Source organism: Botryllus schlosseri, chromosome 11 (assembly GCF_051294905.1).
Source record: "Botryllus schlosseri isolate E-star chromosome 11, Bs_hap1, whole genome shotgun sequence".
Classification (NCBI taxonomy): Eukaryota; Metazoa; Chordata; class Ascidiacea; order Stolidobranchia; family Styelidae; genus Botryllus; species Botryllus schlosseri.
Window position 1 is genome coordinate 17,740,424 of NC_137246.1, and position 60,948 is coordinate 17,801,371.

The 60,948-nt window shown below is 40.5% G+C and overlaps 7 protein-coding genes and 2 long non-coding RNA genes across 9 annotated transcripts; 7 read left to right on the forward strand and 2 right to left on the reverse strand.

Annotated features, from left to right (window-relative positions):
• Window positions 1-6,518: 6,518 nt before the first annotated feature.
• Window positions 6,519-23,678, forward strand: LOC145451054 (solute carrier family 4 member 11-like). Its single transcript, XM_080329536.1, has 23 exons — window positions 6,519-9,807; window positions 10,544-10,688; window positions 11,486-11,679; window positions 12,342-12,394; window positions 12,455-12,554; window positions 13,335-13,457; window positions 13,527-13,617; window positions 15,760-15,883; window positions 16,748-16,951; window positions 17,021-17,105; window positions 18,905-19,027; window positions 19,092-19,205; window positions 19,273-19,405; window positions 19,673-19,746; window positions 19,805-19,852; window positions 20,174-20,306; window positions 20,377-20,483; window positions 22,113-22,281; window positions 22,346-22,522; window positions 22,898-23,009; window positions 23,074-23,154; window positions 23,230-23,399; window positions 23,469-23,678. The coding sequence occupies exons 1-23, from the start codon at window positions 9,762-9,764 to the stop codon at window positions 23,527-23,529; spliced, it is 2,667 nt and encodes an 888-aa protein (XP_080185662.1). The 5' UTR covers window positions 6,519-9,761; the 3' UTR covers window positions 23,530-23,678.
• A 659-nt stretch (window positions 23,679-24,337) lies between these two features.
• On the reverse strand, window positions 24,338-27,430 carry LOC145451056 (succinate dehydrogenase [ubiquinone] cytochrome b small subunit A, mitochondrial-like). The gene is made up of 4 exons (XM_080329538.1): window positions 27,166-27,430; window positions 27,000-27,110; window positions 26,800-26,938; window positions 24,338-24,594 (listed from the first exon to the last, which is right to left on the reverse strand). Exons 1-4 carry the CDS (start codon window positions 27,188-27,190, stop codon window positions 24,420-24,422), a joined length of 450 nt encoding a protein of 149 aa, XP_080185664.1. The 5' UTR covers window positions 27,191-27,430; the 3' UTR covers window positions 24,338-24,419.
• Window positions 27,431-30,310: 2,880 nt separating this feature from the next.
• On the forward strand, window positions 30,311-31,651 carry LOC145449388 (uncharacterized). Its single transcript, XR_013918242.1, has 2 exons — window positions 30,311-30,834; window positions 30,904-31,651. It is a non-coding gene; the product is annotated as an uncharacterized LOC145449388 (long non-coding RNA).
• Window positions 31,652-33,897: 2,246 nt separating this feature from the next.
• On the forward strand, window positions 33,898-35,535 carry LOC145449386 (V-type proton ATPase subunit d-like). Its single transcript, XM_080327739.1, has one exon. It carries the CDS (start codon window positions 34,036-34,038, stop codon window positions 35,080-35,082), a length of 1,047 nt encoding a protein of 348 aa, XP_080183865.1. The 5' UTR covers window positions 33,898-34,035; the 3' UTR covers window positions 35,083-35,535.
• Window positions 35,536-35,568: 33 nt separating this feature from the next.
• On the forward strand, window positions 35,569-36,626 carry LOC145449387 (palmitoyltransferase ZDHHC3-like). The gene has a single exon (XM_080327740.1). The coding sequence runs from the start codon at window positions 35,569-35,571 to the stop codon at window positions 36,439-36,441; it is 873 nt and encodes a 290-aa protein (XP_080183866.1). The 3' UTR covers window positions 36,442-36,626.
• A 1,616-nt stretch (window positions 36,627-38,242) lies between these two features.
• On the forward strand, window positions 38,243-44,764 carry LOC145449389 (metalloendopeptidase OMA1, mitochondrial-like). The gene is made up of 5 exons (XM_080327741.1): window positions 38,243-39,252; window positions 39,969-40,054; window positions 40,115-40,341; window positions 41,642-41,780; window positions 42,597-44,764. The coding sequence occupies exons 1-5, from the start codon at window positions 38,433-38,435 to the stop codon at window positions 43,056-43,058; spliced, it is 1,734 nt and encodes a 577-aa protein (XP_080183867.1). The 5' UTR covers window positions 38,243-38,432; the 3' UTR covers window positions 43,059-44,764.
• Window positions 44,752-48,474, forward strand: LOC145449391 (tRNA methyltransferase 10 homolog A-like). Its single transcript, XM_080327743.1, has 6 exons — window positions 44,752-44,890; window positions 44,969-45,351; window positions 46,102-46,167; window positions 47,615-47,758; window positions 47,944-48,049; window positions 48,110-48,474. Exons 1-6 carry the CDS (start codon window positions 44,815-44,817, stop codon window positions 48,214-48,216), a joined length of 882 nt encoding a protein of 293 aa, XP_080183869.1. The 5' UTR covers window positions 44,752-44,814; the 3' UTR covers window positions 48,217-48,474.
• Window positions 48,475-48,601: 127 nt separating this feature from the next.
• On the reverse strand, window positions 48,602-52,251 carry LOC145449390 (uncharacterized). Its single transcript, XM_080327742.1, has 5 exons — window positions 51,926-52,251; window positions 51,178-51,397; window positions 50,915-51,117; window positions 50,692-50,839; window positions 48,602-49,019 (listed from the first exon to the last, which is right to left on the reverse strand). Exons 1-5 carry the CDS (start codon window positions 52,086-52,088, stop codon window positions 48,791-48,793), a joined length of 963 nt encoding a protein of 320 aa, XP_080183868.1. The 5' UTR covers window positions 52,089-52,251; the 3' UTR covers window positions 48,602-48,790.
• LOC145449393 (uncharacterized) lies at window positions 49,567-51,039 on the forward strand. Its single transcript, XR_013918244.1, has 2 exons — window positions 49,567-49,817; window positions 49,876-51,039. It is a non-coding gene; the product is annotated as an uncharacterized LOC145449393 (long non-coding RNA).
• Window positions 52,252-60,948: the final 8,697 nt, after the last annotated feature.

Here is a 60,948-nt window from a genome sequence, read left to right on the forward strand (position 1 = left end):
AAAACAGTGTTGGGGCCCGCATGCGGCCCGCGGGCCATAGTTTGCCCACCCATGTTTTAGAGCAGCGGTTCTCAACCTTTTTTGACACGCGCCCCCCTTGGCGATGGTCAAAAAAATCGCGCGCCCCCTGACCCCCCTTACATTTATCGTCATGTCAAAAAGAGCACATCATCTAATATAGAGGTGGGCAAACTTCCTGCTAGTCATGGCTGCATTTTGATTACTTATGTAGCCTAAGGCCGCATTCCAGGGCATAGCCGCAATGAACGATCTGGACGCAAAATACCTATGGTAAACTGTCCATATCCATTCCCGGTGAACTCCGGACTATTCTACTTTTCACAACGACCTATTGTACGCACCGAAATCGCGAGTGGCAATGTTATGAATAGTTGCTGGGAGTGCATATTGTCGCATATTCCCATTCCTGCTCCAATTAAGAAGGGCGCTACTGCATTAAAATTGAAAAATGAAGTTTTGTTGAATTGTGCGGAGCGCGAAGAAAATTTCAAGATTAAATAAAATCTCTCGAAAATTCGGGTGTGAATTCGTAATTGCAATTTGCATGTTTACGGCTGCCAACACATACTAATTGAATTAGGTGTCGACGGCCGCTCAATTCCCTTCTACGGCGTCATTGCTAATAGTGACTAAAGAGAGCACGGCGTCGTTCTGTCATGCCATGCTAAATTTGATCAGTTTTGGAAATTAATTAAATTGTGTTGATTTATAGCCAAAGTGAGGGCGAAACCGGGCAACCTATATTGCATCTAAGTCTGTCTTAGGCAGTGCAGTTCGCCAGCTATCAACAACAGCTACCTAGCGCACAGAGATTTAGGCTACTGCCAAAGCTACAAAGTAATGAATGACTTGCACGTAGGAATTTCTCTAAATCTTCAAAGAATATCAAAATTTTGCTCAAATGAAGTTGAAGTCAGCCTATACTCCGTTGAGCACGACTGCTGGAGTTTGAGTTTGTCAAGCTTTCTAGAATACGAATTAAGTTTAATCTTCAATAATCGTATCTTCAGAATGGTTGTGAAACACATGTTTAGTCACAATTTATACAGACATTGACAAAATTGACAAAAATTTCTTGCGCCACCCCTGAGAGCCTCCCGCGCCCCAGGTTGAGAGTCCCTGTTTAGAGGTTCATAGACTGTATTCAAACAGCCAAGCATCGTATTTTTGCCTATTCCATGGTTCGCGAATAAAGGTGTTGCTGGTTCATAGAATAAAACCCACTATGATTCATGGTGCAATGTACGCCTTATCTATACTATTGTGATAATTATAATTATATATATATATATGCATAGTAATAAAGTATTCAAGTGAAAAGATATAATGGAAACATCGACGGATCCGGCTCGCGAGCGATTTGAAGGTGTGAATCCGGCCCGCGACGCTATTTGAGTTTGACATCCCTTATTAGACTATACTTTTACTTCACAGTTTTCAATTTCTATGTAGACTATAGGTTTAAATCATACTTACTTTTTGCGTACTTGGAAATCGCTGCTTGAGTAGAAATTCACGACGCTTCCTTTACTTCTACTTGATCCCCAATGATGACTATACTTTGACCGCCTCTGACATCAGCAACGGCCGTTGATATATAGACTGTAGAGCAGGGGTTATCAACCCCCCTTGGGGGGCGTGGGAGCCTCTCAGGGAAGCGCGAGAAATTTTTGTCAATTTTTTCAATGTCTGTATAAATTGTGACTAAACATGTGTTTCACAACCATTCTGAAGAGACTATTATTGAAGATTAAACTTAATTCGTATTCTAGAAAGCTTGCCAAGCTCAAACTCCAGCAGTCGCGCTCAGCGGAGTATAGGCTAACTTCAACTTCATTTGAGCAAATTTTTGATATTATTTGAAGATTTAGATAAATTCCTGCGTGCAATTCATTCATTACTTTATAGCTTTGGCAGTAGCCTAAATCTCTGTGCGCTAGGTAGCTGTTGTTGATAGCTGGCGAACTGCACTGCCTAAGACAGACTTAGATGCAATACAGGTTGCCCGGTTTCGCCCTCAATTTGGCTATAAATCAACACAATATAATTCATTTCCAAAACTGATCAAATTTAGCATGGCAGGAAAGAACGACCCCTGCTCTCTGTAGTCACTACCATCATCAGGATTAGTCTCAGTGCAATCTAACTTGAAATTAATTGATGTCCTTTTCAATGTTTTTTTGTTATTTTCAAACAAGTTTGGTAAGTTTGTCAGCAATGTAAAAGACTAAACAACTGGAATGCGAATTCAAAATTAGCGTAAGATATACTTTATGTATACTATCAGATCAGGGGTGAGCACTGAGCAGCCAGGACGGCCTCGTGCAACCGTAGAAGGGAATTTGTGCGGCCGTCGACGCCTAATTCAATTAGTATGTGTTGGCAGCCGTAGACATGCAAATTGCAATTACGAACTCACTCCCGAATTTTCGATAGATTTTATTTATTCTTGAAATTTTATTCGCGCTCCGCGCAATTCAACAAGACTTCATTTCTCGATTTTAATGCAGTAGCGCCCTTCTTAATTGGAGCAGGAATGGGAATCCTCAAGAAATAACAATTCATTCGCGGCTCTGAAAAATGCTCGCGCTCGGCGCGACAATATGCACTCCCAGCATCTATTCATAACATTGCCACACGCGATTTCGGTGCGTGCAATAGGCCTTTGTGAAAAGTAGAATAGTCCGGAGTTCACCAGGAATGGATATGGACGGTTTACCATATGTATTTTGCGTCCAGATCGTTCATTGCGGCTCTGCCCTGGAATGCGACCTTAGGCTACATAAGTCATCGAAATGCGGCCATGATTAGCAAGAAGGTTTCCCACCTCTGTATTAGATGATGCGCTCTTTTTGACATGACGATAAATGTGAGAGGGGTCAGGGGGCGCGATTTTTTTTACCATCGCCAAGGGGGGCGCGTATCAAAAAAGGTTGAGAACCGCTGCTGTAGAGTGTATACCCATAGGGTGGAACCCAATTCTTCTCCTCAACTAAGTAATGCTCGAATGCGTATCTCCACTCAACCAAGTATCGATCAATACTCAACGTTGAGTGCGCGCCAATTCTCGCTGCTCGGTTGAGTACTACTATAGTCATTTACACCAGGCCAATATTCTCTATTTTTATTCCGTATAGATGCCGGCTGGTAGCACAGCCCACTTCTGGGCTTTTATAAGACACCGCTCACACGGCTGAGATGGCGAAGAGGAGCCTAGATAACCCTCCAACACTTAGGTAGGAATTCGGTAGTAGACCTCGGTTGGACTCGACCCACAAATTATTGGTGTTGCAGCTGTGGATAATACCCCTGCGCTATCTCGCCTCGCCTCGCAACTATAGGCAAACCTACTTAGGTACTCCTGAAAGGTAGAAGCGTTTCGTTACTGAAAACTACCAAGTTACCATTTGTTGTATGGAGGCGATTTGTCGGATGAGAATGTTCGCAAGCGGACCTAGTTCCGGGACATTGACACAGACATTGCGCATCCAATTTCACCACCAAAACCTGGTATGACGCTGATTAGTTGAGATGCCGAATGCCAGATCTCCGTATTTACGTTGTTCTCAACAGTTGATAGTAAAATGACGCAGCAAATGAAGCGCGGAATTTATAAAAAATGCATTGGCAACCTGGAGAAATAGTGTTATTTGGTAGTCGCGGCAATACTGTATTCACAATTGGAAGTATATACCACAATGATTTCAATATCTAGCTGTGATAAATGATTAGTCTGGTCTGACGACATAAAATAGAAGTGCAGTGGTACTCCAAACAAGTGAATTAGCCAGACTATATTTTCCTTTGCGACAAAACCGACAGGCGTGAACAAATGTTTTCCTTACGGTTTGCACTGGAACATGCTGTCATTTTAACAATTTTCAGATTGATAACAAAATCAAATCAGAAAATCAATTTACGAACCACTTGTCATCCCGATACCCGTGTAACAACACAACAAGGATCATTCAGGCAGCTTGAAGGACCTGGGACAGCCAGACATAGCAATGACGACTAGCAATCGAGATTATGGTTATGGTGTTCCGGTTTCTGTTAAAATTGGCCAATGTTTGTAGAATTGGTAGTTTCACGACGAGAGAATTCATGTGGACACTTACAGATATGATCGGGTTATCGGACGGAAATGAATAACAATAATTACCTCTCAAAGGCGGTTGTTCGTCTCACGCCTCACAGTGAGAGTCGAACGGTGTCATCGTGCGAGATAAAATCTAGAGGACCGATACAAAAATGCGTTCCGACCACAGTTTACGTCTACTTTTGCTCGTGGCTCGGAGCTTAATTGCATAACAACCTGCGCGAGACACGATAAGAAAACGCCAAATCCCATCGAGGTAGCAGCAGTCAGGTTAGCAGTTATTTGTCCCAGGCGTATAGTTTGTTCTTGGCTATAGACTACATGTATCAAGGAGTAAATCAAAATCAGCGCGTGCAGTTCCTCGGACAGAGAAAGATACCGCATGTAGTATGGAATTGGCATCAACCGCCACAAGATGCGTTCAGGTATAATAAATCGGCAGCTTATTAATAGTTATGGCGTTTAGTTTTGCAGTAGGAAATCTTAATTGCAACTGGTCTGGTCGAACCAGAGACCTCGAAGCTGGTAGACCATCACTGCTCATTCATATTGCTTCATTTATTCATACTCAGATTTTCGACTGACCTTATTCATGTTGTTACGCGTCAACTGTTGTTGTTGTTGTTGGTGGTGGTGGTGGTGGTGTTTGTCGACTACTATGGTCATTTACAACAGGCCAAATTTCCTAATTTTTATTCCGTAGCTGCCGACTGCAGCTGTGGATTATACCACTCCGCTATCTCGCCACCGTTGTTACGCGTCACAAAAACCAGACGGTCTTGGGTGCAGACGAGAGACAGCGAAAATGGACGTTCATACTTCAATCATTATACAGGCCAATGGATTAATTATTTGTATTTGGCTTTGTACCATCCAGAGCACAACAGACCACACACCGCGTGGAAATTTAATTAGGTGTTTTAACGAGCTTGCATTAACTGATTATGTTGTACGACAGTATGATCAGTGGATTTTGTCGCCACACAAATAAACTATTTCGGCGTGCTCTCGGGCTGACTGTCACCTGACAACCACTTGCCACTCTTTAGTATAGCATGTCCCAGTAGCAGCGTGGAGATTTGTTTGTTGACCGTAAATCCTAGATCCAATATTCAGCTTACTTGATTGATTGTTTGCGGCGAGTTGTTCGGTTATATTTAGCTAGATATTGTAATAAGGTTCATGATATGTTTTGACTTGCCTTTAAGTGCTTCGTGTGCAGGGTTGTAACACTTCTTGCACAACGGCTGACTACTAATGACTCTTCGCTCTATACATAGTAATTATGACCTTTTTTTAACAAAAAGTAAACTCTTACGTGCTGAAAACGTGGGGCATTTAGTTACTGACTGAAACGACGGGTTGCGGGCGGGACATCAAGTCAAAAACGGGATTGCCCCACCCAAACCAAGACGTTATAGCTATCTGATACACACTGATTCAATGACATCACAGCACACAGCTGCTTTTTCGTCTGATCTGCGTCTCAAACCAAAGTACACATAGAAAAACGGTATTCGGGCCACATCACGCGAACACATCAAACCAGTATGTTAGGCTTCTCCTCGTCATCGGATCCATGCAACCGATGTCATAAAAGCATAAGAAGAGGATCGTGCTACAAGTCGGCAGATACAGAATCAAAATAAAGAATATTAATTTTATCTAGAATTATGCAATTTATCTTTGTAAACTTCAGTATCCTATCCATGGCCGCGAAGTCCCTGAAATCAGTAGAAACTCACTGTCTGGCACTGTATTACTTTACACCAGGGGTTCTTAACCTTGCCCACAGCGCCCCCCAGGGGGCGCTGGCGACTTTGAAGGGGGGCGGAAAAGCTCAGGGGGCGATATGGGGGGCGCTGGGCTCAGGGGGGCGGTATGGGGGGCGCTGGAGAAAAACGGTATTGCAGGAGAATCTAAATTCAAATTTTAGAGCAAATTGCGAGTGATATGCCACAAAATAGCACAGAAATGAAGCTCCGGCGGGTGAAAAACGGTGATTTTAGCTCTGAGCGAAAAAATGACCTTTTTTTTTTTTTTTTTTTTTTTTTAGTCATCCACCTGACGATGTGGAGTAAAAAACGTTATTTAAATGTCACTCCGGTTTTGCAAGTGGAAAATTTCTGAAAAAGTGTCCTCTTTTTTGATTTCCAAAATATGGTAAGCCTATTATTACATTCCTTACAATATGAAGTTGGGGGGCGCTGGAGCACGATAATTTTTGAAAGGGGGCGCTGGAAGAAAAAAGGTTAAGAACCACTGCTTTACACGCTCCAAATCCAATCAATCGAAATTCGAGAATCTTTAATTGGAACCCATTCATGTTTCGGATGCTTGGGAGCTATGTGGTTAACGGATTTAAGCAGTTTGTACCAGATCCTTATCTCCAAGCATATGGTCATATGGGGCCTATCAATCATTTTGTGTAATTGGAGTTGGTGTTTGCCATAATTCGATTTGAAGTCCCGCATGCATAGCCCGCGATGACAATAGTCACTATGGACACTGGGCGTGGGCAGGTTTCGCAAAGTAATCAACATAAATATATATCACGATTGGATTCTCTCGACTAAAGGGGCGAACGTGACTAGCATCTCGTCGGCAGAATTAGAAAACGTCGCATCTTCTTGTCGCATGACGGATGGCGGAAGGGGTTGTTAGACGGTAATTGGAAATAATGACCCTCAGATCATATCAATGTAGCCTTGAGAATGGTGTGGATGCCCTGAATTACGGTGAAAAGTTTCGATGTACCGTATTTGGCAACAGCTTGATAAATATATATAGACTTTACGATCCGCAAAGAAATAAGCATAGCTTCCGCGGATATGCAGGTCTGAAGTTATGCGTGAAGTTTCTGAGACCTCGACGTTAGCTTGAAATATCAAAAAACATTCCTTATTGAAATTTCAATTCTTGGCTGAAATCATTCCGCCTCAGTCTGGCGATACTTCTACTGCGGATATCTGTTGTGTTCAGTGCATGAAAGAGTATATTGAAGTTTTGAACCTCCAAGAAGCTCTTCGAAAGAGTATAAGAGCAACATCGATTGCAAAATCCCGACCGAAGTCTCTCGTATATATATATATACAATACATATAATATATCTAGGCACATAGATTCCTCATCGTCACCCGAACAGCCAGTGACTTACAGATACCTACGGCAATATGGGGCCTTACGTCAGTCAGTCAGTAATTGCTTTACCGTAAACTCAGTAAAATTAAGATATGTCATTGTAGGCCTACCTGCTGAACTGATAGTTGAAGGCCAGCACAAAATGGAACGAATGTATGTTTTGTTATGAATCACATCATCATGAGTATAATCCATAAGCAGTAATATACTCCAATACCATATATCAGGGGTTTCAACACATTCAATCATCATGGATTTATTTTTATTCCAGTTGCGCACGCGATACGAAGCAAAGTCTACCCAGAGCTACTGATTTTGATCATTATTTGTAGGTTGCTACATGATAACGAGGGGATTGAGTTAATCACAAGCCCTGTTTAAACTAAAGTTAATCATGCATATTCTATAAAAAAAATTTAATAATATACTCGACTATTCCACAGTACCTATTTCGTTCATTTATATTAAAAGTTGGTTATGGCGATATCAGTAGAGTGCTGACCGAGAAACGTCAATTACTCGTTTTATTCCCGCCAAAATAATATGTTCCAACTTTTGATATTCATTTAGTTATCGAGAAGTTGCTTGGTAAATATTGCCTCGCAAGAATACCGATTACCGAGCAATTGATTTCTGCAACTAACACAATTTAATACCACAGCACATCAATATCCGATCCTTGAATTCCAAAACTATAAATTCCATTTTGATTACTTTTACCATATGACATCGAACGTAACTGATAACACTGCGAAGCTGACTGTAACGACCGCACTTTACACGGTTTCGCCATCATTCGGTCATGAAACCTTGACACAAGAAAGAAAATCGAGATATTCCTGCCTTGAGAGCACGAGCCAGCAGACGAACTCAACCAACCCTATCAAGCATTGCGATGTCAGTCATTAGACCGCCGAATCGCCAGGATAGTGTGTGTCGGCCAGGTGTATCGCAGCAGGAAAGTACCGATAGAATATATGAAGATGTTACCAAGATTTACAAAGCCTGAATAGAAGGTCAGGGCTGCTCTTTACCCTACAAATTCATAAGCTAGCGCCCCTGACAGACAGCTCTAGGACATGCAGAAATTATGGAAGATTAAGCGCAAAAAGGGAGCGAAGAACGCTGTTGTGTGCACTGAACGTACTATATATAAATTTACATGTACGATGACAGCATTGGCATTTCGCATTCTAGTAAAATCGGCTGATATCATTGGTCCTTCGGATTTTCAATAGCGTGAGGATTATAAATATTTATAATGTTTCTGGGCCGGGCACGCAGTTTTGCATTGGCGGGAAATTCATTATACCTTACCCTTGCATTTACTTGGCGGAGATCGATCGTACAAATACGGCTAAACCAAATCACAAAGACATGAATTAAAGCGAACAGTGGATTTATCCTTGTGTGCGAGTCGACTAAGTCACGGTTATCATCCGACATAATGAAGTAAGGATTGCGTGGGTCGCTCTAAATTAGTACTTTCTGACTGAAAGACGACGACAGCAACTGTGTGCGCGTTGCTTGAAATTGTACGCGTGCACACTGCATGTGCAGCAATTCCTGTGTCATTTGCAACAGGAAAATGCTCGATTACCGCGGTGTAACAGATACGAATGCGTCACAGTCGCAACCGTATCGAATGACAGTGAATAAAAGAATTGATTCGAGACGAAGGTTTAAGTTTGCGTATAAATTATCAACTCTATTCACCTACTGATGTCTTGTCTTTTGTTAAGTTTTCAACAAAAATAGACGAACATTGTTTCTTGTTAGATACAGATAGATAGACGACCGTTTGGACGTACCTGTTATATACACCGGGCGAGGTGTATTGCAAGTACGCAGATAAGTGAACGAACAATGAACATGACTTGTGCGCACGTTTTTCTCAGAAAAATCTTGAAGAATTTGAAAAATAATGGTGACCTTGTCAATTTCTGAAATATTGTACGCAAGGGACAAATATGCTCAGGGGTTGTTTCTGTAAGTAATGAGGACAGATCGATGCGGTATGACCTTGCCGACAGTGGATCAATTTTAAAGCTTCGCTAGATAAGTTATTTACTCTGTAAGACGTTTGCATGAAAAAGAGGGTGATGCAAAGTCATGACCTTCATACCGGTGTTCACTTCGGTTTGGTTGTATAATAATGCATGCGTTTGCGGTTTAGTCGCACCTTACTATAAATTGCAATGCAAGCTGTTGAGTGTTAATACGGATATTGTCGACGTTGTAGAAAGAAGAGTTTTAGCTTAACTGGTTGGTATCATGCCCGCCGAAAGCCTACATTTGCTAAGACTCGCTTAAGGCTCCAAGTCATGAAAGTAGGCATATTCTTTGTCAAGGGTCACTCCGCTTATATTCACATCTCATCTGTTTGTAGTTAGATACTGTCTCAATTTTAGCTATTGATTGGTTCAGGCATTCGTTAAACGCCTAATCGCGTACTGCGCTGCTGTAAACAGTTAAAAGACGGATTACTTCGTTTGCTATCATGAATGGGACTGAAAAAGTAAGCATCGGGTCGAAGGAAGACGAAGGTAATGATAATCTCGTACTTGTTTTCATATTCTGTACTCTAGGCTGTATAAATGCAAGCATTGCAAAACGAAGATATGCCAACAGCAGTATAGTGGATGTTGGTATATGAAGTTGGTCTGTGACGGAGTTTGGATTGGCCATAGTGAATGTCTTTTTGATATTAGTTTAATGGACATTGCTGATTTTGCGACAGTACGAAGAATAATGATATATGTCGGATAATCGGCGTCAATTAGAGATCACTAGGCAATAGACATGTGTGCAATCGAATCACATCCGGTGTGAATCGAACTCAAACATCTACGCCCTAATCGAATTCGAAATACCGGTGTCTTCAATGAATGCATACAGGACACACGGAAATGTGGTGTACACTTTAACATGCGGTATTCGTCAAGTGTGAAAGATGTATAAGCGCGAGATCGGCTCTCACAACCAAAACTGCATTGCCCGTGATAAAATACAAGGTCTCTGCAATGTGACGATTCCTACTTATTCGCCTCGAATCGCCAGATTCGATTTTTAAGCGATGATTAGCATCAGACAATATTGGAATCGATTTCGAATCATCGATTCGTATTGCCCATACTTAGATTTCACTTATGTGTATGAAAGTGGTATGGTATGACGTGGTCGGTGTCCCCTGTGCGCGGAGCATTGGGAATCAATAAGAATCAATATGAATCGCACTTCAATCTATTCTTCTCGCCCATGACCATTTGTTCAATATTTTAGACAAGAAATTATCGTTTTCCGATCAAAGTCCTCGCACGAATTATAGGAGCTATCAGACAACTGACGTTTCAAATGGATCGACTTCGAATGCAGTCTCAGGAAACAAAATCTTAACGTACAGAAATCGACATGTTTCGGAGGCAAGGTATAGAGGCCATAGCTGATTTCATTGGCAAGATTGTAGATCTATATGCGTCTCTCTCTGGTTGTCCCAATATATCAGGTTTTAGGTATTAGGTATTAGGTTTTAATACCCGGCTAAAGAATTTTTTGTATTATTTGGAATTTTCATTTGGGTTGTAATATATTGTGGTATTACCAAACTATATCAAAAATATTCGTCAGATATTGACAGGCTGGATTTCGCGTAGCAGTGTTTTTATAGCCGGATAATAATTTACACCGGAATCATGGTTTATTATCAGTAATAATAATGAGAGAAGACCCGGACTCCACTTTTATATTTATCCAATCTACTATGTTCCCCCACGTTCGTCACGCTTTAATAGTTACCACGATAAACAATCACTGTCTTCATAGACCTATTTCGCGGTACAGCATCGTCTACTGCTACACCAAAGATAAGTATAGATTTCGCTTCGGAATAGTAAAAACCTGGTTTAAAGGTTTTGTCGGATCAGGGTCGGATTTTGAATTGCGATTTCGTTGAAGCTTGAGTTTAATTTGAACCTCGGCATGCAATTTCATATCATTTACATTAATTTTACCTCAGCCGTTATCGGATATGGACGACGTGGATTCACAGACGAAACAAATGGTGGATGTGGATGTGAAATTTTATATCAACCTTTAATCCGGAACGGGATTGGGATTTGAAAATGTTTAATCCGCTAATCTCGGATACACACCGCTGCACAGCACGTGCCACGAATGTCTTTTCGCAACGGCTCACCTTCAACCACCCATTAATCAATTTGACAGCTGCGACGAAAGTCAAGACGAGTTCTACGATATAATTTCCGAAGTCGAAAGCGAGCAAGATGACTCGAATTCAGGCGTTGGTTTCAAGCCTACAATTATAACACACAGGAGGGGAACGCTTTACAATGCAACTGCACGCCGGGCAAATAGGCGGTTTTCGACTGTGCTAAGAAAGCCGTCGGCATGGAGTGTCAGTAAGTTGTGCAGTGCGCGTGTGCGTCACGTTTGGTCAGTAACACTACCATAGTAATCTAACTGACAGGTGCAACTATAATGCGTATAGCATAATAACGATACGTCATTCGTGATACAATCTTTGCGTAATTGTTGAATTCGTAGCTATTAATTTACGCTGACCGCTACCCTGTAAAACCATCATATATCGCCACAGAACCAGGCAGTGGTCTTCTTTCCCAGTAAATCATCACGGGAAAATATGTGACAGTTCAGGTGTGATTTTTATCTACATCTACAACCAAGCTATCACTCGGGGAGTAATTTGCGCCTGTTGTCGAAGTTGTTATTGTGCAATCACCAACGTGCGTACTAAGCACGGTTACGCCGAGTTAATATGAATGACTCAATTTTCAATGTCAACCGTGTCAGTTCAGATGTAACGATAAGATACACATGACGCCATACAGAATTTATCAACAGCACGTCAGCCGGCGAATTATTAAGAATTTAGCAGTAAGATCCGACTGTATTTGTTATTGGTGAATCGGACATCTCACGGTGACCTTGAAATGAGTAGTCGGGTCAATTTCTCCGTACTTCGAAATTTGTAACTGCTATTTTGCATATGTCAAGTGACAATATCGAAATTTACTCATACACGATGGTATATGATTTTCAGTTTACGAAGAAGAAGAGGAATGTCACCGCGAATTGATCTTGAAAATTCGTAAAGTGAGTGTGTCTGCAATGTCATTTCTCCCGAACATGGTTTGCAATGGTGCGATATTTCAGAATCTTCCACTGAAGGATTTTTCCGAAGAGGTCCGCGCGAAAAAGGATTTAAAAAAGTTTCTCGTGCAACCGGTTGTACTTCTGGATGTGACTGACACGTGTACGTATGTGCAAGCGTTTCGCAAACTCGCATACAAACAACGTTTTAAGCGAGAAAGCACAGCAAAGTCCTACCGTCATCTCAATCCAATAGTGCTCGGCACGCTCTGCCATAATTTACCGAACGCAGTTAATATCTATGTATAATGTTCAGGGTGTATGGATAAATATGCAAAAATACTAGATGCCATATGCCACTTCAATAAATGAATGCCATTGTGTTTTCTCGACGCCATGTAAAATATCACGATGGAATTATTTAGTCCCAGTGGACTGTAAATGCTGCATAAAATATCATCACTCAGCAGTCTGTCAAATAAGTGAACACCTAAGTGATATGATCTCAATTCACGGGCACCGATGGGATTAGTTATCGTCGTCGGTATATAGCTAATGTGAAATTGTGTATACTGAATTCCAAAGCGGGTCGAAAATGGAAAAATTGCTAATAGATATTGAATTCGTATCGGCATTAGGAATTGGATTCGTCATGAAATTTGATGGCGTCATCTCTCGTGGTACGAATCTGACACTGGCACAATGGATGATAAGGTGGTTTGATTGTAAATAATTAGCAATGATGTTTTGGACATCAGTCATTTACACGCCATAAAGACCCTCAACAATATTACGAAAGTCAATGACTAACCGATTGTCATCAATAGATTTTCGGGACATCAAGACTAAGTTTTCGAATAATAGCTTTGACGGGCCTCCTGTTTTTTTTTCTCAATTCTCTGAAACGATGACACATTTACATCCCGCTTTTCATACATTCCAGCTTTGGAAATCATTTTCCAAAAGTTTATGACCAAATTGAGAAAGGATCTGGACCTGGACGAGAAGCTTCCTGAGGATTCCATGAAATATTTCTTCACGAAATCGCAGAAAGGGAACGAATCGTGTAGGTTTTGAATAAAGGCGACAGCGACACCGAGCGGTCTTTTATCGGCATTAAATTCATTTTTACAAGTGGCTTCTGTCGACCAGCTACGAGAAACCATTCAAGGCGTCAAGTATGTTCTAGACGGCACAGTGTACGAGCAGACATGGATCACAGCTTTGTAAGTTTGAAGTCTTCAAAAACAAATTATGCATATATAGATGGCACTCAATTTAAATGCGCTGAGATTTCCGTGATTGTGGCCTCGCAGTTCGTCCCGAGCCATGTACGACAGTTATTTCGGTTTTCGGAAGTTCAGTAACTTTGAAATCGAGAAATGATAATTGTTACCTTTATACCTTTGAGTTTTCCATAATGCACTGTTGAAAAATGTTAAGTTACTGAAAACGTGTTAAAATGATCGTGGTGATTTAACATTTCACAAACGACAAGACCGCCACAGGCTATATACCATATAGGCCTATCATTTGTATACAAACATCGTGACGAAATCGCACCATAACGTTACAACGCAAAGGTCGCAACGCGATTGTATTATAATATTATGTATTTACGAAATGTGCGAGTGCTGTAAACATCAACGAAGAAAATATAATTTCACAGTTGAACCGAGTTCATGATAGCATCGTTATTGACCAGACCATATATTCCTTCCCATCATTGGCCCCCAACAATGTACGATGAAAATTCAAGAATTACTTGTCCCAAATTAGTCAGTTATTCGTTCAGAATCCCTTCTGCTTCTCTCTGATACGGAATAATTTAATCATAGCGTCCCAACATTATGCTTCAAACGAAAGGCATAATTGCCTTTAGTCATTTCTGGGGACTCTGGGTATCATTAGAATGAAATTAATGGCGCTTTAGCTAGCAATCAGCAACAATCTTAGTCCCTATTCCCAGCCGTTGATAATATAAAGTCGGCACAGACCGCAACTTTAATCATAGTAGAATGGGATTTACATTGAATTGCATAGTGTGATGTATGTTGGCATTTGCAAGATCTACAAACAAAGGTACACAATGCACATCCGCATAAACCACTAATTAACGGCGCGAGGCATTACAAATAAATTTTTTTACATCTGGAAAACAATTTTAAGAGCATATTTGGTATATTTAAAAAAATGAGCGCTGCTTTTGAGGTGTCCGAAACAAGTGCTTTGTGAAGATGAAATTACGCGTCGGAAGATAATATCGGTGCTATGTGCTTTGTCACAAATACCGGTAAATAGGTGTCAAAGGCCGAAGGCGTCAAATACATGGCAGATACGAATGTATGAGGAAGTAGTAACTAGGGATGGTGTGAACCTCTGAAAGGTTCAGGTTCGTGTGAACGCGAACCTTTTTGAAAGGTTCTGTGTGAACACGAACGTGAACCTCGTGACGTCATATTGCTAATTCCAACCCTATCTTCCAATGAAATGATAGCCTATACCAATGTAGACGATACCTAGCGATGACTCGGGCCACATAATGCCACAATGCCGAAGTACATATTGGCGTTTTAAACGTCGCTAAATGTATCAACTGAGGCAATCAAAGGATATAATACTCCCATAAAATCAATATCTTTCGTCGCTTTGTCAACAATTTCGACGAGGACTTACCAGGGAATATAAGCTTACGCCTTAACGTTCTAGGCCAGACCGGACAATGTATTCGGCGTCTGAGTATTGCTTCATTAATATTGAGCAGAGTGTAAAATGGGTTTATACTTGCTACCGATAATACCCTATTAACAAGTTATACAGCAGTAGCGAACACCTCAATCGCAAGGATTTGGTTTTAATGATGCAGTAAAGATATTCAGTCGAGATTGACCCCGTACGCCTGCTAGATTTTTTGCATCGGAAAACGATATCAATTTGAACAAGCATCATTCGCTGACTACGTATTTCGCTCGTGATGTTGTGTGATTGCGGGTCAAACTCGCAGCACAGATGTCATTAAATATTCACAAACGGAAGGCTGGATATTTCGTGCAGACTTTTGTTACAAAGCAAGTAAAAATTTTGAGATTGTCAAAGTGCATGCTCGTTTAGTGTTGATTATTTATGCTGCCAGCTCCATGCATAGAGTGGCCCGCAGTTGAAATGCAACAAATCTGAACCAAAGATGTTAAAATGAAGTGAAAACTGTAATATATGAAAAAAGTTCACAGTGCAGAACCTACCAAGGTTCTGTTGTGAACGCGAACCTCGAAATTTCCGAGGTTCACACACAGAACGCGAACGTGAACCTCAAGTTCACACCATCCCTAGTAGTAACGCTCTTATTTAAGACCTAATCCGTTGTTCAGATGCGTCCTGCCCAACTTGAAGAAGAGCCACGTCGGCATAGCGCGTCTACGACATCCTCTCAACCTGGGTAACAAATTCGAGGAAATATCGTTCATCATCACAATATTAGCACCGAAGAGACAGGTATAGCATTGCGTAATTGAGGACGCTTTCTACAATAGGGGAATGAATGGCACTAGTTTGATTCCGTGCGTTTTTACAGTCCAGGCGTTGTCGTATAAAGTAAATGGAGGTGTTGGTGATGAGCCCTTTTAAGCGTAGGGTGAATATCAGATTATGATATTCTGTTATCAGCATATTATCGCCACGTCTATAACCCTGCAATAGCTGAATTGTGATGGAGAAAGTTTTGCTTACGACATATAGTTATATAGCTTAGTGATAGAGCGTCCGACTTTTCGGTACAGGTTGGCATGGGCACGCGGGTGGCTCCATCAGAGGTGGTCAACGTATACTCGGCATTGGTACTCACACTCAGGTACAAGTGGAAGTATTGCTACGATAATGCCACTCGCAAAAGTGATAGAACCCAATCCTAATACTACTTTCTACTGTACAAAAGTCAAAGCGTGAAAAGTATAGGTAGTTTTGCGTCGAAAATGTCAAGTAGAAGTGGCAGAGTCAGTAAACATATACCCTTGTGAAAGTAGTGCAAGAATATATGTAGCCAAATCATACTTGAGTACTCCGCAAAAGTGAAAGTACTCCGTTATTGACTACATACAGCCTTCCTCCCACCTCTCTACCGTGCTTATATCATAGTTGTGTTGCCTCGCAATCGATTCGTGGACCACGGCCCCATTGTATTTATTACATCATATGTTTGAATCATCAACTTCGTCTATATTAGTATCGCCATTTCCGCACCCACTCTATACATGGAAAATTTAAATTATTGCCGCAAATTGCTGAAATATATTTTGTCATTGTTGCAATTATATGTTATAAATAAAGTTCTGTACCGCAAAAAGTATCTTCAAATCACAGAAATTCACCAAAAATGCGGTCGAAGTTGGACGCACCTTTTCCACGATGATGTGCAACATCCAGCTCCGTAAAGACCTGACAGACGCTTCCACGGAAGAGGAGTTCAAGGAGGTGTTGAGAGTTGAAAGTCAGAACTTGATGAACGAGGCAACGCAAGCGATAACCGGTGCCGCTGACGAGCTCGAAGAGGAAATTTTCGAGGAGGTAGGGAGCGTATGATATCGCGTCGTCTTCATTCAAAACTGGTAATCATTCTGTGTATGTCGCTGACAGGATTTTCCTTTTTGGCATTTCGGTCGAGGTGTTCTCGAGGACCTCAAACGACGGGTTCCGCTGTACCCGACAGATTTCCGAGACGGTAAGTGCGTTGCTATTATTTTTATTTTCTGTCGGGACTGACCGTGCGAACTTCCTAAAACTGATCGAATTTAAAAAAAAATTGTTTTCAGTTTGATTGCTGGTACCCTGATATATTTTTTCGGGTATATTTCCCCGCTCATTGCTTGCTTCTATACCTGCAATCATAAGACCTACCGAGAACTCGGGATTACCATGCTATTTTACCAGCCATAATTATGAATTATGTGCGAACAGTTGAATATTATTAAAACGTTGGCATTCGAATACACGGGGTAACGGAAACGGTGCCAGATCGCCTGTATAATTTTAAGCATCGCTCAATCACCTCTTCACGCATTTGTGGAACGTTTGACAAACATCTCCGTATCTTTCCTTTTTTCGTAGAAATGTATCGTGGTGAAGACGAACTCGTTTCTTTGTTAGGAAAGCTTTGTGGTTAGATCCTACTAGGTTTCGATCGACACGTTTTGACTATAACGTTGTGGTTGTCGTTAATGCGAAGTCGGGGCCTCCAGGGCATCACTATTTTTTTTAAATCTATTCTGCAGCAGTGCGCCACCAACTAGGCGTGTGTGTTTTGTAAATCTGAAAAGATACATTCAACAGACGTAGCTGCAAATTATCGCTGCTTTGTTCACGGGGATTACTTGTTCTGTGGACTAACCATGTCTGAGGTTATTGCCGCTTCCAGTTCAGTGGAGTAATAAACTGAGCTGAACTGTCGGAAATGAAGTAATCCATAATGGATTGACATTGTCAATTGAAAATAAAGGCTAAATATATCTCCTTTGACGTAATATCTCTACTATTACTGTTGAATCGACTATTTTGAGCGTTCCAACCATCCCATGCCGATATACGTCGGCTAAATCGGGTGGTAATTGTCCGTAGGCTCATACAACATGTTTTTTGGAAAGTATTTACACAATTATGGCATAATTTTACAACTTAAAAATAATTCTAGAAGGTAGCCTATTTGTTTAAAACACTGTTTGAAACATGTTTTGAACAAAGTGTTTTAAAACACAGTTTGTTTTAAATGCAAGCCTATTTACAATGCTTTAGCTTTGCTACATATATTTATGGAAGTGTCGTGCGAATTTCGTTATTTCACCCAGTCTCTTGAAAACGTAGTAGCGTTACAGTGGCTCAAATAAACCCTGATGACGATGTCCATCAAATAATGGCATCTGCCTTGATTGATGAAATTGTCATGTATTGCATAGGTGCTCACTGCTCAGTAACTCAGTAAGTAGGCCTACTTATTTCTTTTCGGATTAATCAAGCAAGTGTCGCCTACTTCCTCTAGCGACCATGCTTTTAGACTGATTTGACTTCTATACTTGAACAGTTTTTTAGGCTGAACTATACTTACATTTTAGACTTTGTAAAAGTGTTGGGGTGTGTTTTCATCACCTTTAGGAGTGAAATAGCCATACCAAGCGGACAATATAGCACCCGTACCACGGCAATTGAATTTACTTTCGAAAATAGAAGATAATTTGTAGTTTCAGTTAGCATTTTTCGTTAATCGCGAATATGCACAGGCACACTGCTAAAAGTAAGCGGCCCATCGACTTGGTGTACTTTCTAAAACTGCTTGCTTGAGTACTTTCCACACCCTAATTTTCAACTTCCAATCGAAGTAGTTTTGACATTTCTTGGAAGTCGTTTATTCTACTTGTACGTGAGCGGAGAATTACGAAGTTACTTCTACTTCTACTTGAGTACCAGCGATGACTGCTTTGACCACGTCTGAAGTATTTTATATGAACTAAAAGTCTTCGATTGCAACAGGATTCGTCGGAAAAGACACCATACGTAAAGTCATATCAACGATACTATTTTTGTATTTTGCCTGCATTTTACCAGCAATTGCCTTCGGAACTGTATACGACTACAACACCGACCACAAGATGAGTAAGTCCTATTTCTGGTTTCGAGTAAATATTCCCTACGTCACGTTTCATTCCTTCAATCGCAGGTGTTATTTCATGCATAATGTCGCAGACCTTCGGAGGGCTCGTTTTTGCTCTAATCGGAGGACAGCCATTGCTGGTAGTTATGACCACGGCGCCTGTGGCGCTTTTTGTGAAAGGTGAATATAAATTTAGCTCTTGTGAGTTAACTATATATTTAATTCGTTCGTTTTCCGGTATATTTAGGGGTCGTTTTGGTAGCTAAGGCCTGGAACGCGGACTTCTTAGCTTTCTATGCAATGGTCGGTATTTGGAATTCAATATTCTTACTTCTGCAGGGATTTCTACACGCAAGTAAATTAATGAAATATTCAACCAGGTAAGACACGAAACGATAGTTTACGTATATGGGTAGATCTACAATCGGCCTGAAAATGAAGTAACGTTAATTACTGGCGATTTGGAGACGTTCTGAACGTGGCCGAAGTGTATGTAATATTTATCAAAAATAGCAATAACCGCAACAATGCCTCTGGTATATAGGTGCTGTCGTAACAAAACCACCAACCAGCAGCTCTATCCTGGATTGAATCATTCATTAACTACTGATATCGCACAAATTTTATGGCGTACCATCTATTGTTAGATCGACAGAAGAAATTTTCGAATTCTTCGTAGCAATGGCGTTTATCGCTGACGTAGTGAAATCGGTTCAGTCAAGTAAGACAATGTCGCATTGAAAATTCAAACCCGCGATTCATTAGCTTATTTTTCGCAGATTTCGAGACAAATTACAACTTCATACCATTGAACACGACGAGCACAGGTAAGTTCGTACTTCAAATCATGTTTCTACTACTGGTTAAGCCCAGATTATATCCATATAGTGCATTTTCAACATATCATAAAACGCGAAGATACTGACATCTAACGACAAGTATTTCATTGCGAGATATAGTAACTTATAGCAATATCTTTAAATTAGTGACGAAAGGTTTTCTTTTTCACGTAGTAATCTTCGTGACATTAATTTGATATCGGTTCATCAATAGAAATAATTATCAATATTGCTGATTGTAATTTATAGTGATTCGAGACTAGCAAACTTTCTTTCATTAATCCTTTTTTCTCTATATCTCTGTCACAGCGATAAACGAGACGCTTCCAGCAGAATGTTACACCAAGGACTACTGTACTCGACCAGAAAATTTTATTCTGAACGAATTCTTGATGTATGGGACTTTTGCGTTGGCACTTATGATACTGCATTTCAAAAAATCGTAAGTGCTTTGATAGCTAGCCTACTTCGAAGGCTTGTATTCGTGAGAAACACCGTCTTTTGCATGGCAGGCAATTTTTGTCTGCGATTAAGCGGGAAATTCTCGCCGACTACGCGCTACCGATCTCGGTCATTACGTTCAGTGTCATTGGCTCGTTAGCATTTCAGGACATCAACCGTGAGTATAGATATCTAATATTTTAGTTCAATGCCACTGGAATGCCGTGTTCAAGGGGACAAGGGGACAAATCCGCCTTGCCACTTATTCAATTTGAGTATGGGTGGTGTGACGTGTAATATTCGTGACGTCACATCATGCCCGTAACCGTGATATTGTTGCAAGCGGAAATAGAAAATGTATAATACGAAAAGTAATCAAGCATGAATAGTTTTAAAAAGTATTTTTGGACAAGGGATCGCATATAACTAGCTGTTAATCGGAGGTGCCTACTTTCAAAATTTTAAGATGTAGGCTATCTTCGCGACTAATACAAAATGATTAATGGCACTGCTGCAAATAGGTACAACCTTCAAAACATGTTCATTGTTCAGTTATACTGGGGTTGTTACTAGGGATGGTGTGAACCTCGGAAATTTAGAGGTTCGCGTTCACAACAGAACCTTGGTAGGTTCTGCACTGTGAACCTTTTTCATATATTACAATTTTCACTTCATTATAACATCTTTGGTTCAAATGTATTGCATTTCAACTACGAGCCACCCTGTGTATGGCGCTGGCAGCATGGAAAATCAACACTAAACGAACCTGCACCTTGACAATCTCAAAAAGTTTATTTGCTTTGTTACAAAAATTTGCTCGAAATATCCAGCTTGCGTTTGTGAATATTTAGTGACTCTCTGCTGTGCGCTTGACCCGCAATCACACAGCATCACGAATGAAATACACTACATGTAGTCAGCGAATGATGATCATTCAACCAACCGATGAGATTGATATCTTTTCTGATGCAAAATATCTAGCAGGCGTACGGGGTTAATCTTGACCTCATATGTTTACTGTATCATTAGGACCAAACCCGTAGATTGAGGTGTTGGCTACTGCTGTATAACTTGTGGGGCAGTATCAGTATGGAGGATAAAAACCCGTTTTACACTCCGCTCAATATCGATATAGAAATGCTCAGACGCCGAATACATTGTCCGGTCTGGCCTAGACCGTTGAGGTCGTAAGCTTGTATTCCCTGGCAAGTCCTCGTCGAAATTGCTGGCAAAGCGACGAAAAATATTGATTTTATGGGATTATTATATGATTGATTTGATTGCCTCAGTTGATACATTTGGCGACGTTTAAAACGCCAATATGTACGTCAGCATTGTGGCATTATGAGGCCTGAGTCGTCGCTAGGTATCGTGTAAATTAATATAGGCTATGACTTCATTGAAAGATAGTGTTGGAATTAGCAATATGACGTCACGTGACGTCATGAGGTTCACGTTCGCGTTCACACAGAACCTTTCAAAAAGGTTCGCGTTCACACGAACCTGAACCTTTCCGAGGTTCACACCATCCTTAGTTGTTACACGTGATTCTTACCACAATTTATCTCGTAAAAGAAAAATACATCATACTTTTCAAATTCAAAAGTCTAAAAACCAAGTAATTTTGTCTGAAAAACTGTTCAAGTAGAAGTAGTCTAAAGCATTTCCACTTGAGTTGGTAGTTAAAGTAGACTAACTTCGAAAATATAGGCGTACTTCGTTACTGACCACCTATGCTTTTTTCCTAGTAGCCATAGCCAATCCGCCTCTGCCTGTGCGATTACATAATCGTCCGTTGCCATTTTAGTCGCTCCATTCAATTTTGAACCGTCGCAGTTGAAACTGGAAATCGCGCCGTTCTCAAAACTCGAAGTTGGCCATGTCTTCTTGGCAGCCGGCCTCGGACTCAGCCTCAGTTTCTTGTTTTTTGTCGAACAGAACATCGCCGCTGTTCTTGTGAACAACCCTGCCAACAAGTATGACCTTCGACTCGTCGATCGCATTAATCTGTTATGCTGGATGCGTGTGTTTTATTCGCAGGCTTGAGAAAGGACCGGCGTACCACTGGGATTTAATTGTTATCAGTCTAATAAATGCGGTACTGTCGGTGTTTAACCTTCCTTGGGTTCACGGAGCGCTACCTCATTCACAACTGCACGTGAGAGTACTCGCGGACGTAGAACAACACGTCACTCCGCTCGGAACAGTTCATGATGAGTAGGTTACTCGGTTCTACGTGTATGTGTAGGCTTTTCAATCGAGATGATCGTAGCCTACGGTAAAGGTTGAACCCTAGGATGTTTTAATCTTTTGATGCAGTAAAATAGCGTACCGGTTTAGTTGCGATGACCCAAAGCAAATCATGCGAAACTTGTAGCCCAATCTGCTTGTAAAACCACTCCATGGTAAGGGTAGTATTGCAAACAAGAGCCGTTTTAAAACGCATGTGTTCTGAACAGTTTTTAAATAATTCCATGAAAAAATAACATGTTTGATTTAAATTGATTCAGTGGTGATCAAAGTAGTCAACGCTATAGTACTCAGGCTGAAGTAATGTCGTAACAAAGCAGATTGATACTATTTTCCTTGTAGGTTTGTACACGTTCGAGAAACAAGAATAACTGGGATCGTGTCAAATATTCTTATCGGACTTTCAATCCTAATCATGGGCGTCCTTAAACTTATTCCCGTGTCTGTCCTCCAGGTAAAGTTGCAACACCGAATTGCGAATGTAGTTACAGCGATTTAATTGACTACTTATGTAACAGGGAGTATTTCTTTATCTCGCCGTAACTGCCTTCAATGACAACCAAATGTTCGATCGGATGCTTTTATTTTTCACCGAAGAGGTATGGAATCCATCGAGTAGGCCTCTATTCAATGAAAAATCATATCCTAACGGGAAACCTTTTTTTCTTCAAAAGAGCTCCTACCCGCCAAACCATTATGTGCGAAAAGTTCCTCAGAAAAAATTGCATTTGCTCACATTTTGTCAAATCATTCAACTTGCGGTTGTGGGATTGTTCGGGCTGTCGCCCTGGTACGAAATGAAGATGGTCTTTCCCGTTATGATTCTACTTCTGCTGCCAATACGGTAAATGCATATGTTGCAATTCGTCACTATTGACATCATCGTTAGAATGGGTTACCTATATTATTCAAGGCACAAGATATTGACTTTGTTCATCAAATCGAAGTACCTGCACATATTGGATTCACACTGATGCTGCCTGCGCCAGGTTCAGGGTTCAACCGCCTCACCTCAACTTCGCATAACAAGTTTATCCAACCTCGTCAACGCCGCAAAAATTTCTCTCCGCTTTCTTATGGAAAATCCGTATTTTTCTGAATAAATTACCCATCTGTATTTCAAGCTTCTCGTTTTGTACAGAAACAAACCAGGTATTGAAGATTGTAGATTAGACTTGAAAGGTGTTGTTGAATGTTGACTATCTGGTTAGTGGTACTTTTTCACATTTATTATTCACCGATATTAATATGATTGCGATGCAGATTATCATATTCGTGTAAGACATAGGCTGGGTCCTTGACCCCGCATTATCGACCAAAACATTTTCGAGCTGCTCTTCATGTTGGCATAGGCAATTAGGCATGCATAATTCTTTTAATCGATCATATAGCAATTAACAAACAAAGTGCCGCACCTCAGCGATAACATGCTCATCGGGAAAGCGGAACAATACAGCTACAAGAAAATCGACGTATATCGATTATCCACTGACCAGATCATATCCGACCGGCTCACGGATGGCCCTGTTTGGGTCACGACTCTTACTTCAAAAACCTCTGTCGTACGGTTTCAGATCATTCCAGGATAATTTACCAAGACGATTAATCCCTACCGCACATTCTAATTAAACTGCCTCACCCCTTCACCGTTGGCACGGCGATGCTTGCCAAACTGTCTACCCGGGGCCTACGATAACAAAGTTACTAGCTATCGCAAGCCCCGAGCTATCTTTCTTACCCTGTCACCGGCAGATGTCGGAGCTAGCTCATTACAAATCACTCACCAACAAAAATGTTCGTTCAGGTATCAACAATGCATAAGAGCAAGACAATATTCTCGCGTACATCAAGAGTAAAAGGTCTTTCATAGTTTGAAAAATGCCACGAGTGCTTTAGAGAATCCGACGTCGCGATAATTAAACCCGTAAAGAAGTGCGAGTGTCAGAATGCTGATGACGAACCAGATGTTGCGCACTGCGGCGGTGATGCTGTCGGGAAAGAACAGCGGACAATAATCCGCTATTACCGAATTTAGGCCCCTGTAGGATAAAGAAAGCTTGTTAATTAAGGAACGATTCGTTCAGGAGTGGGGCCCTTGCACACTCTTTCTGTTTTGTTTTTTTGCTAGTTTTCTGGGGGTCCACATAATATTGCACAAGGGCCATGATATAATTTGATTTCGAAGAGAGAAAATCAGAGATGGTCCAAGTAGTCAGCGTTGCTACTATATTAAAAGTAGAAGTAATGTCGTAATCCCCTAGTGCAGGGGTTCTCAACTTCTCTTGTATAACGGGCCGCATTTTAGCAGCGGAAGACGCTGCGGGCCGCAGAAAAATATTTACATGTATTTGTGGGCTACTGTTAAATTTAGGCTAATGTAGCATATTTACCAGTCGTATACGAACATGTAGTACGTTTTTATGCATTCTAAAGCATTAATGGACAGCATTCGTAAGTTTGCAGTTGCTGCTTGTTGTGAGACTATGTGTATGTATCTTCTTGCGGCGCAACTAAATCCCTTCGTGGAGCGTGCATTGCATGCGTTACCAAGTCGGTATATTCAACTTCAAACCCTTCCACTAGAGAACCGAACTCTCTGTTTCAATGCGTGAGAGAGCAAGTATAAAATTACGGTAACTTATTCGTTACGGAGGCAATTATCACATTGAGCTCTGAGTGATATGAGAAGAGGTCTGGTGATCGGGACCATTTCTGAGCAAACCAAATAACCCTTTTTCCCCTTCCCAGCCTGCGGCCCTGCAGCAATAATTACAGAAGTCAGCTTTGTCAAGTTGATATTTTTGCTGGTCCCCTCCCCACGTTTGCCCAGCCTGCATTTCCTCTGCATATATGTCCACTCTGATAAAATTCAACCAGATAATTAGTAATGCAATATCGGTGGATTCGTCCGAGGCTGGGTTAAAGTAGTCTACGCGGCTAACGTGTTTCAGTACATGCGATTGAATTAGACGACTGTATCTTCGTAATTTGTCGGGTAGTGTTGTTTCGGAAACAGCAAATATTCGGACAGAATGTTGAGGTTTTATTGAAATAACAACTTCTATAGCAGATTTCTTGGATTTAGCGATATTCCAGTCAATTTAGAACGATGCGTCTGTAACGGCGTCGGCAATCTCAACAACCGTTCGCAGTGAGTCTAACACTCTTTAAAAGTGTAGGCCTACTACGTAGCGGAATTCTCTTGAACTAGAGTCCAGTCGAATACCGATTCAAAACAATAACAATCTGTAGTCAAGCCTATATCAATATACGAGAACACATTAAAGCAGTGGTTCTCAAAATATTTTAGACACGCCCCCGTTTTTATAGGGAAAATTTAGTGCCCCCTTATCGTCATATAACAAAATGCAACCAGAATGCTAGCAATACAAACGGCCATTTCGATGGCATGGAAGGTTATGGCTGTTGATAAGAAAATTCTCAAATATGAAATTCTGACTATACACCTAGAAATAACTAGGAACCGGAGATAAATTGCGCGCAGCGCAAAATTATTTCCAGTTGACCTCAGCTTCGCCCCCCCCCCCTTCAGATGCTTTCAGGCCCCCAAGGGGGCGCGTCCTCCAGTTTGAGAACCACTGCTTTCAAGAATGAGGAATCAAACGAAAGAGAGACGGTGCGATAAAAGAGCTAAGTATCTAAATTAATTTGAAAAAAATACCGTGTCAGTAATAATTGTGTTTATAATGAAAGATGTCGCGGGCCGCAAAATGAACGTCTGCGGGCCGCATGCGGCCCGCGGGTTGAGAACCCCTGCCCAAGTGCATTACAAGTAGCAATTTCTGATAAATGTCAAAACTAGTTAATTTACAGTGATACAGGAGCTATGTTGCCTTGCTGTTATGAAAATTCCACTCATAAATTTGATGCAAAGCCTATACTAAACTACTTTCTACTTCTAAAAATACAAAATTGTAAAAAGGAAGTATTTTCATCTAAAACTGGTTAGTAGAACAAGAATAAGTCAGTTGAGCAAATAGTGGAAGTAGGCAAAAGTACTTCGAAAAAGTAGAAGTACTTTAATCTTCGATACTGACCACCTCTTGGAGAAAATTATCTAGAAGTACTTTAATCTTCGATACTGACCACCTCTTGAAGAAAATGATCTAGTTCCGCGTATAAATCATCAAATGACATGAATTTGAAAACACAAAATGCTAATTGGGGGTAGGGGCAGGGTACGAACCAAAAAATCAACTAATCAGAGAAAGCATCAAACTCACGCATAGTTATGATGAACTAGGAGCGTGACAGTTGCGAAATCCACAATAGCATTTCCAGGGCAAATGAAGCATGCAGTCAATCCACCCAACAAACCGACGGAGGCTACTCTATATAATTTCCATTTCGACGCCGTTACATCTGAAACATGTAGAGCACATTAACTGGTTCCAGAATTCGCACGACTAACAACACAATTTACGCTGCGATTCCTTTTGATGTCGTAGGAAAAACTTATCACCAGACTGGACTCCAGTTACGGCAGGTGTTGTTGAAAATAATCTGGAGATTATTTGGTTTTGCGTAGTGCAACCTAAAGGAAAAATACATTACTGACAAGTTGATGAACAAAACTGATGTTGACATACCCTTTTGTACTAACCGCGCTAGCATTTTATTATGATTAATGAATATGCAGCAACAGCTACAATGAACTAAAGCCTGTTAACACAATTTAAGGTATATCAGACCATTTCAAAAATAATGCATCTTGATATATAACACCACTCAAATCGAAGTCATAAATATCAAGATAGCAATATTTTAACAATTCGCATGAAGGCATCACAGCACAAAATCAAATTTGATGCGCTAGCATAAGTTTACAAACAAAATCAGTCCATTGGCATTATTCTGGTGGAATTCCAAGTTCTTCATCTGTCCATTTGGAAGGATCTGGAGGCGCATGGAATTCGTGAAGCATCGCATGGTTGTGATAAAGGTTATAAAATATCCAAGCCCAGGCGACTGTGGCGAGAATGTCGTGTGCTGCCTCGATTATGGGATCCCCTTTTGGCAAACAACGATACGCAACATTGACGTTGTTGTAGCCCTCTATTTTCGGTATGAGTAAGCTGGGATCATGACGCAACTCTTCACCGAGTCTAGTCCTCGTCGTGCTCAATTTTCTCATTCTTTGTGCTGCCCAAGAAAATGGGCGCAGGAATCCGCGAAACATTTTCAGCTATTTTGAGTGGAGTAGATATGGATGGACTGTCAAAAAGTAATCAAGAATAATTAACTTATCAATAGCTTATCAACCAATCATTCAGTCCAAGTGCATGTGAAATTGTGAATGCTTGTAGTGAATTATACAAGCTGCTCATCAATATGTCATATGAATAGTATGCAGTTCATAAAAACCGTTTGATAGATAGGCTAAATAAAATTTAAAACATGGTAGGCCTATTCTATTAAATACATTTAAACACAGATAACGTGTACTAAATACGCACAACAGGCATAGACTTATTTCAGAGCACTCGACCATCATCTAGAATCCGATACTACGATATTTGCTACCATACTGCCTGTCGATCACTGCCCTGCCGTTTTCATCAATATTCATAGCGTTAAGACTCTTGACTCAAGAGCAATCGAGGCTGCAAGGCTCCCACTGTTAGAAGACATCATCAAAACCAAATTGCATAAAGGCATTAAATTTTGGTACTTGAAAAATATCGACAATCATAGCTCGATAGGAATCATTACAATTACAATTAATATACTCGGCTTGGATTCAGTTGCCGGTACACGAATCGTTGTGCCCAGCCACACACACAGTACAATATATCTGGAGACGGCATGCAGCTTTTTGCCCATCCTGGGGGGAGGCTATCTTACTGGTTAAAACCGGCATCAGCGGTGCACTGCCCGGCGTCGGTACAGGCAGATGCTGCTCGATACGGTTTGTAGCCTATTTGAAAACTCACGGAGCTGAGTATTGAGAAAATATTACCGTGTTAGCTTATCCAGTATTAACCCAAATGATAACCCTGCACTTGAACAGGTATGCCCTTTCTTACTGCTTTTATCCGACTATTTATCGACCAATATGACAAAAATAAATTTGCTCGGTCCTAAGAAGCCGAGACTTCAGCTCGTCAAGTTCATCGGGGCAAAAAGTCGTATCAGTAAGTGCGCCATCTTGGGTTTAGTATATTTGTTCGTGGGATCGAAAATGGTCCATGTCTTGTCTACTAACCGAACTTATTTCAATGTGATTATTTCTGGATATTACCTCAGTCTGCATGTGTCTTTTCGACATGCATATCTGAAAGACATGACAATACATGTATTTATTTACTGTGTGTAAGCTAGACTTCACCAAGTCATATCGACTCATTCTCATCTTTTCATATCAACACGAATGAATGAGCCGTGTAAACTCAGAAATGCTGTGCTGTATGCATTTATCGTATATTTCTGTATTTCTCCTTTGGTATGCTTGCTCAATGATGACATGAATTCTTTTTCTTGCAAATTCAATGCGTTTCGAAGAGCCTCCTTTGTATCTTTTCATTGTATTTTGAACTCGTAAGAATATTAAATGAATGATTTATTGATGGCAATGATATATATATGGATTGATTGTGAGTTACGTAAGATCCTTTTCACAAATTTAAAGAGTATTTTCAACTAATTGAAATTTCAAATGCGCATGCTGTACGGCTTCTAAAGGCATAAAGTTATAGGCAGGGTTGCCATACCGTCCTTATTTCTAAGATTTGTCCTTATTTTGAAGGGCCACGTCTTAGAAAACTCAACTGTCCTTATTTCTAAGAAATGTCCTTATTTTCGACTTGCGTCCTTATTTTGTCTTATTTTCAACAACTACAGTATTTCCTCGGGTATCTGTGTTGCAGAATATTCTAAAATTATGCTTTTACGTCGAGATTTTGTGACATCATAGATGAAAAGAACTCCCGTGGCGTAGGCCTACACATATCAGGATTTGACTTCTAAGTGGTGAGATAGCTAGGGCAGTGAGTGGTATAGTCGTTTCGGCTGTACCAAGCGATCACAGCGGACGTCATAGTTAACAGCAGCACCACGTTTCAACTCACATCAGATACCCCAAAACACAAGAAGTGTGTCATAATGATTCATTCGAGCCAGTCGATGAATAATCTTTTCACAAGTCGATCAACAATTACGACCAGAGACTACTAGGCAGCTGCTGCTGAGGGTACCTGGGCATTCCATACTGTCAAACAGCAGCAATCATTCCTCTACAACGATTGCACATCGCAATGGTTCAAAGCAATATCCCCCGATTCCGACATCGCAAAGCAGTTTGCTTCGGCCAGGACCAAGACTACAAGCATTGTTACCGGAGTTCTTGCTCCATACGCTCAAAAAGGATTTTGTCTGAACTTTATGCATAGCCTTTTTCCATCTTGGTTGATTTCTATCAGAACGAGGTGAAGAAGTTTGGTCCACGGGGCCCCCGGGCCAATGTGTTTTTGGGGGAGGGGCTGCCGAAGTGCTGTTTCGGCCCCGAGTGAAGGTAAACCTAGATCCATGAAGCACTTTCTAATAACAAGGAGTTGCAAGAGCAGGTTGTTTCTTGCGAAAAGTATGTAATGTGATATGTCACGGCTCGTATAAATACAAATTATGTACAAAATCGCTTTTAATGGTCATCTAATTTTTCGACTGTCCTTATTTTTGGGTCCATGTCGATGGCAACCCTGGTTATAGGGTTGAAATATGTCAATGACGATATGGTAAAAGTATAGAGGATGTAGGATGGAGTGACGACCCATTGTTCTCCGTTTAGGCTGGCTACGCTTGAGTGATTAGGGACAACGCGCGTCGCTAAGGTAAATAAAATCAGCTGCAGCGCTTGTGGAATGGCATTTTATTCTGCTGTTAGACGATTTTCTCGCCAGTTAGTTATTCGCCAGGTCTGTTCTCATAACAGGTGCAGTTGAACAGTTAGTGTACGGAATATGGCGACTCATTGTGCGATTTAAGGCTGCAGTTACTCTAATAAACGGGCTAGTAAAGAACAAAAAAGATCATTCTTCAGGATTCGTAGACCTGATTTAGTGCCGGAAGCAGATGAGAGGAAGCATCATGAATATCTTATCCATTGGAAGCTGCCCGATGGTCCCAGTGAACCTGATACTCGAATTTGCCGAAGGAGGTAGACAAATGACCTGCAGTTCGGGAGCAACTTCCAGAGAAACTCCAACACATAGAAATCAAGGATGTTGTCCTCTCATAACAAAAATTAATTAAATCATACAGGAGTAAGCAATCATATATCGAGTGATTGCAGTTTTTAACATGATTCACATATACCCTTATATTTTATGCAGACGTCTGGAGCTTCAGTAAGAGAAATGGTAACTTGTTCAATGACTTCTTTACCTCGGAATCAAAAGCGCACAAGTACAACACACGCGCGTCCACGTCGTCCAAATATCATATGATCGACCGAAAAGATCATCGCTCTATCAAATATGCCGGACCTGATGTGTGGAACAGTATACCGCCGGCCATCCGGCAGTCGACGAGCATGTCCACATTCAAGTCGAAATACAAGTAATTACTACTAAATAAATACAGTCCATCCTCAAGATTACCGGACCGCGACTGACCTATCGATCTCGCTTTCCATGACATGCCGCCCTATTCCTTGTCGCTTTCTTTTTCTATACTATCTTCTTCACTTTCATTCAGTGGGCATGCCTCTTGATATCGCCTAGGCCAAGGTGGGTGTCAGATTCCATAGACTACTCCTAGTCGCTTCGACATCTTCCTGTCTTTTCATTGTATCGCATTTTTTGTGGTGTATTGAACTAATAAAATTGCTAATAAATCAATGATGATGATGAAATTGTATCAATCTTGGGGTAGCCTACATTATAAATTGAATGAATTATGGGTGATCAATTCATATTATGTTACTATGAAACTAATTTTCAGGATTTTTTTTTTCAAGCAGTCTGAATATTGACTCAGCTGCATTTCATGGATAGAAAAGTTCAGCCTAACTGATTCAGAATTGTGATTTGAAATTTTCTACTCTTCAGCAATTTTTGAATATACATATGCAATTTCTAATGTCTGTTACTTTTTGAAATTTGGCGTATCCAATGTATAGGTTGGGAATGAGACTTTGTGTTGGTGTACAGAGCTCCACAGTGTGAAGTTGTAAGTTTGTAACCGATTTTTTTTATGACGCTATTGAGCAACATTGACGAATGTGCTAATTTGATACCATTGGTATATCTGTTCTCAGTATGGAACAATTATACGGCATCCACAGTCTGCAGAAAATATGATCTGAAAACAAGGTACAACAGAAAATGTTCAAACAGACAAAGTACTCCACGTGGTTCAGATGATGATTGTTCAACGGTCCTGGACAATCTTCATTTAAATTAAAATAAACCCGAATATTTTCAGCTGAAACTCATCAGGCGTGATCGTCAGCAACTAGTAGAGAATTGTTGTTGCTAGCAATTATCCCCGATGAGTGTCAGCCGAAAATATTGGGGTTTATTTCAATATGATTTTATTGTATGTTTGAGCTCTGTACCTTCAAGAGTCTATTCAGTTTTCAATAAAGATTATTAAATTTACAAGTGATTTGTATTGAGAGACGCTGCCGGTCGGTATTAGTGTAAAAAGCCAACACACCACGTCAAGGTTCCAACCTTTGCATTGGTTTCCTTGGCGACAGAAGGAACCCCCATGGGAATAGGCAGCACTCGTCCCATAGGGGAAAAAACTGTTTGGAGAAAGGCTAATTTTCACCTACTTTAGATACCTCCTTTAATCCATCATGTAACCCTTTTGAATATTCAGAAATTTTGGCTTGCTTTTTCTGAAAGGTATAGCGAACAAAACTATGTTAAAAAATCCTATTAAAGTGCATCATGGACTTGTCCAGTACATCCTCCACGATCTCCACACTTTCATAAGTCTGTAAAACTATTAAATCAACCAACTTTTGATATCAATGGTCTTGACGAATTTATCCGAGGATACTGTTTACTGTTTGTTTTGATGCTTCCTTTCCATGGAGAATGAAAATCTGAATAGAATACCAGTGAACTTACCTGACGGATATTTTAGGCGGTATTTCTTTCTCTCCATTATCTGGAAAAAATTGCCAGCACGGCATGTAAAAACCACTTCAGGTGGATGTATAATATTTGAAATGTACTCAAGTAGTTACCGTTGCAATCCCTCTTTATGGCATTTTAAATCATACACATGATGGCTATATCCCAAACTAAAATCTTACTTTACAAAATTGAGAGTGCAAAAAGTAAGTACTTTTGCCTCACCTTTACTGTAAGTTAACAGGTAGTGAAAAAAAATAACCACCGGTAATACATGTAAGTGGGTAAAATCTGCTAGAGTAAGCCTATATCGGCTACTTAGAAAATGTAGAAGCAGGGCCTACTTTGTTACCGACCATCTCAGGAATTATTACGCATCTCGAGAGCCTAATAATGAATATCATATTTACGTCATAAGTGAATATTAAACCATCTACTATTTTGACAATATTTTGCAAATGATAATTCCTTACCTGACTCATGCCCATTGACACCAAAAGCAGAAGTAACAGGCTCCTCCTCTTACACGCACCAACTCATCGAAAACCTTTAGCAAAACAATTGCAGCAGCTAATTGTGGAAAGCCAAACAACGAAGAAGCTTGGTGGCAAATGTTAAAATAATATTGGTAAAACTGGTTCAATCACGCCAACTCCACAATATCTGGAATTAAGCTCCTCTATGAATGATGAAATATAATATAGATTAAGCTGCTCAAATGGTGGAACTGATTTTATCAAGCAGTTGGCTGACTCACATGCAGCCGTCAGTACGGAGATCGCTCTATCATCATCCATGTTGCTGTCGGGAGTTGGATGATCATGGGTTTTGGCGTGTTTTTAAGCTCCTTTATTGTGGGAAAGGTGGCAGAACATTCTGCACACGAAGCTCCTCTCCAGTTATCCAAGCCTCCGAAGAAACGTATAATTTCTTCCGTCACTCCCTCCCAATCCTCCCATATCATTTCTTCATCCATACCAATCAGTCCACCAGACTATATAGACATATACAAGTAACAAAATGACAGCGCAGTACTCACCTACTTGCTACTTACCGTACACAGTTTTGATTCGCAACAGAACATCGGTCCCTAAGCACTAGACCATGACCTATCTAAAGCGTCATAATGCATTCAATTGAAGAGAACAATGGGTCGTCACTCCATCCTACATCCTCTATAGTAAAAGATATGGTAATAACGGCACGTGACCGCCAGAGTACACCATATGTTTTTCGAACTAGCTGACTCTAATTTGTTAGTTGACTGCTTGGCATTGGCAAAGGGTTGAGACTGTCGTGACTTCACTTTATTAATATTTTAGTGAAAATATCTGCTGCGTTGCTTCCAGGATTGTCAGCACCGAAAGACGAGGCAGTATGTCAGAAGCAATGTTCAACATCGATTCCGGATTCTTGGAGGGGCTCGTTAGAGGCTTTAAAAATGGAGTTCTTACAGAGGATGATTACAGACAACTCACTCAATGCGAAACTTTAGAAGACTTGAAGCTGCATCTGCAAGGTACAGATTATGGAAATTTTCTTGCGAATGAGCCGTCACCGCTCACTGTGTCCGTAATTGACGATAAACTTCGCGAAAAATTGGTCGTTGAGTTCACGTACATTCGAAACCATGCATACGAACCGCTCGCTACTTTTCTGGACTACATCACTTACAGCTACATGATCGACAATATCATTCTTCTGATCACTGGCACTCTCCACCAACGCCAGTTGTCCGAGCTGGTGTCGAAGTGTCATCCTCTGGGTGTGTTTGATCAAATGGAAACGGTGACGATCGCGAGCACCCCGGCGGAATTGTACAGCGCTATTCTCGTCGACAGTCCGCTGGCGCCATTTTTCAGAGATTGCATCTCGGAACGCGACTTGGACGAACTGAACATTGAGATTATACGTAACACTTTGTACAAGGCTTACATCGAATCGTTCTACAATTTCTGCAAGAAAATTGGTGGTGCCACTGCCGATGTCATGTGTGACATCTTGGCTTTCGAAGCGGACAGACGCTCCTTCATAATCACTATTAATTCATTCGGAACCGAACTGGCAAAGGAGGATAGAGCCAAGCTGTATCCACGATGCGGCAAACTCCATCCATACGGTCTTGCAGCTTTAAGCCAAGCGGACGAGTACGAGTCTGTCAAAGCTATCGCGGAGTATTACACCGAGTATCGGCAGTTATTTGAAGGCTCCGGGAATAACCTCAGCGATAAAACCTTGGAAGATAAATTCTTCGAGCACGAAGTGTCTTTGAACAAGATCAGCTTCATGCAGCAGTTTCATTTTGGAGTGTTTTACTCTTACGTAAAACTGAAAGAGCAGGAGTGCAGGAATATTATTTGGATCGCTGAATGCATCGCGCAACGTCACAGAACGAAGATAGACAGTTACATCCCTATTATGTGATCATCATCACGAATGTATTTAGCCAAACCTACACTTTTCATGTCCAGAATTGTATCATCGCAATCTTCCAATGATACCTCTATGTAACGTGCTGAATATCAAGAATATTTCTCATCTTCCATGTGCAATTTGTTCATCTACAGTTGTTGTACGACGTGCGGGCTTGTCGCCGTGCAGCTGAAAATTGTGAAACTATTTTGCGGGTGTAGTGTACAATGGTTCTATTGTGTACCTTTAAGATTGAATGTTACTACGATTGTGAATCGCATAATCAAGACTCGAAGTGAATGACATATCCTTTCGTGCTCGGGCGTCTACGTATTTTGTCATAGGTCTATTTGCTGTTATCACCACTATATTGGTTGCTTAGTTCTTGTTTTACTTGCATTTCGTAAATGAAATATTGTGAATATATCATAATGAATGTTCTTTTTTGTGTTTTCCGTGTAGCAAGATATTAGTTGTAGGCTTCTTCGGTGCGGGAATATGGAAGATAGGAATTCCTACAGTAGGAATTACTCCTACTCTCCTCTCTTCTACAGCCCTACCAAGTCGAAAAAACGTTGGTTCATCAAAGATGGATGTGGTGTGTTCTGCGCCGGGATTACGTACGGATTGGTTTTTTACGCAATTTTTGTGGTGTCGTTCATATTGATCCTACCGAATATCGGAAAAAGCACGGCATACGGTCTGATCAACGGTTTGATATTTGGAGCTCTTGCTTTTCTCGCTCTAGCCTCTCACTTTCAATCGATGACTACCGATCCAGGAGCAGTACCTAAAGGCAACGCGACGAAGGAAAACATCGAAAGCCTGCAATTGAAACCTGGCCAGATCGTGTACAAATGCGCAAAGTGCTTCAGCATCAAGCCGGAACGGGCTCACCACTGCAGCGTGTGTAAGAGATGCATCAGGAAAATGGACCACCACTGTCCGTGGATCAACAACTGCGTCGGGGAGGCGAATCAAAAATATTTTGTGCTCTTCACTTTATACATTGCGGCCATCTCGCTTCACGCGCTGTTCATGATTGTCGTTCACTTTATCCAGTGCTTCGACACGCAGTGGCATGAATGTAGTTCGTTTTCCCCGCCCGCGACGATCATTCTCCTAATTACGCTGACTTTCGAGTCCCTTCTATTCTTTTTGTTTACGCTAATTATGTTTTGCACGCAGCTGCACTCTATGTGCTATGACGAAACGGGTATCGAGCAGCTAAAAAACGAGAAACACGCGCGAAACGATTCCAAATGGTTGAATATCAAGTCCGTGTTTGGCGACAAGTTTTCGTACAACTGGTTCCTACCGTTTTCGCAGCCGGTGATGGCCAAGCAGGATGTTTATCAATATGTTGTCTAGAACCGTTTGTGTTTTTGTGAGATGTGCCGGGATGGCTGGTGTGTTGAAGTATACCGGTATTTCATTCGATGTTGTTGCTGGATCGCTTAAATTCGATGAAGAGTCGCATTACTGCATCGCATGCCAAATTTCATGTGCACTCTGAGGTTTCATTCCCAACACAGTCGTAGCAATTTTTTCAACACTGCACATTGCCTTTGAATTTTTGCGAGGGACTAGGCCTGTACGTTTGATGTGTATGCAGAGAGTGATAAGTTGATACTGTTAACTATTATAATCGTCACTACTCTCCAAAGAAGAAGAAAACAATTATATATAGATCTCTATCTTATGAATGTTACTAATTCTTTTGCTTTTCGTTAACATGTGATATGTCAACGCCAGTAATGAGCAGCCTGCTTCTGCTCATCAAGATAACTTGGTATGGCATTGAATATAGAGTGTGACAGAGTGGGTACCTTTCGTAGCATTTTCCACACATTTCATTGTGTTCCAGTGAATTACTGGTCGCAACCTTCATGCCTTCTCTTGTTTGAGTGTGAAACTGTTTTAAGATTGACTATTGTGTGCCCTAAGAAGTGAAATTGTTCATTTCCAAGTACCAGTATCTCATTTTGTCACTATATGTTTCTCCATTCCGTATATATTTATGCAATTTTTATAGATTCTTTTGTTGATGGGAGATATTAAAAGGATTTTGCTGGGACTATACCAGCCTTACATTTGATACACCGAATACCATTATACAAGCTATATTTTATAACAAAGCAAATAGTGTGACTAACCCCAATGGATCATTAAGTGATAACTCCCTAGATTAGACTCTGCAATGTAATTGCAACATTAGCGTGGGCGTTAAAATGACTTTTGCCACTAGTCTAAGGGGCTCTACAGTATCATATTCAAATCACAAGCAGTTCCTTGTATCTGTCCATATCTTTTGTAATGCTATGTTTTTACACAATAATAGTCAAATGTTCATATTAGCAATCTGTCACACCCATAAATAGAGGAATATTGAGGACTGAAGAGATATAGGTACAAATCTCAAAATATCTGCTGTTATTGGAGAATGAAGCCATTTCTGCAAGAAACCACTTCAAGAGTAGCCTACAATGTTATGATAACTTAGCGAGAGCTCGAATTAGGACCGACTCTGTCAAGCAATAGACCATTTAGTATGACAATTATTACATCTTTACAACAATATTTATGCTCCATCGCAGAGTACGCTTAAGAGATATTGATTCTCAATTTTACAGCACTTTGGCCAGAAATCAGTGATGAATGATGGAATAATATTGGCGCCAATGACAGGGCCTACTCGCTCGGTCCATTATGTCCTATTTCCATAATTATCCATTGTAGCCAACTACTTGATGTTAGTGACATATCTGGTTCTAGTATAATTAGTTATGTGATATTAATCGATTAAAATATCTCTCGGGGATTGTACACAACAATGACTGGGTTGGTCACTTGATGAGGTTTCAATGATGATAATTCGCCATTTCATGTTGGTGTAATGAAAACAAAATTCAGCTTTTTCCGCAATTCAAATGTTTTCTTCCGGTATTCTTCCCAGACCATTACAATTACAAATTTAGCTTTTTCTTGAAAATGTTATATTTCGTTGATTGTTACAATTAATTATGATCTACACTTCTATATAAATTATCTCGTGAATGTCTTATCGTTCAGATCTCATCTTATGCTAGGACTCAGGCATAGTAGGGTCGATAAGAAAGACAAATGGACACTTTCTCGAAGAGAGGAAATAGTAAAGGCCTTGTGTGAAGATTTTGCCGCCAGCCACGGTATTTACATTGTCAACATCCTAATTCTGTTATAAACATGGAAGTGCCGAACATCAGGTGGTGTGGACGTTGTATGTTTTTAAATAGTTGCGCAGCTATCAAGCAACAGCATTAATTTTACAACATGAAATATCCCTTGCAGTTACGGGCATAAGCTGTTCCCATGTGAAGATTATGCACTCAAATCAGACTATGACTGTTATAGTTGATGAATATTTTTCTACCAACACAATAGTCACGGTTGAAATTATATATTTTACAGTAGAATTCCGAAGGCTATACCATAACACAACTATTTCGACAAGGTATCATTTCAACATTCAGATACAAGACATGCTTGCATCATCACTGAAGGCATTGGTGAACAAGCCAAAAGTTTACCCCAATCTGGCGTGGAGACTATATGGCAGCATTAGGCCCAACACTCTTGTGCATAATGCAAGAACTAGAATCGCTTACCAGCGTAATCAAAGGTTTATCAACACCACTCCGCAGCGAAATGCACCCCCCCTTATTCTACTGTTACTGAAGACTGGCGGTGTAAAGGTGATGAAAGCATTCAGTATTGTGTTCGGACGAAGTTTAAGAAAGCTATACGATAGGCTGCCGGATAATGTGAGAAAGAGAATCGGCAAGCACAAGATAGTTACTTCTGTAGGAGTGACACTCGTGCCTTTTGTAGCTTACTACAGTTACACGCATCGTGAATATTGCGAGATAACCGGCAGAAAGAGATGGATCACATTCACCAGAGAACAACTTGCGGCACTGGCAAATTTGGAATATGAAAACCTCATGAAACATTATGAAAGCAAGCTCTTGCCACCGTCACACGAATTGTATAAGAAGAATGCGAATATTGTTCTGGCTCTAATAAAAGCAAATTCCGACATCGACTCTGTGAAGAGTACGGAATGGACGCTTCACGTCGTTGACGATCCAGCGATGTCGAATGCGTTTGTGCTTCCAAACGGACATATCTTCGTCTTTACAGGTATGTTGGCATTGTAATTACAGCGCAGTGTATATTATTATCGTATCAAGCAATGACCTGTTCTTGGATGTGGTGAAAGAAACCAACCTAGGTACAAGTAAAAATAACTATTGTGAAGTCTCCCGAAGGTACTTACTTCCAAGTCAGTATGAGAAGTAGTCTACTGAATAAGTGGTAGTAAGAAGTAGATTGAAATGAGGTGTCACCAATGTTCCCTCTAATTTTTCACGAGTTGCACTCACCAACTCACTACCGTACGCGGTCCCTTGGACAACAGTGCGTAACTACTAAAAAAAAGGTCATCACTTGAGATTTTTTATGCACAGAGACCGTGTCAGCATTGCGCACATGCGTAGCTTAGAGGGAACAGTGGATGTCACAGACTTTTGTTAGTCGACCGCCATGGACTGACCAGTTTTCAAAATTACAAGATATGCTTGCTCAATATGACTAGGTGTAATTGACGAAACTAGATCTGTTACAGTCATGCCGGGCCTGCAATGCCCAGTTTGTCAAGGCACTAACACTCATGAACGTAATGAAAATCTATCCATTAATAGCCTGCTTTCTATTTGACAAATTCTTACGCACGTAAGTAGTTTGGTACCGAAAACCATTGAAGCAATGAAGTGAAAGTAGCCAAAATGCACTTCAGTACTTAAAAAAGTAGACGCAATTTGTGACTGACCTTGCCATCTCTTCGTGCGCTTCAACAGGTATGTTGAAATTACTGAACAGCTGGCAGGAGATGGCAATTATTTTGGGACATGAGATGTCACACGCAATCCTTGGGCATTCACAGGTAGGCTCGTGTTGACATTTTTCTACAGCTTTAGGATTGAGGTACCATTCCCGTTCTTAGGAACAGCAAAGTTATTTGGCCTTCAGTGAAATATTGACCGTGCCGTTGCTGGCGTTCATCTGGTTCTTCTTTGACGATTTTGCCGCCTTTCTCGTGTACACGATCCAAAGCTATATTGTGCCACTTGTGTTCGAGTACGGATTCAGTCTCCCGTACAGTCGTGAGTTGGAATTGGAGGCTGATAAAGTCGGACTGATGTTGTCTTCCAAGGCCTGCTTCGATCCCAGGTGTGTGTTGTTGTATAATACTACCGCTTGAGCATTTAGGTATACGTGTCGTTTCAGACCACCCCTAGGTCGTGGAATATCGAGTACCTAAGTGACTCGATTCTGAATCGTGTATTAGGCGTCGAGTCAAGTATTTCAGTATCACTCATCATGACATCAGTAGAGTTTAGATCAGTGGTTCCCAACCTTTTCCGACTGATCGCCCCCTTACCAAACTCGACACAAATTTTCAACCCCCCATATTTACTGATGCGAAAAAGAGGAGATATATATACGGGAAATTTATTCACCGAACTCTGATCGCAGGTGAATTGACTACGAAAAGGTAATTCTCCCGAGTAGGTGCTAAGAAAACCGGTTTCCGCATTTACTTTCCGTTGAGTTGACCTTCTTTTTTGTCTTTCGTGTCATATGCAGAATAAACCGTCTTCACGCGCATTTTTTGGTCGTGTTGAATTAAAAATATCTCACTGGACATCCTAACATCTTCGCCCCCTTGTTTCTCAAAATCGTCTACATTGGGAACCACTGGTTTAGATCACGTGGAAAGTTTGAATATGTGCCATGACAGAAATGTGATTTACACTTAAGCTTGTAGCTTGGTACAACATATTTTGGATGTGATACGACCAGTTGATATTTCAAGGCTTCCACGTTAGGAAAAAGCAAAGGTTCCGAGTCACAAGTCAATCTCACTATTACAGTTTTGACTCGAGTCCAAGAAGAGTCCAAGTCTGCTTGTAGAGGGTCGGCTCTGAGTCATCATGTTTCGACTCGAGTCCAAGTCATTATGTTCAGTTTTCAGTTCAATCCACTTTTTTCAACTCCGCTCGAGTCATTTTACGCATATGAAAGAATGACTCAAGTCAAGTCGAGTCACAAAAAATTCGTGACTCAAGTCATTACAACTCTGGCTTCCACGTTAGGAAAAAGTCATCGGAACTATAACTCTTAGTGGAATGTGGCATATAATTTCAGTACTCGAAATGACCGTCGCTCACTACTCAGCTCTAATCCTTACAATGAATACTCAATTCGGATTCCCCAACTCTACTTGTTACATGGCGAAGACCCACACTTTTAGACTGAATGAGTAAAACATGTAATTTACATAGATAAGGCTGTAATGTTACTGTGGCTGCATTACTGAAGGATGGTTTTAACTTGAAACCTAAAATCACAAGTTATCTCATGTATTTGCAGGATATGCCAAGCATGCTCCGATAAAATTATGAATCATATCTTCTAGATATTCGAGTTGCGCCCTTACCCATCTCAGACCGTTTTTATTCTGTGACAGATGGGGTGTCCTGCTCTGGGAGAAAATGGCATTTCAGCAAACCCTGAATGACGCGGCCGATTCAGACAAATTTGAGTATCTCTCGACTCACCCGGGAAACCAGAAAAGGTCGCAATCGCTCGAAAAGATGATTCCGCACGTATGAGACCTATACTCGGCTGTTTCAATGGTGCATCATGCAGATTTGAATGACCCGTCAATTAGCCATGACGATTTCTACAACTTTCTTTATGTTGTCCGTAGATAGAAAAACTCCTGTTTGGAAACTTGAATTCTGTTTCTATGGTACTGTACAGTACCTTGGGTGGCTGCATACTACTGTGATGGTAATATAGGTGGTCAGTAACGAAGTAGAATACCGCTGTTTTTTTTTGGAGTACTCAATTATTACTACTTACCCCAATGGCTATGTTCTTAAAACTACTTCTTAAAACTACTTCAACTACTAGTTAACAGTATTTTTTCTGAAAAAAACTACATACATTATACACTTTATATTTTATAAAGTAGAAAATAGTTTTTGGATATGTCTGGACTGGATCACTTTTGTGGGTGTAATTGTCATAACATCAGGGTGAAATGGTAACTAACTATAATTTCAAAAATTGCACCAATTTGTAGTGCCATTTTGCGTTTGTCGTTACGGTACGCCTTACAACTTCTAAAGTAACTAATTCAATATTTTTGAGACCTTAATTTTCTACTTCCACTCAATTAGTTTTGAAATATCTTGGAAGTCACTACTCTGCTTGTAATTGAATAGAATGTTATGGCGTTACTTGTAGCCTACTTCTACTTGACTACCAACGCTGAGTCTTTGACCAGTTCTGGTTAGGACCCTTCTGAGTGAATCGGGTATTCGCCGATGACATTTCATCTCGGCGGCAATTCCTATGACCTGTGGCACAGCTTATCCCGTCGTATTATCTCGGCTTATGCTATAATTTCGTCACAGATGTTAGAGATTAGGAAGCTTTGCAACTGCCCGAATCTACCTGACAATATCGATCCGCAAGCGGCCGCTTATCATATGAGGCTGTGTGTGGCTAACACCAGAGAGAGAAAAGAGCTGGAGGCGACGCTGACTGAACTTGAAGGAAGCAACGATGCGGGTCCCAAAGAAGGTGAAGTCAACCAGGCAGAAAAACAGAGAATCGAAGAAAAGATCGAACAGGCGCGCCATCGATTGGTCGAGTTGGAGGTTGAATATTCAAAACTGACAGGCGGCAATAACAACAAAGCGGAAGAACCGATAAGAAAGCAGACTGAAGATAACTTATTCAAAGCCATGTGGGGAAAGATATCCGGACAGATAGCCGTTTCAGGCAAGCTTACTGATACATTGTTCGAAAAAGAAACTCCGTTTCTGTCCACGACGACACTGCCAAGTGCCTTGGGTCATAGAGCAAAATCTTAATCTTGCGTTTCTTTTTCCTGACGAATTGCAGGCTGAATGGGAAATACCACTGCGATGATGGAATTAAAAGAAATTGCTTTTTATCTCACCAATGATTTACATTGCAGCAACGAGTCAGGTCTGTTCCCATATCGTCCAAACTGATAACAGAAGTAGAAGTAGCATATACCAAGTAGGCTATATATATTTTAAATACAGTATTTACGGGGACATTTATGCAATACTGAGTCCCGGACTGAGTGTAGTTGGGTTGGTGCCAAAGCTATGAAATTGCGCCGTTTTTGGACGGTAGCTTTTCAGTCAATACATATGCTGATCCTTGATTGAATAATTCTTATCCATATCTATCGTATGCATCTATCTATCGTGCTGTACTTAAAAATTTATGATTGAATTTACCAGTGGCATTCCGTGCATTTCAAATCTTGACTTGTCACAATTGCCAGTTAGGCGCTAGCTAGCCCACCGACTTATCATGAGCAAGATCGGTTGCATCTCGCATGTCATGACATCTATTCACTAATTGATTAGTTATTGCTACTATGTCTAGTTAGTTTCGACAGGCAATTATCCTGTTTTATCTGACACTGTTTCCTGGAAATGTTCAACGTAACCGTCATCTATAGGCTATGCGGATTCTGATGGCAATTAAAAATCGAGTCTGTTTTAACCTGTTTTATTCGCAATTCGTCTAAATCAGGGTCCCCAACCGTTGCCGCACTGCGCGCCGTAGCACCAATCTCCGCATCGGGACTCGGGGAATGTTAACTAGATTTCCTTCAAGCCTCCGCGTGGGCGAAGGCGGGCAACGCCCCAATCGAAAACTGTGTTTGTATGTTCCTTAGGGTCGACTGACCCATGTTCAACTGCTGCTTTTATGAAACCCTTCTCCGCTTCGACTTTCAAATCTCTCATTTGAATATTTGCGACCGCGGCCGACTCATTTGGTTCTCGCGGACTACCGGTAGCACGCTGGCACGGCGTTGGGGACCCCTGATCTAAATCGATGAACTGTTAATGCACACAAAACTGTATTCTATTTTAAGTGCACTATATTACAAGTTGGGCACAATTATTCAAGTACTCTAATCTGAATCGAGTATTAATTCTAATTCGAGTAGTGGGAGTGGGAGCTGTATTTTCAAGCTCTGAAATAATATCCTACTTGTGACTAACAGATAATTTATCAACGATAAGTATAGTTTCAATACTATTTCCACTGTCAAAGACTGTAAACCTCGATTGGTTGTATCGCAGCATATAAAATATGGAGTAGCCTTACAAAGCTACGCATTTTAGTGAAGATTACATATCTGTGAAGTCATGAAAACCCACAACGTTGTCACAAAGTGTAATAAAAACTGTGCGTTCGAAAAGGTAGGCCCTACTACATAATCTTTAATGTGATGTTGATGAATAACTGGCATTATGTTCATATTTAGGTACATATTTAAACTTTCCATGTCATTTGTACTTTAGTGACATAATGAGTGATACTGAATTGCCTTATTTGTTTTCCGTCTATAGTGCTATAGTTCTGTTATAGTTGTGGTAGAATCGATTCCGCTATATAGTCAGCTTGGAGCTCAAAGTTATTCAGCTCATGTTTCGTTTTTGGTGGTTCCTTGGTGTATTGCCGAATATCACGTTTTCTGTTGGTTGTCGTCTTCCACTGTGATATAATGGTAGAATTCTGTTTTTGACAGCGTGATTATTCAAGTTTTCCCAGTTTTCTATTTATACCCTATGCAAAGCGATGTCAAACGATGATACGAAAGCCGCAGAGAGTAACGTCGACACAAGTCAAAGTGACCTCAAACATCAGTACAGAAGTAAGTCTCCGCAACTGACCAGGTGCATTTCTTGCATATTTACCAGCACGACACACCGAAGATGTCTCGTCCTTTAAGGTATGAATTTGGAGCAACTCAAGGCGTTGATGAATGACTCGACAGTGTCGAAAAATCAAAAGAAAAAGATCAAAAAGCAAATACAGTGGATGGAAAGCGTGGACGGGAGAAAAGATCGGCGGAAAGAAAAAAGGAAGCAGCGTGCTTTGAAGAAGAAGCATTTGTTCGAAGAACACGAGAAGGACGCGTCGGTCGAGTTGCCGCCCAAGCCCAAAAAGCCGAGGAAAGAGAAGATTTCCACCACGCTAGGCTTTTCGGAACATGTCCACGTCGCGGTTGACTTATCATTCGACGAATACATGACCAATCACGATTTGTCGAAATTGAGGAAGCAGCTCGGGTGGTGTTACCAAGAGAACAGAAGATGTGCCAAGCCGGTGCAGGTATGTGGTTCGCTAGTTGATTGAGATACGATTTAAGTTCTTTCCCTTGGAAATGGTATCTTGGGGTAGATTTTAGTATTATGTCCCGCCTGTCTGACCTAAGACTTTGTCCGGATATTTTTTCTGTTAGCGTGTTGTTGCACGAGACAATTGGGCGTCCAGGAATGTTCGCCTTGTGCAGTTTCGGAAGCAGATAAAAGCGGCCGAGGCAAGGATCAGATTTCAGATCAGACTTATTGATTTTCGATATCTCTTCTTCGCACATGTCTAAAGATTTAATAATGTCCCTTAATTGCTTTTTGTGTTATTTTGTTGGGTCATTTGCTAATTTTTTGTATGAATCGGCGTCGTTCAGCTGCCTGTAGCCTTCTTATATGTAGTCTTTCAAATCCATAACGACTACTTTTCCTTCTTTGTGTGTATGGAGGAGAAATAATGTTTGAGCGTGGAGGAGGAATTTGTTACTGCACGATTATGCGTAGCCCTGTATTTAATATTTATATTATTTATTATTTCATCGAAATAGCCCAGAAAGGAACAACTTTGTACGGATCGGTGAAACACCGGATAAATTTAACACAAATATCTATTGCATGAAGTGCGATCTAAGGTATTTGAAATGACCAAAAGAATGATTTGGCCTACTGATGAAATGAAATTGTAAACAGATGCTTCTGTTTTGTGAATCCTTCCAATCAGATTGGTTGATATTTGATTCAGAGGGTACCGATAGATTTTTTCATTTTTCAGTATCATATTTGCGGCCTTTCCGACAGGATGAAGGGAGATATGGATCAGTCGTACATCAACTGGGACGTAAGAATAAGCCTTTTTAATAGGGATACCATATGGATTTGTCCTCTTTTCGAGAAAACCGAACTGTCCTTAGAGGATGCCCAAATGTTCTCTTTTTTCCCAATTCATATTCTTTTATAACGTTGATTGTTTGGCAAGTACATAGCAAACCCAAAAGGTCATACCGCACAAAAATACACATGAAAAATGGGTTCTACGTAATTGACGCGAAGGTTGACTAAAAAAAGGTCAATCCAACCTAAATTGGACATGGAAACCGGTTTTTAGGCGTCGAATCGGGAAGATGACCTTTTTTTAGTCAGCCAATATTCCTGAAGATACCGTATCCCGTTTTAATTCTGTAAATGTTCCTTGTAAGTATCCCAAAATATGGTATATATCAGGAGTCGGGAACCTTTTTCGTGCAAAGAGCCATATTGGCCCTATATTTTCCATTGTAACTCCCAAAGAGCCATACACGTTAATCAACTATTACGTCACAGTTGAAAATTCATTGTAGCACTAATTCGAAGTCACTTTACAATTTTTACAATACATAGCATAGGTTTTGTCATGTGCGCCCCATTTTACATGTAAAAACTTCTACTCATCAGGCTGATTGCCTCATTTGAGCAAATCGAGCGAAACTTGAGTTACACAGATCTTTTGCAAGTTATATCTTTTTAATTGTATTTCAGTGGGAGTCATATGTTATTTTCGAAGCTTAAGACAATTAATATTCACATTTCCATCAGATGTAGACTAACAGTAGAAGTTTTACAGTTAATGCATCTTTTGGTGCTGTATGGTCGTCAGGTTGATAGATATTTTCTATCGATGTTCACGAGTAACTAAAATTTCAAAATTTTGCTCCCAAAATCACGCAATTGGCGCGAAAGGAGAGGTAAGGCAGAGGTGAGTCACAGTCGACCGAGCGAGATAGTGTAATGGTTGTGCGTCCGGCTTCTCGGTCGGTAGGTCGTGGGTTCGATCCCCGGCCGGGTCAGACCAAAGACTCAAAAACTGGTATCCGCGGCTATCCTGCTAGGCGCTCAGCAATCACGGATAGCATGGAGGAGAAAAAACGGGGGTGCAGACTAGATGACCTTACTATAAAGGCCGTATCGCATCTCCGTCGTCAAAGCATCTCGATGGTGCAAGCGAAAAAGAATACCATATCTCTCTCTCTCTCAGTCTGACCGGTGATAGCCCAATTCATAGAACATAACTTCGAATTTATAATCAGTAATCACTGATATTAATCGAACGTAATCGTCTCAATGTTCGAAATATGCTGCCACGATGATATTTATTGCGGGCAGAACTTCTAGATATACCTAATTGTGGGCGATAAGAAAATTTAATAACAAGTTGCTGCATTATTGATAAATTAAGTGCAAAATGAAAAACTTATTAAAGAGCCATAGGTTCCCGACCGCTGGTAGATATGATATATTTTGTTTGACAGGTTCACTTCGACCTTCCTTTGTATGAACAATTCAAGAAAGAAGACTTGGTGTATCTGAGCTCTGAATCTCCTGATGTATTAGAAATGGTTGAAGCTGGGAAAGTTTATGTGATTGGCGGGCTTGTAGACCACAATAGACACAAGGTACGTCTTTTAATAATTCCTTGTTGAACTAACAAAACAAGTGGTGAGGGTTAAATGGTAAAGGATTTCGGACATGTTGACGCATCGGACTTGTCGTATTCAAAGTTCTGTTCAACGTGAACCCGAATGGTTTGGCGCCATTCGTCCAGGTATCCATTGTTTACAGGTCAGGTTTTGTTCTTTAGGGATTGACGCACAGAATTGCATCCGAACATGGTCTGATCGCTAAGAGACTGCCACTGGAAGAACATATCGATATGAAGACACGGAAAGTATTGACTGTCAATCACGGTAATCCAATGTGTGTGTATGCCAGTAGTTGCGCCAGTAACTTTTATCGTATTACCACAGTATTCAATTGCATCGTTGCATTCTGTGAGTTGCAAGATTGGAAGCAAGCACTTATGCGAGCAATCCCAGCAAGAAAAGGGGCCCTTCCACTGCAGTGTGAAACCTGACCATACGCCAGCCTCTGTGATAATGCATTAGAGGTTGGGAAGCAAGATAATGGGTCACAGCGAAGGCGAGTTGGAATTCAACGTACGGCCGGCAGCAAGGCGTTTGTAGTCTGATTGGCGAGCATAGTGCATAGTCTGTGGAAACATCAGCATACTGATGTGCGACCGTTGCATCGGATTGATAATATGTTGGATTGGAAATATGAAACTCATGAATTTAATTAGCGGCAGGGTGTTTTTTCGAGTTTGCTGAATTCCATGTCATTGCATTTTGGGATGTGGTGGTTACTGACAGGCTGCTCTGATATTACTGACAACCAAACAAGCTTGCCGAGATACCCTTACACCTCAGAACACAACCCTTACACCTCAGAACACTAACGCCTTTTGTAGAGTAAAGTGATATACTTACTAGGCCTACAACAAATGCAGTATGCAACAATCAGCATGCGAAACCTAGTTTCTAAAACTTGGAAATGAAAGTTCTTGCAGACACCATGAAATATAAGAATTCGTGAAGAAATGTGTGCTGGAAACATGCCATTGGCCAGAAATACGCACAGGAACTGAAATGCTATGAAGGCATAGGAACTACGGAAGCTTGTGGTCCAACTTGACCGTTTGATAAAATCGAGACTGCTTGTTCAATGTCATGGTTTGCTGCAGTCAGTGCGACGATGATTTCTTCTTTTTCAAAGCCCATTTGCATCAGCTTGTTGACTTTATAGGACTGGACGGAGTCTTCTTTGATACGGACGACATAATCGTCTGTCTGGTAATTTCCATCTCTTGCCACGGATGCACTACAAGAAATATATCACATTCAAACATAGACTTGCACCAGGTTTGTAACCAAATCAATCTCATTTTTTCAGTTGAGTCATTTTCAATTCACCGTCGAGTCAAGTCCAAGTCACTGAGTAGCAGAGATAGCATGGATTAGGATTTGTGAAAAATTTTCGGATTTGGATTGGATTAGGATTAGAGTTTTTTTCTGATGGGATTAGGATTTGGATGACCGATTTTCCGGGAGATTGATTTGTCGTATTGCTAATGGCGACATACTTTATTTTCATCAGCTATTAATTTACTCATGGTTACTCAGTTATCTTGAATCGAGGGCATCGTTGGTAGTGAAAGAAAAATTTCCAATCCCTCCCACCCATAAATTAGCATTTTTTCTGAATTTCCAGTTGGAATCGGATTAGGATTGGACAATGGACATGGACTTGAATATGATAAAGTTATGGATTAGGATTTGGATTTGAAGGTTCGGATTTGGATTGGATTAGGACATATAAATTCCAAATCCGCTCATAAATTCCAAATCCGCTCATCTCTGCTGAGTAGACGGTCAAGTTCAATCCGGTTCAGCCCAATTCAACTCTGCTGGATGATATAGCATGGCTCGCATTCATAGTAGATCGTCAAATTCTAACAGTTTCTGGCCCTATTTCCAAGTATCAGGACTGACATACGAAATATATCAATGATTTGGTGACTTTACTATTCTCGAAATCACAGTGAAACGTCTGTCATGGCCGTCCTAGTCTCGAGTCATATGACCTGGTTAGAGTCATGCTCAATGAAAGTCGAGTCGAGTCATTGAACGTATTTGAAAAATTTACTCGAGTCATTACAACCCTGACTTGCACATAGTAATTGTAGTACTTGCACATAGTAATTGTAGTGAGTAAATTTGGTATGGGAATTGGGGAACTCATAAATACCAGATGAAAGCATCCAGGAGTCATTCGATACTCCACTGAAGTAGCATACATCAACTCAAGGGAAGTTACATGTCCCTTGCGACTAAATGATTTATCCATTTATCAGAGGTGATCAAGTGGCGGTCTACTTTACACTCAAGTGACAACTATTTTATCAACTCGCTCTAGAATTTTCATTTTTTTTATTTTTTATGATGTACTTTTTACTAGAGTACCAATGTTAGAACCTTTCCACCCAGGAGCTTTCAAACCGAGACCAGCCTACCACAGGATTCACAAAGTGAAACTTGAAGGCTAGGCATGCTGATGAATATAACATTTTTTATTGAAAGTAACGAATGCGACACAACTTGTGACACATCGATAGGCCTACTGGCAATATTTTATTTGTGGTCACAAAGGTCAATGTTTTTGAATAATTGATGTGTATGCGTCGTAATGAGCAATAATCGAAAAGTTTGACTCTAAGCTTATTACTCGAATCGGTCCAACACTGCATTTTGCCTAGCCCGAGTTCAAGCTCCATAAGTATAGCCCTACTCAAGACATATAGCCTACGTGTGAAATCAAACCAGAAAAATCCATGAAACGGACATTTTCAGCATGGCCAAATACGAAATTCAGTAAGAATGATGTCGCATTCTAACATGAAACGTGGTTTTATTTGCTTTCCAGGCAAGATGATAATAATACACTGATTATTTCACTTTTACTAATACAAAAAATACAATAATTGTATACATACACTGATTTGTTATAAACTGGCAACTCCTCTGCTGTGCCCGGTATATATCGAATGAGAGGGATATACTTGAATACCATTACAAGGTATTTATCAACCACTTTTACCACCCACAACGGCATAACAGATATACTTTTTGACGTGCGTAGATCTGCAACGAATCATAAAACATTGAATGTGATTCAAATTCACCAAGGCAATAGGATACCCAATTACCCATACTCACATATACTTCCAATAACACAACCACATAAATTCCCAATGAACATATTGTCTTGTGTAATAATCTGCGACAGAATAAGAAGTATCCAAGGCATTGCCGAATTTGGTATCATCAGGAAGAGAAAAACCGTCATCTTGAGAGGGTAACTTTTAAATACTAGAACCATGATTGCAAACATTCCAGGCATCAATCCCAAAGCAGGGCAACTGAGAAATTTGAAGATCTTCGGTGAAAATACAATGTTCACTAAAATAGAAGATACATACCTGTACATGAGAGAAGAATATAGGCTGGAAAATCCAAGAAGAATCGAGAATAACACAGTCAATACTCCTGATAGTACGCTGAATACAGTCATGAGCCACAAAAAGCGAAAACTTCCCGCCTGCCTCTCGGCAGTTGTCCCAAATATTGCAAGGGATCCAATGGAGAGCACCAAATGATAGATGTTTTTGTGGTGTACCACATACTTTATCAACCTGGAAACTGTGCAACGGATATCAATGAGCAAGAGTGTACTAATTTCTAACCTATGATGTTCTAGTTCTACTCGGATGATTTCAACAGATAAGAGGAATTTGGTATTAGGATGATTTAGTAGACACAGTAGCATACATGCAAAATAAGGTCTATCGCTTCATGCAGAATAAGTTCAGTCACATGCAAAACAAGGTCAGTCGCAAAATGCTGAACAAAGACAGGTTCACAATAATGTTAGTGTTACAGATGAACGCCCGTATGGTTGGGATTAGGGTTAGTATCATTAGGGCTGAGGGGGGTCCTTACTCCTTAGCACTGAGGTGCGGTTCATCAGGGTGGGATTTATGGTAATTAGGGTTCACGGTTAGGGTAATTAGGGTGGGGTTTCTTAGTTAGGGTAATTAGGGCGGGATCCTTAGGATTTTGGGTGGGCGCGGGTCATTCATTGGGCGCATGCTACGGTGACCCCCATCCAAAATACACTGCAACTATTGTGTATTGAATTAGCTTCCCACCAACAGTGAATGCACCTACCTTGACCAGTAAGTACCATGTGCGGTTGCACACATAACGCTACATCGCTAAAATTTCTGTCCAATCGTATCTTGTAGCAGATCAGGACGGTCGCGATGAGTGAAGTGCTAACGAGAGGCAGGTTAGTGAAGTACCATCTCAGTTTTTCCGTAGAGCCGGCCATAACTTCATGGTTTGCTTCCGAAGCTTTACCTGGATTGCGTCGAGTCTACCAAAATACGCGGAACACCGTGAATAAATTATTAATTACAATGGAATATATCGAGGATGGAGGATCGCCACTGTGATGAGTGATTGGCAGAGCAGCAAGACGGTGATCAGGTAAACCATTGTGGGCGTGCATGGAAAGCATGAAATTTGAAGAAAATCAAAATATAAGTTGCCAGATCACAAATTCACAACCCAGTAGAATGTAGGATGTAGGACAGGGGTGGGCAAACTTTTGAGCTCGCGGGCCGCATTCAACATCTTAATTCATTCGCGGGCCGCACTATATAAAATGGGATTATAAACCAAAACGCAATATTGGTATTTGATTAGATAGTGAGGACATGGAGATAATAGATGTGTCAATTTAAAACATACCAAACATTGCTTTGATGATATCGTACCAGCGTCAGAAAGATAGTGGCGAGATTTCATGGGCTGGTTGACCTCAATAACCAATTTGTCAAAACTATAGAGAGGAAGGTCGGTTGTCGCGATTCTTAGAACAGGATTGAAATTTAAAACTGTGAGCAGCGATCTGTTCATGCTCATAGATTTACTAATTTCACTTTGGTTCAGTTCCAGGACACACAATGCTCACAGAAACCAATATATAGTCAGTGGTCACTCTGCTAACGAAACCTGTACATGGAAACGGCTTACATGTTAGCTTCAAACACGCTTCTACTATGTCTAGATAAATTTTAAATGCTCCAATTCTACGTATACATAGAACGAATCTACCTAAGACACGCGCGAATCGGTTTTTATAAGCACATTACTGAAATAATTAAAACTGGAGTGGCCAATCTGAAATCCCACTCGTGTTCCGATTTATGTCATTCTTGTTCAGGATTTATGTGATGTTTAGCAGTTGAAATAGTCCAAACTGTGTGGCCGTGGGCCTTGCGATCGTGCTGTCGCACCAGAAATTAAACATAAAAATGAATATTGGAAGTATCTACCTTAGAACAGTGGTTCTCAAACTTTTTAAGACATGTCCCCTCCCCCTTACGATGGTGAAAGATTTCGCGCGCCCTTATTTGTCATATCACAAAACGCAACGAGGTTGCTAATAAACCAAGCGGATAGTTTGATGGCATGGAAGGTTACGACTATGAACGAAAGATTTTTAAATTGGAAATTCAGGCCAAATACAGAGCAACAATTAGGAAATTGTTGGTAAATCGCGCGGAGCGCGAAAAAAATTTTCAGTTGAGCTCAGCTTGGCGCCCCACTTCTGATGCTTTCACGCGCCCCAGTTTGAGAACCACTGTCTTAGAATTATAATGGTGAAATATACTGAGAAATAGTTTAATCAAGTCCCGTCATTAATTCGATTTTTAGTACGCATTTTATCAATAATTAAAAAAGTTTCTTTAGACTCTCGCGGGCCGCACAGAACGGTGTTGCGGGCCGCATGCGGCCCGCGGGCCGTAGTTTGCCCACCCCTGATGTAGGATGTAGGACAGGGGTTCTCAAAGGGTGGGCCACAGGAGTATTTGAGGTGGGCCACAGAGCTATTTTGAAAATCGTAGAGTTAATGTAAGTCAAGTTATATTTGTTATGTTAATCGCTAAAAAATATATCGTCTAATAATGCGTAGGCTACCTAAAACTTTTCATCCGACTCTAATTAGACGAAGTGGCACGTATGGAGTCAGCATGTACAGGTCGAAAACGGAAACGGAGGCTTTTTCCACTGGCTATGACAGCCTAAGGCTAACCGCAACTAAAATAATTTTGAGTATATAATAACTGGGAGGCATATGCTGAAGTAAACAAGTATTTTGGCAGGTTCATATGTCGTATGCTGTTGAAAAGGGTATGCAATGAGGTGTAATTGATGTATAGATTTACTGTAGGCTACTTCGGCAGGTCGTATTATGTTAAGATAAAAATTGCCATAATTGCAAATTCTGCTGGAGGCATACTGCACCACCGCGACGAATCGTAATGGATTGAGAATTTAAACGGGCGCATTATTCTTTGGAGTCGGTTTAAAATGGCCTGCCTGCTGTAATGAAAGAGTCACATGAATTGATTGTATCATTGGATTGAATATTCTGATATCGTAATTTCAGTTGTTTTGGTACAAGACATATTATATTATATTGTACATTGTACAGCATGCATATTTTTGAAAATCTTGCTCCACTTCTCTGTACGAACCCATTCACCAATGAAATATTTGAAACTGGAGTAGAACGATTATAATATTTCCCACAATAGTGGAACTAAAATCCCAGACAGACAGCGGATGCAGGGATTTGATCATTGTGTTTCGCGACGCGAATGGAGCAGCGGACGATCATAATATACTCCAGGAGTTTTAGCCTATGATCTACCAGGCTGTAACTGCTGCACCCAGACTCCCAATTGGGAGAGGTCGAAGGGGCCCAAGATTATTTCATTGGTCGTTTTTTATCGCATATTTATTTAACTTAAGAATTTTGTCGCGCTTAGCGCGATTTAGTGTCCCGGGATGTGTAGATTTAAATATCATCAGTAAATTAGGTGGAAAATGTGCATATTTTAGAGGAATAGGCATATCGCCGCAGTTGATTACCACGCATTGAACAGTATTATGACTACAAGATGAGAGGTGGGCCACAGCACATTTTCAAGTCGGAAAATGGGCCACAGCCAAGAACGGGCTGAGAACCCCTGATGTAGGATGTACGTACATGTACATTAGGGTTGTGACTAGAAAAAAAATTCCCCTGTAGCAGGAATTGATGAGCATTTTGGTATAAATTAAAAAAATTAAAATCATTTTGTTCAAATCGAGAAAAATGTCCCGCACAAACCAACTTCAATTTTCGACACTGGTCCAAATATAGAAAAAAATTACAATTCAAAGATATTCTTTGCTACAAATTTAATCTTCATATGTATGTCCTTTTATACTTCTGGCAAAGTTCATCCATCAATTTGACTTATCTTTCTGTTATTATGTTAGTGCCAGGGACATCTACAACGGAAATATCCGACTTCCAATGGGATTTTAAGGCACTTTATCGTTGCAGGACATTTGAGCGCAAAAATAGCAGCAAATAATCTTTGGTATACTCTAGAGCCCGATCGATATTGGATATTTGGGTCGATACGGATAAAACAGAAATCTCGCACCTTGACCGAGAACCCCAATACATTCAGCACATTTTCAAAGCGTCAGAGCATTTATTTGAATATCTTTACAGCCATTGTTATATTTGAACATGAAATAAACTAGATGGGCTACATCTGGACACCTGGTAAGTGTTAGCTTGTGACATATATCAATATTCTCAATCTAGCGGTCAAAGATTATAGTTTTCTGACTTCCTACCGCCATGTTGTGACGTCAGGAGAATTGCCGATGAATTTTCAGCTTCAATGGCTGATACCGATAATTCTGTCGAAGTGTGATATCGTCCCGGTATTATCGGCGAACCGATAAACGGTCGGGCTCCTGTATATTCCATCTATAGACATCTCGTTAGAATACCAGACTTCCTGACACGCATTTGCGAGGAATAAGCATGATATCTCAAGAGTTACTCTCCATCTGGGGATTTTGAAGTATACGGAATCATAGCCCTTGAGCTCCTTCTCGCATTGCGTAGAGATGGAAGTTTATGCCATTTGATTAGTGGTAATCTACTATTTTCTCTGAAAGAGCGGCATGCTCTGCACAGCACATAGATAAACTTAAAATCATCCCTTCATCCTCGGTTTTCTAATATTTCCATTTGAAATCCTGGCTTGATGGATTGTAGGCTACCAAGTTTTCGTAGTATTTTACCATATCATCTCCAAATTTGTAGCTGAGAGTTGGATTTGTTGAGGAAGTTGGATTGAAGAACTCTGATGTATGCTTTAAGAATCGATAATATTATGTTGGCGACCAATGTATTGTGGTTTATGAAACCCTTGCTCATCACTGCAATTTGAAGTTTCACAACAACGCCATTTCGCCGCCCAGTATCAACAGATGCTGAGTCATATATGACATGACATTTTCAAATTTTCATCATATTCCTCTAATCGGTTTTCTAGACCGCTGAAAATATGTTAAGTTGTTCTACTTTCGCCTTTTCGAACAACCAGCTCGATTTGTGTCAGACAAATTGAAATTATACGATCGATACAGTCTACATCTAAAATCGAAATTAATAATTATTTATTAATTATTTAATTTTGACTGTAAGCAAGAAAACGATAGGAATAATACAATATGAGCGATCAAAATTTACCAAAATACTATTTTAAATCTTCGCAATTGGAATTGTGTCAGTTAAATTCAAATCAGTCGGTATATATATTATATGGTCTGCATCTACAAAAAAGCCTATCCTTCATGCCGTGAAAACTGGAAAGTTTTGTGCGGGAGGTTTTTGTTTAACCAGTCTTAACTTTTGGTAATTTTTAGGGATGGTGTGAACCTCTGAAAGGTTCAGGTTCGTGTGAACGCGAACCTTTTTCAAAGGTTCTGTGTGAACACGAACGTGAACCTCATGACGTCACGTTACGTCATATTGCTAATTCAAACCCTATCTTTCAATGAAGTGATAGCATATATTAATGTACGCGGTACCTAGCGACGACTCGGGCCACATAATGCCACGATGCCGAAATACATATTGGCGTCTTGAACGTCGCTAAATGTATCAACTGACCAATCAAAGGACATAATACTCATCAAAGGACATAATAAATCAATATCTTTCGTCGCTTTGCCAACAATTTCGACCCCATTAACGAGTTATATAGCATTAGCCAACACCTCAATCGCACGGATTAGGTTATAATGATGCAGTAAAGATTGACCCTGTAACGCCTGCTAGAGTTTTTGCATCAAAAAACGATATCAATCTCATTGATTGGTTGAACATTGAACAAGAATCATTCGCTGACTACGTATTTCGCTTGTGATGTTGGGTGATTGCAGGTCAAACTCACAAAGAGAGTCACTAAATATTTACAAATGAAAAGCTGGATATTACGAGCAAACTTTTGTGACAAAGTAAGTACAACTTTTGAGATTGTTAAGGTGCATGCTCGTTTAGTGTTGATTTATAATGCTGCCAGCGCCATGCATAGAGTGGCCCACAATTGAAATGCAATAAATTTGAACCAAAGAAAGAAGTTATAATGAAGTGAAAATTGTAATGTATGAAAAAGGTTCACAGTGCAGAACCTACCAAGGTTCTGTTGTGAACGCGAACCTCTAAATTTCCGAGGTTCACACACAGAACGCGAACGTGAACCTCGCGTTCACACCATCCCTAGTAATTTTGCAATCGGGACACAAAAGTTCATCGTTTGTGACTACAGGACACACAAAATTTTGAATTTTTTTTTCTAGTCATAACCCTAATGTACATCCTCTATAGTTGAACCGATACCAGTTATTCCTGTTTACAGAAAATCAAGGGTTACCGTATTTTGGAATGGGAAAGAAGGACTTTGTCAAAATTTTCAGACTCAGGATTGTGGGGAAAAATTGAGTTGGTTGACTAAAAAAGTGGTTGTCACTTTCGTTCGAACCGCGAATTTCCTATTTAGCGTCATTTATACCAATTCTCACTACAATCTGTCCACTCTATTAGCTCTAAAAGCTTTAAAGGAGGACGAATTGTCAAAAGAGCGGACATTTTCCTGTCTTTTCATTGTATCGCATTTTTAGTGGTGTTTTGAACTGATAAAATTGCTAATAATCCAATGATGATGATGATGATTATTTAGGCGTCCTCGGAGGATATTTTCAATAATCCGAAGAAGGAGTACAAATCCTCCTAAAGGCGGGACCTATGGCGACCCTAAATAATCGTCTCTTAAACTGGCATCCACCTCAGCCTAACGCCCGACATCACAGTTTCTTTTTCGGTGATAGTCTCTATTCCGCGGCCCTTTCTTGCTCTCTCCTTGGGTCTTTTTCTGGGCTTGTTTGTCACCTTAGGAACAGCGATGCAGTGTTGCGATGACTCGAGTCAACTTTTTCGTATGACTTGACTTGACTCGAGTCACTTTTCCAAAATGACTTGACTTGACTTGACTCGGCGCTTCAAAAATGTGGATTGACTCGTGACTCGGAGCAAAATTCACGAGTCAATTTCAAGTCATCAAGTAAACTGGCTCGATTAAATATCTGTGTCTTGTGTATGTTCAAATTGTTTGCGATACGCCGATGTCACTTGTAAGAATAACCACTCATTCACTGATTGTACGTTTCACTGATCCTTCATTGTTACATCACAAATAAATTGAGCGCAAGCGAAATGATCACCGCTTACGTTGTAGTAATAGTAGATTAATCTAATTCTAATAGCAACGCATCTCTAATTCTTAGACGTCTCAGTGCTTACATTGCATAGCGCTCACCTTCACCAACTCTATTGTGTGATTTAAATCGAACGAATATAGTTTATGCGTTTATAAGCTTACGGATGTGTAGATGGATGGGTAGTGTATTGTACGAGATCCATTTGTTTCAACTTCCCCAGGCTTCGAATTCGATCTTCAATTTTGGATGATAATAACAGACTGAAACATGGAGCTATACGGATACTCACGTATTTTATTACCAGTTCTGCGTATGCGGGAGTGACACAACACCTTTTGACATGTATTCAACTCTATATTTGTTATTTCATTCAGGATAAATAGCCAATTAATATGTACTTCACGCAGCGAGCAAAATATAATGACTTTGCATCATCACTCATGATTAGAAAATTCAAATTGACTTGAACTGTGACTTGACTCGTGACTTGACTTGACTTGACTCGACTTGACTCGAGTCACCTCCAAAAAACGAGTGACTTGACTTGACTCGAGTCACCTTTGAAAATCGATTGACTTGACTTGACTCGAGTCAAAATGTGCAATGACTCGAGATGACTCGTGACTCGAAGGTAGTGACTTGATCCCAACACTGCAGCGATGTGAGGAAGAGAGCCCAGAATAACCTCCGACGCGGAATCGAACGCGGGCCGCATGGGCGCTAGGCGCTTATCGTCACCACTACGCTATCTCATCATTGGTTTATTAGCAATTTTATCAGTTTAAAAATACACCACAGATGCGATACAATGAAAAGATAGGAAGGTGTCGAAGCGACTTGAAGTAGTCTATGGAATCAGACACCCACCTTGGCCTAGGCGATGTAAAGAGGAGGCATGCATACATGCACATTGCACGCCGAATGAATAGTAAAGAAGATAGTAGGCCTATAGAAAAAAGAAAGCGACAAAAATGGGGTGGCATGCCATAGAAGGCGAGATCGATAAGTCAGTCATTGTCCAGTAATCTTGATGATGGACTAGTATTCATTTCGTATTAATTGCTTGTATTTCGACTTGAATGTGGACATGCTCGTCGACTGTCGGATGGCCGGCGGGATACTGTTCCACACATCAGGTCCAGCATATTTGATGGAGCGATGATCTTTTCGGTCGATCATATGATATTGGACGACGTGGACGCGCGTGTGTTGTAGGCCTACTTGTGCGCTTTTGATTCCGAGGTCAATCAATCAATCAGGTTTATTAATTTTTTCATCGATTCAAAACATCACAAGACTACGATACAATGAAAAGATAGGAGGGTGTCAAAACAACTTGCAGTAGCCTTTAAGATCAGACACCCACCTTATCCTAGGCGAAGTAAATAAGAAGCATGCACACTGAATGAAAAGTAATGCAGAGAATATAAGAGGCAAGCGACAAAATGAGGTGGCATGTGGCGGAGGGTGAAGTCGATGTTAGGTCGTGGTCCGGTAATCCTAAAGACTGGCTAGTATTCATTTAAAAGAAATTGCTTGTATTTCGACTTGAATGCGGACATGCTCGACGACTGTCGGCTTGACTCGATTCAAAACTAAAAGAGTGAGATTGACTTGTGAGTTGGCTACAAGTTCAAGTGTATTCATAAAATTTCATCATTTCAAAAATCACAAGACTGCGATACAATGAAAAATACTCAAGACAGGAGGTGCCGAAATGACTTTGAGTAGTCTTTCAGATCAGCAAAGGTGGTCATTACCTAGGGTTATTCCTATCATTACCGTAGTACTTCTACTTTTTGAAGTACTTGAACTATTTCTTATCTGTACTTTCATTCATTAGTTGATTGATTCACGTTCATTACGCTCACTCTCCTTACGTATAGTGCTGTGAGTAGGTAATCCGTTATTAGTTGCTTTAGGTGTTGGGTCTTGCGTTATCGTATTTGAACTGTTCCTACTGCGTATCTCATTTGTCGTCTGTTTCAGAATAAGTTTAGTAAAGCCTATCTCTTGGTCAGAACAGTACTCAAGTAGTTTTCCGCTACTTGGGTTCTTACGCAAGTAGATCTAATTTCCCGCTACTTCTACTTCGTAATATTTTGAGATCAGAAGTGGTCAAAGTAGTGAAGAAAGCTACTCAAGTAGAAATAGAAGTAGCGACGGAAAAATCTACTCAAGTACGAGTAGAAGTACGTCTTCCATAAGCAACCTGACACTACTTGAAGTAGAAGTAGAATTGACTCACTTTAAATCTACTGAAGTAAGTGAGTAGTTGTGAAAACGATCGTAATTCGTTCACATGGATTGTCAAAAGCTGCAAATTGAGTTATGATTGATTGTTATTGATGTATACCAGGAGAAATGCAATTTTCGACAGCATAAACATTCGTCCGCTTCATGGGATGAATATGATATGGAAATGCGATACTAATCCTTGTGAGCTTGAACAGCACGTTTTAGAAAATATCATCGTATGGCGCCATCCCCCATAATATAAGGCCCGTAGTTTAGTCGAAGAGAAATAGGGAGAAGTTGTATCGGATACG

Coding starts and splice junctions, on each gene's coding strand:
- LOC145451054 (XM_080329536.1), top strand. CDS start 9,762: ATGAATGGGACTGAAAAAGTAAGCATCGGGTCGAAGGAAGACGAAG. Junction 19,206..19,272: donor TGTGGCGCTTTTTGTGAAAG/GTGAATATAAAT, acceptor CGGTATATTTAG/GGGTCGTTTTGGTAGCTAAG. Junction 19,406..19,672: donor TTAATGAAATATTCAACCAG/GTAAGACACGAA, acceptor ATCTATTGTTAG/ATCGACAGAAGAAATTTTCG.
- LOC145451056 (XM_080329538.1), bottom strand. CDS start 27,190: ATGCTAGCGCGGTTAGTACAAAAGG. Junction 27,111..27,165: donor AGCGCGGTTAGTACAAAAGG/GTATGTCAACAT, acceptor TTTTTCCTTTAG/GTTGCACTACGCAAAACCAA. Junction 26,939..26,999: donor ACATCAAAAGGAATCGCAGC/GTAAATTGTGTT, acceptor TACATGTTTCAG/ATGTAACGGCGTCGAAATGG.
- LOC145449386 (XM_080327739.1), top strand. CDS start 34,036: ATGTCAGAAGCAATGTTCAACATCGATTCCGGATTCTTGGAGGGGCTC.
- LOC145449387 (XM_080327740.1), top strand. CDS start 35,569: ATGGAAGATAGGAATTCCTACAGTAGGAATTACTCCTACTCTCCTCTC.
- LOC145449389 (XM_080327741.1), top strand. CDS start 38,433: ATGCACTCAAATCAGACTATGACTGTTATAGTTGATGAATATTTTTCT. Junction 39,253..39,968: donor ACATATCTTCGTCTTTACAG/GTATGTTGGCAT, acceptor GCGCTTCAACAG/GTATGTTGAAATTACTGAAC. Junction 40,342..41,641: donor AAGGCCTGCTTCGATCCCAG/GTGTGTGTTGTT, acceptor ATTCTGTGACAG/ATGGGGTGTCCTGCTCTGGG.
- LOC145449391 (XM_080327743.1), top strand. CDS start 44,815: ATGTCAAACGATGATACGAAAGCCGCAGAGAGTAACGTCGACACAAGT. Junction 45,352..46,101: donor GATGTGCCAAGCCGGTGCAG/GTATGTGGTTCG, acceptor TTCATTTTTCAG/TATCATATTTGCGGCCTTTC. Junction 48,050..48,109: donor AGTATTGACTGTCAATCACG/GTAATCCAATGT, acceptor GTATTACCACAG/TATTCAATTGCATCGTTGCA.
- LOC145449390 (XM_080327742.1), bottom strand. CDS start 52,088: ATGGCCGGCTCTACGGAAAAACTGAGATGGTACTTCACTAACCTGCCT. Junction 51,398..51,925: donor CATGGTACTTACTGGTCAAG/GTAGGTGCATTC, acceptor TCCGTTGCACAG/TTTCCAGGTTGATAAAGTAT. Junction 51,118..51,177: donor TATTCTTCTCTCATGTACAG/GTATGTATCTTC, acceptor CAAATTTCTCAG/TTGCCCTGCTTTGGGATTGA.